The sequence below is a fragment of the Trachurus japonicus genome, chromosome 11, assembly GCF_045865225.1.
Source record: "Trachurus japonicus isolate A0001 chromosome 11, Traja_1.0".
In the NCBI taxonomy this organism is placed as follows: Eukaryota; Metazoa; Chordata; class Actinopteri; order Carangiformes; family Carangidae; genus Trachurus; species Trachurus japonicus.
The window spans coordinates 19,952,208-20,013,155 of record NC_140917.1 but is presented as its reverse complement, the minus strand read 5'-3'; the positions used below and the strand labels follow the sequence as shown (position 1 = coordinate 20,013,155).

Sequence of the window (60,948 nt, the reverse complement as noted above, 5' to 3'; positions counted from 1 at the left end):
CAATAATGCCTTTCAAGTGAAAACATTTTTAAAAAAAATCCAGTTTGTGTCACTGACCCACTGTGACCCCACAACCATCTCATTTCCATTAAAATAGTGATGGGACCTTAACAAGTCTAGTAGTACAGTGAGTGTAGCACAGACAGTTCTCAAAACTCATTTGGTTTTGTCTGAATACCTTTGATGCACACAGACGATTGTCCACATCTCCAGGGTGTTTGTTTTTAAAAAACAACTTTATTAATACTTTCTCCTTTGTTAAAAGCAGAATATATAAAAAAGGATACCATTCTAAAGAGTTATTTTACAGAGCATAGTGGCTTTTGCTTCAGAAAACAGAAACAAATCGCTACTTGAACAACATGGGGAAAAAAAGTCCTTCCCCTGCAGAGACTGAGCTTAATTGAATCAGCATTAAAAGAAACAGTTTTCCTTTTCGTGCCAGGAAAAAAAAAAGTCTGTGAAAGGTTTATAATAAACAGTGTTGCTGCTACATTAAGGCCAAACCCCCAACAGACACATGGAAAACCTCTGTGATAAAGTGACAATGTATTTTTCTCTTGTTTGTTTTTCAACTTTTTCAATAGTCTTTGAAATTAAATAAAACTTGAAAGTGAGAAGCTTTTCAAAAAGCAAGCAAGTATTGCACAGGCAGATCTCCTAGTACCCTTTAAAATATCAAAAGGAAGTCACTAGTACACCCAGAGAAAAAAATTATAGCTGAAGTTTTCAGAGGAAGCAGCTGCTTCTGGTCAAAATCCTATTTTTTCCCCCATAAATAACTGCAGCTCTGTGTCTGCTAAGAAACAGCTCTTCGGTGCTCTTAATTTCTACTTTTCTGTTGGCATGGAGACACATATGTAAAAAGGTGCAGCAGCTTATCAAACCAAGCTTGTTGTTTTGGACAAAGTGGCAGTTAATCATCAAAACCCGTTTCGAGGTGTGAGAGGTTGAGGGAGTGTCAGTAAGATACAGTTCTGGTGGTCTAAAGAAAACCTTCAAGACCCCCACTCGACCCCGAGACTAGAAGGAGCTGTTGTGGTGAACGATGCAGTGCTACACCCAGAGCAGCTGCTTAGCCTCTAAATACATCCTCATTGGCATGAAACACACGGAACATGAAAAAACAAACAAGAAATAAAATATATAAAAAACTGCATTTCACTCTGTTACACCATAAAATTCAGTTCTCAAACAGAAGTTTTAAAATTTCAGGATGCTTTGTAAATGAAAAAACAAAAAACAAACAAACAGTCAACCATTATGTACAGTGTTTAGCTTTTGTAAAACACAGTTCGTCATATGGTTCGGGTTGTGAGGCTTGGAGCCTGATATGGACCAAAGAAAAACAAGCAAAACATCAAATTCAAAAGCATAATTAAAAAATAAAAGAATGTTTCTATTGTGTATCAGGTCAACTGATGCAATAATTTAACAAACAAGGACATAAGAGCTAAATCTAAAATCATGTTGTGGCAGGGGATAAATCTGTTTAAAACAAACAAGGTTTGGACAGAATGATGCACAGAAAAACAAATACTATTCAAAACCAACCAGACAAACTGACAGTCCGAAGTGACAAAGAGAAATAAATATTAAACACACACAAACTAACACACAAGTTGAGGGAGTGGTTCGAGTGTGTTGATCTTTGATTATGTTCAGAGTTTCCATGTTTGGTAGCTCCAGGCAGGAAACACAGAGGGACGAGAAATGTTCCTTCTTTATGAAACCGTCATCTGGCTGGTCTCGCTTTAAAGTGTTTGTAATGGAGTTTGGTGGCTTTAGTGGGAGTCGTCTTTATGTGTGGTAGATCTTCTGTTCGTACTCGGTGGTAGAGCAGGTGTGAGGGGAGGCCGTGTCTCTGTGGATGGGCGCCGGGATGCTGCTGTGGTGTTTGTGGTTGTCGGTCAGCGTGAGGTTCAGCAGGCTGGTGCAGGTGGGCAGGTAGACATGCTGCACATGCTCCACCTCCGATCGACACACAGGACACAGCTGAGAGGAAAAGAAAAGGAAGAGGATGAAGCACGTTGTGCACTGGTGTTACACAACTGAATAACAGCTCACCATCAGAAAATAAACAAAGGCTAATTTCATGTTAGCTCTGGTTGGATGTGATAGCACGACAGAAAAATAAAGCTTTGAGCCAAGTCTGAAGTGGTCCAACTACAGTGTTATTACCGTTCATTTTGGAAACATATTTAGTGGAAACATATTTAGCTCACACACCCATAACAAAGCTCAAAACCTGCAAGGACAGGTGCAAGCTAAGGAAATATGCAACAAAACCACAAAGACCAGCTCTCTCATTCAGGAAACTAATTAGCTGTCAGTGTCACTTCGGTCATTGGACAAATATCACTGTTTTAAACTTGCCTTGACCTCTACTGTATTCATCATAGTGTCTTTAAATCTTAACTGTTTCCATAGCTTTGCTGAAATCAGGGGAACTTTCCTTCCCTCTCTTGTCTTAAATTTCTACTGAGTCATTCACACATGTCTATTAGCTGGGTCACGTCTCCTAGTTGAGTTAATGGAAGGGAGATTTGCCTGGCTGCTATAATCCCTTCATAAAGGCAAACTCGCATGTGCACCCACACACACACACACCCACACACACGCTCACACACACACGCTCACACACACACACACACCATCTGCTTTCACAAAGATGGGCAACATTTAGCTGATTAAGTGAAGGGACAATCAGGTCAGCAGAGTGTAAGCAAAGCTTTAGATGTTGCTTAAAAGACCATAAAAGGATGAGGAGTTGGAACTAAAGTATAATTAAAGAGCTTTCGTTATAAGTGCAAACTCAGAGCATGCTGGGATGCCTCAAGTCTAGGGACCAACCGAAACACAAAAAGGAAACGTGTCTGGTTTTCCAATTTAGTTTTATGACATAATACTTGTAAGGTAGACTTGACCTCCTCCCGTCACCTCCTACAGAGGCTAATGAACTCATCAGTCTTTCACAGAAAAGTCTTTAGAAGAGGCGTCTCACCTGAAGCTGATTTGCGCAGGTCTGGCAGCACACCATATGGCCACAGGGGCAGAACGCGGCATCTATCTCCTCCTCGCAGCACAGCATGCACAGCAGAGCCTCTCTGAGCTTCTGCAGCCTCTCCTGCAGAGCCCGGCTCTGCTGGCAGCTGCTGCAGTCCAGCCCCTCGTCCTGCTGGCTGTCCCTGCTTGGGGAGCGTGAAGGAGAGGAGCGTTCCCCGCTGCCGGAGCGGGACATCAGGTCCACGACGCCGGAGTTGTAGAGTGCGCGTCGGGCGTGGTCATACACTTCCTTGGAAGTGCGCCGGATGTCAAAAACATATTTCTTGCCCAGGTTGATGTTTTCGTTGAGGAAGAGGGAGGCAAGGTGGCCCTTGAAGTCGCGACTGTACTGCATCATCACTGCATTTGTAACGGTGTCACACCTGCAAATGGAAATAAAAATCCATGAACAAAATTTTTTTAGGAAATGATTACTTCTGACAGTAAACACATCCAAAGTTGATTAGATCATCCACCTCAACTCATGGATTTCTCTACAATCCAACTCCTTTGCTTCACAACTTTCTCTTTTTCTGTCACTGTTGAGGAGAGTTCATCTGAGTATAAGTCTTCTCCTTGGGCTGTTTATTTAGCCACCTGATGTTCATCTTGTCACATGGCACATTTACTACAGTGCCATACACACTAGTATAAAGTATAAAGACATGCTTGGTACAAAAAATAAATGAATAAAATAATCTGCAGACTGAGTTAAAACCCAACCCTGAAACAAAAAGGACAGGGCCATCTTTTGTACTTTTTGACTGAGAACAATTTCATAGCTCAGCCATTTGAATTGTCCCTGCTCATTGCAAATTTTACGCACACACATAAATAATACATCTGTAAAGTGAAAATGTCATTTCTGCCCACTAAAGATTGCCCTGTGCAATCCATGTTTCCATCAACAACACTCATTCAGGTCAAGGACATGTTTTATGTGGCTGTGTGTCCCACTTTGCATGTATTTATACCATAAAAAAGGGTAAAAAGGGAACAGGAGCAGTCATGGCCAGTGTGTACAAATGTGGGAGAAACTCAGGAAGTTTGTCAAGTGGAGCAGAATAAGTTAAAACAGTTTTTTCTTCACCTCTCATAATAATCTGCTAATTTTTGGTGAAGGACAATAAACTATTTCACATTATCATAACATGATGTGGCTTGGAGGTGTGTTCTCGAGCAGTTCATAGTGGTACAATGATTAAGAGCTGTAGCCAAGACTGCTGACAGACTCATATAGAAAACACAAAACTCAACTGAGCAGCAGAGCTTAAAATTAATTTTAATTGTTATCTTTGCTCACCACATGAGGTGAGCTACAGTGTGTGGCTGCCTAACTGTCTCCACTAATTTAAGGCATTATTGACTTCATGCAAAGTTATTACAGGGTCTGAATCCACTTCTAATAAAATGCATCTGCATGACTACAGTATATATCCTTAGAGTGCATGTGAGCCACTGAGCTGGGATTAAATAGTGTAGGGTGTTTAGCACTCACCTGTAGAAGGCGTGGGTCTCTGTGATGGCCCGGTACAGACCGCTGGCTGCTCGGTTACTTATCAGCTTGAACAGAAGCACCACACTGTCATTTGTGTCCTTGGTAACTGTCAAGTACACGCTTTTGCCTGACTGGGTGGCAATCTGAATGACAGGATAGCTTATTCTAAAACAAGACAAAGGGAGGAGAAAATGGTTACATAAAGAATATTGTTCAAGACAAAAACATGCACGAAACTCGTCTTTTTGTTATAGCATAAGAACTGCCATCACTAAAACATACACAGATTCATATGTAAGTGGAACATACCTGTTGACTAAGCTGAAGTCCTCCTTGCAAATAGCAATGCCCTCTGGGCCGACTCCTATGGCCATCCGTTGTCCATTTGCGTCGCGAGCCCAGTGCCATTCCACGCCGTAATGCTCCAGAGATGAGACCAGCTGCAGAGCCTGATACTCCACTGAGCCCTGGCTCGAACCTTCTAGGGCTTTATGTCTGGAGACAATACTGCAGGAGGAAGAGATGGAGAGGAGGACAACCATTCAGGTTTATTTTGCTCTTTTGGACATTTTCTGCCACAAGCTTTATAATACATATAATCTTGTATCAAGGAACACCCACTGTAACAGGTGTATTATACACACAAGGTAAATGTAAGACTGGAATGTGTTTTATCAGTCGAGGCTGAAAACACCTTCGGGCAAAAAGCTCTGATGTTAAACTGCTATGTTTCTGACAACTCTACTTAAGAGATCGATGTTTAGGCGGCACAGCTGAGTGCTTCTCTTAGCCACTGAAGCCTCCTAATTCTTCCAGACTGTGGTGAGAAATGCATAGTTGCATATGTACACCATATTGATCCACAGTTGGAACATAATTCTGTGAAATGTATAGAAAATAGCTGCTGGAGTGCATCCTGCATACATAAGAGGCTGGGGTTAAGTGTAGGTGGAGCGATGAACAGTGGTGCCTGCTGGCTCAACATGGCACATGGATAAAGTGGTTAATGTAGCAGGTCTGGCAGATGGATCTTGATGTTGTATAATTTAAGAGGGTGAACACTTGCGGAGCAGTGCCATGTGCACAACAAATGGCTCCAGAAGGCACTCCAAAAAGCTTTATCTACAAAATGGAAACCCTGCAGAAGTTTCTGGACAAAGTCCCAACAGTTGTAGGCAGGACTAGCATGGCTGAATGATGAGCCAAAAGCCCCAGGGCACAGACATGTAACAGCCCACCCTCCCTTTTACGTAAGAGCAAGAGACACCGCCTGGAAAAGAAAAGTCTAAATCCACCAGTGAAACAGTGTCACTTTATTGTGTTTACGGAGAAAACATTCAAGATGTACAGTGGGAGGTTCTGTCAGTGGAACTCTGCAAACACATGCTGAGCGAGTGTGTGTTTGTGTTACCTGTCAAAACTACACACACGCATATTGTGGCTGTGTCTGATGTACTCTATCTAAAGGTCTTTCACCTCAGATAAAAAAAAAGTTGCTCTGGCTTAAACACAGACATGACAATAAAGGAAAACACTGCAAAATATAAAAGACAGTTTCTATCAGTTCAAATCAGTGAAGCTTTCTTTTTTCTTTTTTGCTTCAGATAGCATTTTGATTTCTTTCATTTCCTTGGACACACACTGACGTGTTATACCATTGTTGTCTCATGGCCACGGTCCATTATTTATGTTTGGTCATGTCTTTGAGGGAGGCAGGAGTCCACCTCACAGCGATAGTGAGGGGGCAGAGCTGAGAGCTGACGGAGGAAAGGTCATGAGGTTCAGTGACTGGCCAGAACATCCTAACCAGCACGTATAAGGGCTGTTGAAATGCTTATTTGTCTAAATTACCCCCAAACTCCGACACCATTAGTCATGTCCGGGTCAGCAAAATGTTTTCATTGCATTCAGACAGGAACAAAAAGATCCTGGGCCAGGTCATGGTGTTGTGTTCAGCATTGAACTATTTCTCAATTGCCAGTTAATTTGTGTGCCCCTTGGAGAGTGTTGTACCTGTCCATAGTGGCTGTGCTGGGCTCCTCTCCACACAGCTCCGAGTACCAGTACTGGGCTGTGTTCTGGTTGTAGTCGCCAAACTCAGCCTGGGCCAGGAGTGCGCTCAGCTCCTCTGCTTGTTCCGAGCCCATACGCAGGTGACCGTTATGAAGGTCCTCCTTCACGTGCGTGAAGAAGACATGTCTGGTGGGCAGAAAAGAAATGAGAACATGTTGAAATTGAAGTCTGATGGTGAGCACATTTAATCAAAACAATTCATGCCTCCACATAAAGAGTTTTCTGCCCATTCGTGCCCCATCACAAACCATCTCTGCTTTGATCTTTAAACATATTCACTGTACAGCTGAGTTCCATGTGTGATGGTTGAAGAGTCACGATGTCTGAGGCAAACAAAGGCCTGAGCAGAGCAGGTGGTCATTACAAGGCTAGAGTTTCACCAAAGACAGCAGGTGTTTGTCTGTGTGCGTGTGTGTTGCAGCAGAAAGAAGACAACTGTGACATTTGTTCAGTTGTCACGAGAACCCCACTTTCTATTTTTTTCCCAACCTCTTCCTCAAAATACACACCAATACAACTTCCTATAAGTGTGAATTTACTATATGTGGAAGCTGAGAGAGGGATGTGAGAGGACTGAACCGCAGTTTTCTCTAGCAGAGGAAGTTTAAGGAGCATTTAACCTATTCACTTGATGAGCAATTGTGCTTTTATTGTATCTGTGTGATGTAATGTGCTGATTCTTGCGTGACAACTCGCAAATGTTGAAATTAGTAATGGGACTTAAAATGAGTCGCAACCACCAGCATCCTGCCTGGGTTTCTTGCTCTGTGGTTTATTCTCAACATTGCTAGAGGTGATCAAACCACACTGTATTAAAGAAAAGTCCAGTTATCAATAACCTTGTTTTCCCAGCCCACGCTCCCCGTTCGTGAGGTGGGCTTATAAAATGACAGTTAGGGAAAATACTTCAAAAGATTAATAGTGGTCAAAAAAACAACTATTGTTATTGTTTGGGCTGAACGGTTAAATGAGAACACCGAGTTCTGGCGTGGCCAAGGAAAACAGCTAAATTCTCCAAAAAAATAAGCCGTGGCGAGCAGGGCCTTTCCATTGTTTTGACCAGAAGATGTGAGGAAATTCTTTCCTCCTCACAGCAAGAGACAAGACGTCAAAAAGAGCAACACCCTGGCTGACTCATTCTTTGCATCATGACGACCGTTGAACTAGAGTAACCCTGACAGATCCCTCTGTGAGATGACCTGTCGCAAGACTCGCAACACCTAAGAAGATTGTTGAAGCCCCAGCCTGATTAAGGTCAGCTGCTTCTGTGAACGGGTTCAGCAGCTTTCATCCTGTTGCTGGGAACCTGGGTTCTTTCGTTTTAACATCTTGACTTTGACACCAACCAACATCCTCCCGCGTAAAAACAAAACTCTATACCGAGCCTCAGTGTGACAGGCTCCTTGAGGTGACCTAAAGTAACCTCACTGATGACACACTGCTTTACATACCTCACTAATTCAATACGAAAAATGAAACACTGACTTCCTGTAGCTGTTGAACGTGTGAAGAAAATTTGCTGTGAATCTTTTGGCCTACCACACCCCAACATATTAAGACTTAAGCAAATTGCGCCTCAAACTGCTCGTTATTTCCGCTCTGAAATTTCCCAAGAGCAACCCATTCTCTTTGAGGCATGATGCAAAGAGAGACATTTTTTCATTTGTGCAAATCAGGTCACATTGTGGCCTCGGGATATTTGAGAGGGTTTAGAGGGACATTTTGAGTGGAGGGGGTTGGTAGCACACAACATCCCTTTTATTAAAAGTTTACATAAACCCACTGTGTTTTGTTTAGGTATTGGGAGCATCTTGCCGAGACGTCTCATAGGAACTACGTATAAGGAACTTGTGAGGGAGCTGGAGGTGATGTTTCCTGTGATCTTATGGGACTAAAAACCCAGACTCCTAAGGGAGCCAGGCACACCTGGTTGCAGGATACGTCATGTGTTGTATTGTAACCGCTTCAGTATGCAACAACACAGACACGCCTCGCCCAGCACACGTTCACAGTCCTTCCAAGAAGCATCCGTAGCAGCAAAAGCCGCCATGAGGGGCTCAAACAAAGTCAGTTTACACCACCCCTGATCAAGCCAGACCATAACAACGAAGCCCCATGGCTGACTAGCCTGAGGCATAACAAACACTGCTTTGATATGGTGTTAAACATCCCATTCCCTCCAACGCACACACACACAAACACTGCACTCTATTGTGTCAGGCCCAGCAGGCATCATGTGATGGAGCGCTGCTAGTTAGCTACCTGCCTGATGCAAACAATAGGGCCGAGTTGACTGGGAGTTTGTAACAGGGTGCCGACAAAGAGTCACTATAGGGCAAGCTGCGGAGGTTACTCCAGTTCAGGCGGGCATTGGGAAGAGGTTAATATAAGTCACTGTATAAATGAGCAAGGCATTTAACATCTAGAACATGTCAAGGCCTGTTGTAATACTTGAACATCAATACTGTCCCACTTAACCAACCATCTGTGACTATCTAGTCATAGCTTTTGGCTAATGGGTTGCACATCTGAGCCAGACCACATGTGTCAACAAGTGTGCATGCTTTGCTGAGCTCAAGCCAATGCAGTGTGGAGGAAAACACCCATTACACACTGGAAAAGAAGAACAGGTTGGCAAGGCTGCCACAGAGGTAACTACAGTTCATCGCTATCTGTTCCTGCTTGACTGCCCTGAGGGCGAATGAGATGCATCAGATATGCACACTGTCAAACACCATGAAAACATGACGCTGACATTCTACGGTCATAAATTCTCACCGTTTCTGTTTTGGGTTTTTTCGGCACTAAAAACTTGTTGCAAATGTTTTGTTGACATTTCCAACACCATCTGGATATTCTAGAAAGTTATTTACCAATGTGTTTTCTTGTACTTCTATCTATGCCTGCTTGTTCTGCATGTTAAGCCGACAGCTTCTCAGACGACTGTCCTAGGATCAGCCTGCTCAGGTGGTGATGTGCTGCCTCAGCACCTGTCAAGGTCTATCTTACAGTCGGTGCATGGGAGAAACACGAGTACATAAATCCACATACGTTGGCTTTGACATGGTGTTTGAGGCTGATTTGTTGAGATGGGCTTGATGAAATTGAAGAAGACTTCCACAATTTTCTTGCACAACAGCCATTTTTGAAATATTTCCTGAGCAGGCAAAACATCTGAAACTGATGCAAACTGATGTGTCAGAGACCGTATTAAAAAAACAAAAAAAAGAGAATAAGAAAAGGAAGCCATTTATTAATAATAATAATAATTAGCTTTACAAACCCAACAGGGTTACACAGGCCTGTGACCAAAGAGCGCCTGACAAGAGACAAAGAATGTATAAATGACGAGCATGTTCAACCAAAGGGCATCCGGTCAGAGGATAGAGTTTAATTCACTTCGACTTCTGTGTGAGTGACTTGGCTGGAGAGAATGACTGGACTTTACTTTGTCTCTTGCTGCGACAGATTGCCAGGATGCATCAGAGTCACCATCAGCAGCTTGACCCCCTGCTTTGTATGATTCAACTTGTTTGGTCCACCATGTCATGGACCAATACGCATCACTATCCAGACACATTTGCATCATTACGAGTCATCTGTGAAGCCCTCTTTAAAAAAACAAAACAAAAGACTTGAGTCATTGCCTTGTTCTTTAGACTGGCCCCTACTAACACACCAGACACAGACTGAATGCCAGGAAGTCTGTGCTGAGGCCCAAGTCTCCTGGCCTACATCCCTGTATTACATTGGATACACCTCTTCATTGCTTTGTCCTTCATAGATAACCCATGAGGAAAGCATCAAGAGGTTTTCTCATTGACAATCTAATACCTCTGTGAATGCCAACAGAATACAGGAGAAATAAACTGCATTTCAAAACAGTGGTTGTGGGTGAGGTGGTGGTGGTGGTGGGGTGCTGCGGGAATGTTTGTATACTTGATTGCCTGGCTGGAATAATTCAATTAAAGCAGGCCTGAAGACCTACAAAGAATATCTGAAAATAGGTCACTGGCTGCAGAGCTGAACTAAGGGGATCGGGATGATGACTCAAGTTTTTTCACCTGATTTGTTCTACCCTGTCTTTGACCCAATGTATTTTAAAAACAAAAATATCCCAACATGCAATGTCTGTGCTTTTTAATTTTTAAGTCTTTGGAATATATTCTCCTACTTGAGCAATCTTTACAAGTTTTAAAATGTACTGGCAAAAATGAACAGTTGAATCTTTTCAAAGAACAGAGACAACCAAGTTGCCTAGACTGTCTCCAGTTTGTTCTCCGCCCATCTATAAAACTGGTCTCATTTTAATTTTTTTCTCCCCCATCCCAGTGTCTGTTCCCCCAGAAGGCAGAATGTCAGCCGGTTCACTACACAGAAGAACAAAACGTCCCCACAAGCTGAAACCTAACACCTCTGCCTGGAGACTGCAACTCGCTCAGCCAATCACCAGTGGAGTTTCAGACCTCATCGGTTGGGCTCTCAACAATGTGGCTTGTAAGCTAGTCAAATAACATACTGCCAGAAGCTGCGTGTGCTGTGGGGTTACTAGCTGTCAATGACCTATAGTAAACTCTGCTCAAGATCTTCGAAGGTGTGGGCTGAAAGGAAAGTTGGACACTTAGTAAAGTTTTAATTGTGTAGCAATTAGCAGAGACTTGCACAACAATAATAGCGAGAATTAAATACAACAGATGCCTTTGCTCTGTGCTGAGCAGAACTGAAAGCTACAGCAATAAAACAATGAAGCCGTTTGTATGCTAAATGCCTTGGATTACAGGCTGTTGCCCTGTACTGGATGGTAAAATAAGTGATTAAAGCCCAGCGTCAATCCTAAATTCAGCTGCCAAATGAATAAATCTGCCATTCTTAGGCAAGTGTTGTTCGTACATTATGACTTCAAACAGTGCAAACCATGGCTAGGTTACTCAAGAGCACAACAAATGAAGGTGGAAAGAGACTCTCAAGCAGTACAAGTGACTTATTACTGGTGGTAGAGCATGCCCTTAAAAGCTTCAGTGGTGTTTTTGAATGCTTCAGGAACCACAAGCATCTTGTGTGATGTTTGACTTGATTGTCTCTGTAGCCTGCCAGTGAGCTAAAAATGATAACTTGTGTGTGACCTGAATAAATTACTTCAACTTGTTTTTGGAAACATTCAGTCGTAGAGGTGGTACAGGCATTCAGTCAGAGAAACTGCTGTGATACTGCATCATGGGTGAACTAATGCAAGTCCAAACTACAGTCAGTCAAGTTAAAACGTTTACTGTGCTTTTAAATGCTTATGCAATGTATGACTGAAGTCTGATGTAAATGTGTTTGCACTTTTTTTTTTTGGCATGAGGTTTCTCAGTTTATCCGTTCCACAAACACTACAGAGAGTTGGAAGCCATCCCACCATGCACTGGAGGAAAGGTAGGAAAAACCCTGTACAGATCGATAGCCTGTCATAGACAAGGGGGCAAATGCATTCCCCCATGACAAACATTTGGACTGCTTATATAAAAGGTGCAGGCACAGAGTGATGATGTAAAGAGAGCATAGTCCTTACAGTTGGATTTAAATATTTGTCTATATGCCAAGTAAACTTGCATGTAAATATCCTGGGAGATAATTATTAAAAAGACATAATGATTAAAATAAATCTCCTGGGCTTAAAAGTCATTTGGATGTTGGTTTGGATTTAAGTTAAAGATAAGCTCAGCCTCAAAGGGGGGTAAGCAGGTTAACAATCAAGACCTCTGATAAAGCCTGTGCTAATAGCTCTGCCCTTTGAGGGCATCCAACGTTTGCCTGATCAGAATGCTAAATACAGCAACTAATGAAGGGGAAACATTCATATATTTAAACCAGAAACACCCCCCAGCAAACAGTGTTAAATGATGCAGATAAGACACACTGTTGTTGAGGCTGTATCTCTTAAACCAAAGTTTCCTGTAGTAACAACACATCAGTGAGACGTCATGGAAATACAGATATGTGTTAAGATGATGTCTTCTAAACAACTTTATTTTGAGGAACTGCCTCTATTTTTCATTGCCATGAAAAAAGACTACGCAGCTTTAGTGCAAAACTATCAAAAATCACTGGAAGGTTTGAACAGCCCAGTACAAGCACCATCTCCTGCCCAAAATAGAAGCTCAGAGAAGCAATGGAGTTACCCCAAGAGTCAATTTTACCCATTTACAAAAAGTGCCCTATTTGCAAAGTGAGCTGGGAAATACTTAATTCTTAAAACCAAGGCTGGGGGAGAGAAGGCAAAGTGAGAAACTAAGGAAATGAGATTTAAATAAAAACGAAATTAGTTTTTAAAGCTGAGGACACTGCTGCCACAGAATGAAACCAAATTTACACCTTTCGGCTCAAACAGATGTGGCCTGCACATTGCTGGTACACTAAAAAAGGTTTTAATGTGTGACCAATTACTGATTCAGCCAGCACCAAGTTTGATGTTTAAACACTATGAAGATACATCTTTCCGTCTGGATGTTTTCAGAAAATTTTCTTGCACAAGTAGACTCTGCAAAAAAAGAAAATGAATTCACACAAAGAATCCCAATAGTTGGCTGGATGTGAGCAAGAACACCAGAATGACCTGCTAGGCTTTACGTGGCAGCAGAGCAGCAGCTTATATAAGCGGCTCTGTGCACGCTCAGTCCACTGCACGTTATGTAATACGGCCTATAACATCAACGTGGAAGAGGCCCACCCCTCATCTCAGCCGAGAGTTTTTGTACCATGAAGACCTTTTTTTTTTTTAAAAACTTTACTTGATGGGACAAGTGCTCATTAATCAAAAGAAAAAAGACTGGAAATGAGCCAGTTAGCCCTAAAGGCCAATGTTCATCTGCTGTCTCTAGCTAGTTATTTGCCTGTAACATTTATGCCAACCCACATACACTTGCTAATTACCAACTTACTTTGAAAAACAACACGGTATGTTTCTGTGAGTGTGTCGAGGGGCTTAAGTTTTCAATAACATTCTAAATAGGTTCACTGTGTTTTTCATTGTAAATGCAGAAACCATACTGCATAGCTAATTTTACAAAAAATAAAAAAATCTGCAGACATAAAATTTCACACATTCCTAAAATTAGTTATGAAGATCTGTCCATTCAAGGAAAGGCCTACAGGCATACAAGAAACAAAACTGTAAAAGCTGACTGTTTTCTGTGCCTGCAGACAGAACAGAACAGGGTGTGTGATGCGTGGTAGCCTAAGTAGGTCAAAGGTGACAGCGCAAGAAATGAGTGTATGGCATCCTCACAGGTCGTAAAAGCACTAATCTGATTCACAAAATAAAGAAAACTATTAATACCACATTTTCTGTTAACCATGAAAACATTAAAAACATTAAACACGACTACTTTACAGTAAAATAGTCTGCATTAATGTTAATTTCCCAGAACTACTGGCCCCAAAAAATCCTACTACCATGTTGACACTGTCAGCATCTCCACCTCATCTCTAAAAACCGATCTCAGTGCCGTCTCTCCCACCACTTAAATTATATCACATGTGAGCAGATGGATGGCATCAAGGCCAAGCCAAAATTAAACACACAACTTGACAGCATGGAGGTGTGTGCCATGTGCAAGTATTTAATAACGGCAACCCCGCATACCCTTGCCTGCCACCTCACGTCTTTATCTCACCTTTTTTTTCCACAACCCTGTGACCCCCTCGTCTCCCCCACCAAACGCCAGCCATCTGTTGATAACCCCTGCTAATCTGGTTGAGGTCAGAGCGCAGGCAGCCAAGTGTCCTCCACGCTCGCCCTCTCTCACCCCCCTGTTGCCTTTCACTTTCTTCTTCAAAGGCTGCCAAATATGGACCAGTGTGTCTGTGTGTGTGTGTGTGGGGGGGGGGGGTTAGAGAGATAGAGCGGAAGTGCGAGCAGGGACATTTTATATCTGATTGAGATGGAAAAAGACACTATTGAAGACAGCACAGTTAATGTCTTTCCTTTTGATGAGGGAGTGACAAAGAGCTGATGGTGAGTCAGTGGGTGAACTGGGGAGAAACTGGGAGCTTACTGGAATGCCCAACAAATGCTGGCCAAGGCAGACACATGTCTGTTTAATGAACAGCTCCGGAGGCGTGCTGTGTGTGCAAGACAGAGGAGCAGTGTGGCACAGCTTTTCTCTTTTTCTTTTTTCCTTTCCTGAATAAGACCCCAAACAGATTTCCCCTCTAGTGTGCCCTCGTTCCAGAGCCATAGATCCAATCCTGCAGTACCAAACACTCATGACACCGCCTGGAGAGATTGTAAGATCTGCACTATCACGCTAAATGCCGTGTGAAACAAGTTTCATGGGCAGGTTCCGAGGGCTGAAGATGCACTTTCTAATTATAACTTCAAACGAACTGGGGATGAGGAATACTGAGTCAGGATCTAGACTTGTACAGGCTTGTTGTGCCCTTCTGACTAGGAGCTTTTTTGTTTAAATACGGCGGAGGAGGAGAGACAGCAGAGGAAAAATGTCACAATGAAATGTTATTTGCAATAGTGAACTATCGTGTTTCTAAAATGTTGATGAAGCAATCATACTTCAGACACATGGAACTAGAAATTGCATAAAGCACACATGAAATTCAAAAATCCGAATACTTCAATAAAACATCCCCATTAAAACCAGATGCAACAGTGACTCATAATGACATGTTCATCTGAAAACAAAACCTACCCGGCAACCCGGCGCACATTTTCTAAACAGCATCTGCACAAATGTCAAACCGAGGGCTGCGCTTTTGTTCAGACAGTGGTCGCAAAACAATCCAGACAAAAAAAGAAAAACAACAGGGACAACAAAAGTTATTTCGAGTTGAATGGGGGCAGTGACAGAGGTCCAGGCTGTCACACAGAGGGTCCCTGGGGGCAGCCACAGAGCAACTCATAGCCCCCAGAGCTGCTGGATCACATTTCCTGCTTGGCGTTCAACCAAAATGACCTATAGTAACCCCGGAAGAGCTGAGAGAAGAGGTTACTACAGGGCATTCCACTGTGTTGGAAACAAAGTGATCAGATTATGCTCTGGGAGCTCGCTATGGGTTGGCTTTGTTTTTTCCAGCACGTGTTCCTCGGTGCGTGCTGCATGCCGTCATATGGAAATAAACAGATTTTAAATGAAATTACAGATCACATCTAATTTGAATGTGCTGAGCTAGTGACAAGCTGATGAATTTCACACAGCAGCAGATCTGCACACGGTGTGCACGCATAAGCACGTGGGGTTGGTAAACATACCGTGTCTGTTCCTGCAGAATGAGATGAGGCTCCACAAAGAACTTGACTCGCAGTCTCAGTCGACACGGCGTCACATTATCCATCTGCTGGCAGATTCGATTCCTCAGATTCAGCCACAGGTTCTCGCCCTTGCTGCCCGTGAACTGCAGCCCAAAGTAGTCCACTTCAATTATGCCCAACTTCCGACAAACCTGTAAAAGAGATGAAAACAAGGGTCGATTTTAGCCAATGTTATTTCAGAGGGATCTGAAAACCGGCTGTGTTGAAAAGAGTAATAGGGGACACAAGCTTTACAGTTCCCACTGGCAGCATTACATTATAAAGCACAAAGAGCACAGGGGCCACCTAACATTTGACTTTTGTCAGCAGACTTGGATGTCCTTGAATAAGACTATCCACAGTGGGTTTATCCTCTCCCAGTGGAAGGTGGTAAGAACCAAAGGACTTATTCAGCAGGAATCAATAGTTTTCACAAGACAATCTGCACAAGAGTAAGGAAAGAAAAGTGCTTTTATCACTTGGTTCATTTGGATTTCTGCTGCCCCAGCGCTACCCTCACAGATAAAAACCCATCAATATTCCACAGCTCACGATGGGATAGGAGTAAACTTGTGAGGCTCTCTCGGGGGTAAAGGGGCTCATCAAACCCACAATCCCCTGCCCCCCTTGGGCGGCAGCGGCCATGGGGTTATTACATAACTACTGGTGAACGTCTGCAGGGAGCCCGGAGGCTGAGATAAAACTCATTCATACCCAAGGCATTGGGAATACGCCTTGCATATAAAATAGCTGTATTAGAGGAAGAGTAAAAAACAACTCGAGGCTACAGATTAAAGAGGGAGAAAAAAAAGTTCCCATGCCGCCCTGTTGTCCACTTCAGAGAGGGGATCTCTGAGTATCTCGGAAGTTTCAGTTTGAGTCTGAGCGAAGGCAGAGAATGAACTCGAGTAACCTTGACAAAGCCATCTGCCTCTGACTTAAGCCGTGCAGGTAGAGGCGACGGACGGACAGTTTCCCCACCAGTGTCTCAGAAGTTTCCTTGCACAAGTCAGATGTTTCAGATGTGAACCGACATGTTTCTGGTATCGTTTTTACAAATACATGACATGTGTCTTTTTTTCTTCCCCCCTGTACGTTTTGGTCAGCGGAACATTTTGTTTCCTCACTCCCATGCGCGCGACAATGAGGAAGATGTAGCGGCAGTTTTGTTGTTGATGTCCTGGTTCACGTTGAATATGCAACTCGTCAACGACTTTTTAAAACCTCTTTTACTCGTCAATTGTTTTATTTTACAACGTGTGACGTGGTAAAGTTAAGGACTTGAAACATTGTAAGTTTTCGTCACACAGACGAAACACTGTTGCCGACCCCTTTCCGCGACACTATTATGCTTTAAACTGTAACACAATATAACAAGAAAACGTGGTGTGTATTGGGCTCCTCCACCTCCTCAGCCTACCTTATTCAGACAGTCTTCACCGTTCGCCTTCGCATCAACTTCCACTTCCATCACCACCGAATCCGGACGAGTAACGTGGCAGAGCATTTTGGCTGTGTCTTCTGTAAATCTTTGGTGTGCCACTCTGTTGTTTTAAAAAACATAAATAGTAAAACAATTCTCGAGCCTTCTTGAGAACCCCCCTACATCAAGCCCTCGTCACTTTCTTCGCCCCTTTCACTCCGAGTGGCGAAGCCGTAGCCACCAGCTGTAGGCTATATCAATGAATTGCCGCGTACAGCGCCGCCCACCCAGAGCCGTCCAATCCGAGCAGGTTAGACATAATCACTGGGAAACCTCAACCAATCGGAAGTGGCGTTACATCCGCGTGCTCCGGCTCCAGCTCGACTCCTCGTGCCTGGAAGTGTGAGGGGTCCGCAGCGCCATCCTCTGGCTCGCCTGTTGCTTGGAGCGACTCCCAACAACTCACCTGCTCCTAATGAATTAGACATTTCAGCGAACTTCAGCAGACCTTGGGGTGAGTTTAATGGCTTGTATACGGTTCATCCCCTCGCTTTGTGTGAATTATGCATGGGAAAGCAGTCCAGAAATAGCCGTGATAACGGGAAAACATTCCGCCTTCCTGGTCTGCGGTTTCTGTCCAAAGCTTTTTTGATAAATTTTTCATGCTAGCAGCCCCCGTTGATGCAAACTCCCCCTCGTCCTTTCCATAGTATTACTGCTTATGTAACCAACTTTGTGTCCGTGAACCGAGGGCACCTTTGCTTAAATGGCAGCGCAAACTTTTCAATTAGAGTTGGAAGACTACTTTCACGAGGAACAAGAGTTGAAATTGGTTGTTTTGTTGTTTGGTGTCTGCCTTGGTGTGATTATTATAACGCAAAGCTTTCTCTGTCGTTGACTTATAGGAAGAGATTTCATAAATAGGCATTTATTCAGCCTCTTTCACAAAACCTAGAGTATTTTACGATACATTATTCAGCAACATAATGCTGTAATTTCCACAGTGGGAGACAGCCAGGCCAGAAAACGCTGCAGAAAACTGCAGTCACACACACTCATCCTTCCACCAGGGAGGCATGGTGTGAAGCCAAGCTCAGGATGTGTCTGCCAGGGGACATTTTAGAGTAGAGGCAGTGTGCCTCTCCAATATTTTTATGTTCTCTCCCACCACTGCATTCCTGTAACATTGTGGCTCTGATTCAAAGGGATTCACTATATTGTTAAAGCATTTATGGAATGGGTGTGAGATGACATTCAATTTCACATCCTCCATAATTTATTTTATTTTATTTTAAAGGTAGCCTACACACAACATCAAAATCTTTAAAACACCAGTGATCTGTTATTGACTAAAGGATAAATCTTGGCTTCCAGTGAGCACCAGTAACTCTATTGGCTTCAGTCCCAAAAACTCAATATTCTTAAGACAAAAGGAAGCCTTTACGCTTACTGCATATTTTCACAGAGCCCAGGATATTATTTTAATGCTTTTATTATATTGGGACGTATCGGTGTAAAAATATTTACAAAATCGGCTAGTAAATGAATATTATGTTGAAATATACTGGAGGAAAATGAACTTACATCAAAAGCAGGTAATTCATCCACACCATGACACCAGAAGTTTAGGGTTATCGTTATCATCTAGCTAGCATTCAACATTTGTTTATCATCAAGTATTAGTATGTTCAATAACTGCTCTGGAAGTTATTCTGATATCAGTGACCATTCCAGTGACTTTCTCTCAGTCTGGATGATATGCAGCCTCCTACGCACCAAAATTGACTCAACAGATTTTTATCAGCTGGGACACGTATGTGTGTGATAAGGTCAGCCAGTCTGGAGTCGACAGTGGTTAGTGCCCTTTTGCCCCGAGGTGATGTAAGAAGGTGTACATTGAATGAACGGAGGGACATGCAGTCTGAGCAGCCGTCACAGCCATAAATGGAAGAGCGAGGAAGATAGCGAGTGACCTAACATCCACCGTTGACGTGGGACTAGAGCTACTCACTGAGCAGTTAACAGACACACACACCCACACACACATGTGCACCTTTGTACTCGACAGATAAAGCACCTGCGGGTATGCAGCTGATGGGAATCAGTTTTTGGATTTATCTTTCTGACTTTCTCTCTTTTACTGTATCTCTTCCTCCAAAATAAAACAACAGACATGGTTGCAAATGTAAGAAGATAAACTTTAAAAAAAAGCAGTCAGCTGCGATACAGTAAAGAAGCATCTGTTGCTGTTTTTAGATGCTTACCTGCTGTTTTTACAAATGTAGGTATGTTTACATTTTTTGGTACGCACAAACAGAAAAAGATGTTAGTTCTATGAAAAATATTTTTTGATCTGGATGTCAGTATAATATGAACTGCAAGAATAACTAAAGTAAGATGAAAAGGGAGAATCTCAAAACAAAATATATCTATTAAGACTTCCCTTTTGCACATCTAGGTCAATTTTCGACATTGTGCACATTTTTTTTCACAATCTCAAGCTCTCGCACAGACACAGACCATTTGCAGACTCCTGGTTCGCGGCTAGGTATGACATCGTGCAATGTGACATCACTTCCCTCTGAGGCAAGTCACCGCTGACTCGACTGGAGCGTGAACACATAGGCATGCAGGGGGTTCTGTGTGTGTTTGTGTGTGTGCATGTGGGCACATGACATCACAGCATCATCACTGCCCATCTCCCCAGCCAAAGCTGTGCCTCTTGAAGCAGAGATTATGTCAGAAAGTGCCATGCTTGCAGAGCTGCCGTGGCTGCTGCTGCTGCTGTTGTTGTTGTTATTGTGGTGGTAGCTTTGATTCCTGTCCTTCCTCCCCCTCAGTCTGTCACTGGAGAGCTGAAAGAAGAACAACACTGGACAGCTGACAGATAAGGCAAAAGAAGTGGACTTGTTTGGCCAAGGATGAGGAAAGGCCAGAGGGCAAGCAGCTCCTCTGACTCTGACGAGAATCAGCGACCATGGTTAAAGGACCCCAAAGAGCAATCGTCACCACATGGATGCTCATCAGATGAAGATTCGGTGTCAGATTCAGATGCGGAGGCAGGGAGTGCGATGAAGAGGAGTCAGAGGTTCAGCAGCTCTTTCAGCTTTGGAGAGGATCAACAGCTACAGTCGAGGAATGAGGACAGAGAAGAAGCGTCACCAAAGAGCTCTAATGGAGTACCCGTCACTGCACTGGTGGAGACTGAACTAGCAGCAGAATGCACACGACTGGAGAAACAGGACAACCTTTGTGGCAAAAATGAAACGCCAAGGTCAGGTTTATTCAGGCCTCAAGAATTATGGCTGGCAGTGACAAGATGCCTCTCCCTGCGATGGCCTCCTTGTCTGTCCATCAGCAGACAAAGCAGCAGGAAATTAGCCTTCCAAGTGGACCTTGACCGATCAGAGGACGCACAGTCTTCCCTTAGCTCTGAATCTACCAATGAGAGCCCTTCGAGTGCATCTACCTCAGATGACAGAGAAGTGACGTCGAGGAAACACGAGGAAGAGCAAGTCAAAAGCAGAGGGGTTAAAAGCCGTCCACCTCAACGTCATGGAGTTTCTCGGTCCTCCCCCAGGTTGCCAAGAGCCAGACAAGCTACAGACTCTTTGTTAGCTTCAATGGTCTTGGAGAAAGAAATGTTCCTGAGAGTTGAGTTGGTAGATTCAGGCGAAGAAAGGGATGATTTACGCTACCGGGCCGAATGGAAGCTGTCAGAAAGAACTAAGGAACTGGCAGAGGGAGTGTGGCTCTCTCGAAGCCAAAAGAAATGATGGATTGACCTATTAAGTTAGAGGTTTGGTTGCCTTGGATGGGGCAGACTTTATTTCATGCACCCATCAAGTTGGCTTGGTAACTGCAGCCATATTAGTTTGGTTGTTACAATCACTTTAATCTTAGTAAGTGTAACTGCTGATGAAGAATGGCCTAGATTTCAGTAAATAATCAGTCAGATTGGTTTTACATTATGCCTGTGTAAACCACTTTACAGACTGTGTTGATTCAAATGCAGTGACTGTAGCTAACTAATTAGAAATGCTATTTTCAGAAACACAGTACTGCAGTTAGTGTTGGTGTTTATTTTTCTGCCTTTCTGGGTCTCTTAGAACATTTTATACATGGCTGGCTCCATGTGTGGGAGGCAAGGAAAATCTAATGGAACATGTTATGCATTTATGAATAAAAGTATTTTTGTCATTTATGTTTTATTTTATTCAGTGTTTTAAATTGAAAAAATAATTTGGTAGTAAATACAGGTAAATTGTGGATAATGATGCTGGATAGGGTGGTCCCCTACACCAAAGAACATTGTCATATCTTGCTCAGTTTTGGAAAATAGGATTTGAAGTCATTTTGCGTAAGTAAAACAATATTCTTTGTATATTATTAAGGAAATTTAGCACAGATTACTGTCAAAGCCCAAATGAAATTTCATGCTCTGTGTGCCTGCAGTCTTTGGTAAATCCCACTGACCTGTTTTTTTTTTTGTTTGTTTGTTTTTCAAAAGTCTCAGACAGAGAGTTTGATGTCTTGGGGCTTGTGTGAGTAAGAACATGATGGAATTTAAATGTAGTCCAAGATGTCTGCCAGAGCAATTACATTTCCAATGTGCTACAACAGCCTGTCAGCTGGAGTGTGTTTAAAAAAAAAAAAAATCAAAGCCCAAATCTAACAGTCTTTCATTACAACACTGTCAGACAAAAGAAATGTGAAATAATGTGGTCTCCTCAAATCTCGACAGTCCAGCCTCCCTCGCTCTTTGAAGCCATCACATGCAATATGACAATGTGTGGCTGCAGAATTATGATTTTGCAAGACAAGTGCTATTATTATCTCTGCTTTTCCAAATGGAAGAATCCCTCAGTGTTTCTGTGTATAGCTGGCAGCTATTTTCAACATGCATGCACACAGCTGAACCATTTTTACATAACAGAGATATGACTAGGCAAGGGGTATGTTGTGAACTACTGCTTGTAAATGTAACCTCTGCTAGCAGAAGTATTGTGTCTGAATGTGCCACTAGAGACTTTAACTTTCCAAAAAAACTGTTGGTTTATGTAGCGCTTAGACTATTTTTGACCCTGTTAAACCTTGAGCAGTTGCTTAGAGTAAAAGTTTCACTGCCAGTCATTGCATTTTATGCGTTGCTTGTGGTGTTTTCATTTCTTCTGTAAATCCTGTTTCTGGAAACAGCAGAGCTACAAGTACAACATGCAAATCTTGTCTTCTAACATAACACAACAAATTGTTATAGCACTGCAACAATTTTTTTTCAGCTTTTCTAATATTTTTGACTGATTATGATAATGGTGAAAAAATGGAGCATGTTTGTACTGTGGAGCTGTAATCAGGAGTGCTGGGAAAATGGAAGGAAAAGAAAAGATGAATTATGAAAAATTAATAGACAGGAGTCTGAAAAAAAGGGTCGGTAAACTGCCACAGTCAACCAGGTGGTTTCACTTTGGCATCAATGTAGTAGTCTGGACTTTGGCCCTCAAGTACTAGTTCTGCACCCCAAATTTGCACTCTTTGTGTGCACAACATAATACAACACATGTTTTACACGTGAAAACAAAAAGAGAATGAAAAAGTATTTGCAAAAGTGGCGGAAATTAGCCTCCACTCTTGTGAGCCAGGAGTTTCATCCCCGAAGCAACAAAACTGGCAACCCATCATCACTAATGACTGCCTCATTAGGCAAATGATACATGTACCACAGATGACGACACAGACTTGTAGCAACTATTCAGTGCTAACTCAAATCCTCTTGGCTAAAGTATCATTAAATACTGAAAATGTGACTCCTCACGAGTCAATGTAGAGCAGTGAAATGAGGGAAAATAATAACAACAAATAGACAGCATCAGTGAGACTTGTTAACATTAGTTTAATTAATGCATCTGATGTATGTAAATTCATTCAGGCAGTTGTTAGTTACTTTAAAGTTTTCCCATATCCACTGCATTATACACAATTGCTATCGAACTCAAGTTACAAATTATTTAAGCTGATACTCTATTAATGGAGCAATATGTAGAGAATTCATTCTGCATTTCTGCATATAAAAAATGTAAAGAAGTCAACTCTTTAAGGTCCATAACATTTAAAGGGATAGTTCACCCTAGAATGATATTTCGCTCATTATCTACTCACCCTCATGTTGACTAAGGGCTGGAAGAATTTTCAGAGTCCACCGTCCCTTCTCTGAGTTACAGGGGGTCCTGCGTGATTCGCAGTAACCGCACTGACGCCGGCGCAAATCACGCGAGATTTGGACGGACCAGGAAGAGGAGCTTCGAGAAGCTTCCGCTACAAACAAGCTTAAAATATAGACTTATTTAATTTTTTTCGGGACAATTACGCAATTTGGGGCTTCAGCACAAGACGGACATTACATACGAGCATCATGGAGGTATTTGGATGTCCCTTTGCAACCGTTGCATTGAAATGCACTGCTACGCCAAGACCCCCTGTAACTCAGAGAAGGGACGGTGGACTCTGAAAATTCTTCCAGCCCTTAGTCAACATGAGGGTGAGTAGATAATGAGCGAAATATCATTCTAGGGTGAACTATCCCTTTAACAACCCTGATCCTAACCGTAACCCTATTAAAAAAGTCACTGAAATTAGTAAAAAGTTCCTTTTCTCATAGGAGCTTATGTATTTTATCTGCATTTTATCTCCATATGCACTCAGTAATTTCAATATGAATTGTATGAAACAAGTAATGTGCTAATACAGTACCAAATAAGTTGTATGCCTGATGATAGCATGAGCATCTACAGGTGGTTGATGCACAATGTAAGGTCACCTGTGCATAGGCAGAGAAGAGTATTTACAGTTTCAGAGATGGTATTTCCTTCATCAGCACTTGCCAACTATTGATCCCACTCCTTTTACTCCTCAACACAAAGTTTTCATGACTTTGTCTTTGGCTGGACAGAGCAAAAACTATTAATAGCCTGACCTATTCGGTCAGGAAGCACTCCAGGTTGTGATTATTCCATCATTCCTTGGCAATAATCATGACTGTGAGAGTGAAAAAAATGTTCATCTGTCTTCAAGAGAGGGACAGAGTTTAGAACAGCGTGTTCCCTCCTTCCGTTTCATCCTCTTGTCAAACAAGTGTGTTTGTAAACTGTGCTGGAAGGAACCGTCCCCAAAGATAGTTACATAATGAAGTGATGGATGGTAAATCCCAGCAGAGGACACACATTCCAGTTGCCAAAGGACAAATACGACTTCATGGAAATTTGTGGTTGTCTGACCAGACAGTAATTATTTTATCTCCTTATATTATATCAGATTTCAAGCTTTTTAGAAAAGCCATTATTCTCTTCCCCCAAATAAAAACCCACAACAATATACATTAAGATTTCAGACAGTGTCTTATGTAATGACCAAAATGTTAACATAATACCCACATTCCTATTCCTATGCAAGCAAAAGGTAGGAGACACAGAGATTGAACTGCCTTACTTGCATACTGTTAAGCCAATATTTGGCTGCTGAAATCCTAACTGCTTTAGGCATGCAGAATGGGATCTGAAGGTCTCTGTCCCTCTTGACAGGCTTAAAGGAAATTAGATGGGATTGCAGAGTATTTAGGAGGTGAATCTATGGGAGCCGTGATTGTGACTCAGCAGCTGGCACCGTCACCTCACAGCACATACCTTGTTGGATTCTCTGCCCTAATCTTTGCTTGGTTTGCTGTGGTTGTGTTTGAGTGATCAGCTATGTTGTATGGATTTATCTAGGCAGGTAGTTGCCACATTATTCCATAATTGTACTTCTGTATTTTTAACCATGGAAAATTGTATCAGGGAGGTGAGGTTGATCTTGTGGGCCACTGTCCCGACCCTCTGGGCTTGCTTTACCTACGTATGTTTTGCATCAGCATGTGTGCTTGTGGCAAAAAGCATGCAGATGAGACTCAAGTGTGAGCCCGCAGATGTAAAATAATACCAACAGTGGCACAGAGAAGCAGAGGGGACACTTGGCAAGTTGAGCACTTGACTCAGGATGATGAATTGGAGTTGGAAGTCGATAGTGCGTGTGTGGTGCGCGTCTGCAGAGGATAAAGGAGAGTGTGATGGATTATTCCTGCAGGGCATTTGTGATGATTAGTCATCCCTGGACACACACACACACGTGCACACTCTCACCAGCAGACTTTGCAGATGGCCAAAAGTGCTCTGGTGACATCACTGGCTGTTTTGGATTCGTATGCGATGTGTTGGTCCTCCTGTGCTCATATAGTCTGCTGTATGCTTGTGTGTATGTGTCTGTGCATGCACATCCATGTGTGTGACAGTGTTACAACACTGAGCATGATGACTATAGGACAGATTATTACGGGAGACTCTTCAGTTTTCCTTCATGCTGTGTTGTGTGCACCCATAGTACAGTGGGCTGCACACATCCATTTCTGACAGCAGTGCAGTGTGTAGCACTAGCTTTCTGCCTTCCATAAACAGTAGCACTTGGAGGATGCATTGAACTGGTTGGTTGGTTAACATTATCGAGCTTCACCAGCTGGGGATTATGTGCCTCAAAGCCATATAGGACATTGCTGCAGAGAGAGGGATGGGCATGACTAATTTCCACTAATAATTCTCACTAATATTACCCTTCCTCCATCCTCATCCAGAAAATCCGGTAAGCCTGAAGCAAGTGGATCTGCTGTGTTGTAAGATGATTTCTTCTCTCATCCGTGTGGCTTCTTCATAGTTTCTTCATCAGAACTAATAAAACTGTTCAGGTGGCTGATAATGTATTTTACAACCCAGACGACAAAGACCTTTTAATTCCCAATAATTGGGTAATAGGGTTCAATGGAGCTCACTTGAGGCGGCACTTTTAACATTTCAGCCATCTGCTGGCCTTTGTGAGTTTGCATATTCTCCCTGTGCAGGTTAGAGTTAGTGTCATTAACTGGTGACTGTTAATTGCCTGTAGGGTTGAATGAGTGAATCGATCAATGTTTCTCTCCATATGTCAGATTGGTGGTGATCGACCCTGCCTCTCGGCCAGTCTCAGCTGAGGTCGGCTCAACCCTTTAAGGATGAACATCACAGCTAGTGGATGGATGGATCTTGCTTAAAAACTGTGTGAGCACTAAACAATGACACTGTCTTCTCAGTTTAATCTGAAATCCGTAGCTTGTCATATTTATGTTTTGACTGCCTTAGGACTGTCACAAGAGAGTAAAAAGTGAGCAAAAGAGGAACAAGTCTGGGCGCTTTTCCGCTGTTTTGCTAACCCTTCGCCTGGCCATGTGCATTTGTTTTTAATGAAGCCGGCGAAAAATCAATCCATGGAGTGGTGGATAACGTTATATAACATACAATGTTACGACATGTATATCTGTGTAGTCTTAACTGTCATAAACAAAAGATTACAAGTTCAAGCACGTTTGTGTCGCCGAGACAAGAGCTGGGACACCGGGGCGGCGGCCCAGTACTACACTGATGTTGCAAGGTTGGTTTTCAGCCATGAGACGCCAGGTGTAAGACAGAGAGCCTCCATTCTCACTCGTAACAAGTCACAAGTCATGTAGTTAACTTTCACAATTACTCCAGAGCTTTTTAATTAAGGTAACTAAAAATGTAGCATAGCCACGGGAAAAATCCTGCTCAGTTCCTCTTTAAGTTTATCCTCTCTCCATTCTACACATGAGTTGGGAACTGCATATTTGGACTCTTAATAAAGCTATAAGATATTTCATGGAACTAAAGTGTGTGGGCAGTGCTGTCACCTCTGGGATTCTACATCTCATACATACTAAATCCATATCTCCACAAAGAGCTGGAGGCCTGATGCTCTGATGTGAGAAAGTCAGACTTGAAATTCAGTCATTGATCTAAGTCCAAGTTATTGCTTTCAGAAACTAAGTGCCACTAAATACTGGGTGAACAAGAAACTTCAAAACTTTGAAACTATTTATTTGTGCTATGACGGTAGAGCATGATTAAAACATTTGTGTTCTGCCTGCATTATATGCTTGTAACATATGCTATAGTAACCTACATTTTACTTTTCATGTTTTTTTCTGGTTTCTTTCATCTTTTTCTGAAGATGAGAGATGCTTAACATTTCTCTGTTGTACAATACAATGTGCTATGTACTCTAGTATTTCTAAGAAAAACGATGAAATCGGGGAAAAGCTAAACAAAGTCAGGCTTTCTTATTTCAAGCATCAAAAACATCCCGGCACAAATCTAATTATATGGTTCAATGTAACATGAGGCAAACCGTGACAAGTAGTTGTGGTTGGTAGCTCGAAAAACTTATGTGTCATTTACTGTATGTTGATGAGCTTAGATGCCTTAGAAATGCCTTGAGCGGGATTTAAGTTCTTGAGCAGTGTAAGTGAAAAATTGACCATGTTATGCTGTGTTACTGCACAGTGTCACATGGCAAATACATTATTAGACATGGCTGCACCTTTGGAAAAATGTTCCAAAATGCATGAGGCATAATCAGTGCCTTGTTTTTCAGGTTTAACTGATCTCTATTTAATTGACTCAGACAGAATAATAATGCCATGTGCACAGGAAAAGTATTTTTCAGTCGAAACTAATCAGATGAAAATTTGCTGTCATAGCAACCTGTGCAGTGATTTAGGGGTCTGATGTTTCTCGACGCTACATAACACAGCTTTGTTGAGCTGCCTGCAGTCTCTTCTTCAGCACAGGCCTCACATAAACCACTCTGAATTATATCATGAAATACATTTCGTGGACTGTGGTCTTGCCAGCATATTAGTTTTCGAAGTAGTTTCAGGTTATACATCAATCCTCATATTGTTACAGCAATTGCAGATCTTTGAAGTAAACTGAAACCTGGTCCATTGAATCACCCCAGGTTTATTATCTGTGTGTTTTTTTGTGTTTTAAAATATGATCAAGATGAGTGAAGAGGTAATAAGGCATTTTCAGATTATACAGACACCAAACTGAGTTGCATGGCAGCAGCACTTGCAGATGGATCAGTGCTCTCTCTCTGTGGTCATTGGAAGTTCACTTATAAACCTGTCAATTAACCAAACTTGCAACATGTAAAAAAGAAGTAGCTACAGCAATAACTTATAAAAGCATGAATTCTAATGAATTGTTTGCTTCAGAGGAGTGTGCTATATAAAAGAGACATTAAGAATGGATGGGTTGGGTTATATGTATTTCCAGAAGATTTATGTTATTTGTTAAAAAGGCAGCGCATATGTTATATTTAACATATATATTTATACATACCTTTATTTTACCAGGTTGTCCCTTGAGATTACATCACTTCTGCGAGGGCGACCTGGGATATGTAATGGTGGGATGAGCCAGGTGCGTGTCATGACACAGGAGCTTCATGCCACTCTTAATGTGACACTGTACATAAAATATGACGTAAGTAAATGTCACTTGGTCATTATGTAAACATGCAATACGTGACACGGTTGGAGTTGTGGTGCACATGCGCAAAGCTAACAGAGTGAAAGTAAATATTAGTTCTTAAACATTTACAGGCCTTTGATTATTTTGTTGTCTTCTCTTTTAAGTGTTATCCTTCAGTGAATCTTAGCAATATGTAGGACAACATGCAGGTTGAATTCCTCAAGAGCAAAGACGTGATCAAAATGGGAAGCAAATGTGACACAGAGCAACTGTAGCACATAGAGAAACACCAGAAGTCAGTAAACTAAGCCTCAGCCTCTGGTTCTACACTGTCTGACCGTCTTAAACTACCCCTGGGTGTTGAACTGAGGATAAATAATGATATGATAACTAATAAAAAATATTTTTTCTTAAATCAAAGCCACACAGGGTCACTCTAATTAATGAATTTAATTAAAGACACCCATGGATGACTTGAAAAATGGAGCACTGGATATTTTGTCAAATTTCCTCTATTGAATAGATTTTGCCCTATGGGGTGAGAGTCAGGCAGTGGGTTTATGGTGCTTCAGTCCCTCGGGCTCATTGCTCATATCCATGAGAGTACAGTAGGTGATGTGTCAGAGGATCACAAGGTCTTTGAACTCTGCCTCTTCCCTCTTCCGTACAAGATACACATATAGGCTAAATCTATAGGTTCCCAGGCATAGCACGGTACCTATGTTCACATCTGCATGTGTTTGCTTTTACTTGCCTCAGTGGGCTCATGCTGGTGTGTGTGCATGCGTCCCTTACTGAATTCAGTTCAGGCTTGTTTAGACACGTCCGTATCTGCCCCACTGTACTCATTCTGTACGCCTCAGTGAACAGTGCATAGTTCAAAGTATGTTACATAGATTGCCCAAGGGAGAATCTGGCATCCAAGCAGAATACTCTCAACTCTCAGCTATAAATATAACACAACAATGAGATACATTCTTCTAGTGAGGACTTAGAGCTAATGAAAGAATGTTTCATGCCACTTCAACCAGCACCACTTATTATTCTGTTTATATGCCTTAAAAACATGTTTCATCTGATTACATAAGCAGGAACCTCACTATTATTACTCAGAAATTTTGTGAGAGCGGGTTAATCTTATTTTTAGGCAGGGTTGTGTAATGCCTTGTCTTTCTCATTAGGACACTAAGGATCAAATGGCAGAGGAGAGCGGAAGTGATGGAGCATGTGGATGTCCTCAAGTGAAGAGAAGAAAAAGACCAGATGGGGCCAAACGGCCTGGCAGACATGAGCTGTCTCATTTCATGGGCCGTCTCTTCCGAGGATGTGGCCAACAGAGGTGTGATCTTCAGGGAATCAGACAGGACTAGACAAGTAGGTTTAACCTACACCCTACGTACTGTATGTATATCTCAAATGACAGAGCAGCGTCTCTGCTAGAGATGGGTTTGGACAGCTCACACAAACTCATAGTTAGACAGAAACATGAGAAAACTTGTTATAGATTACAGCTTTACAGATTAATAATAATAATCAACATGAGATCTACAACTGGAAATCAATGTACCAGACCTATAATGAATATAAGTCTGGTACATTGGTTACACCATTAGGTTTTAGTCCTGGCTTCCATTCTACACCTTCCAAAGTGTTTTGTTCTCGTCCATTTCAGGTGCATTTTCTGTGCATACAAAACTCACACTTTTACTCAGCTGGAAAGTTGGTGAGGATTGCCCAGAAAACCAGGAGACAAATTAGTGGTGCAAGGTTTTTTGATGATTAACAAATTTAAAGTATTTTGAAGATTTCAGACTAAGATGTATGACAATATTGTTCTGCTGTGTTCTACTGGAACAAAAAGTTGCTCTCCCTCTCTTAAGTCGTCCAGCGGCAAAATTAGAGTCATATTGTGTTTATCTTAGAAAGATCGAAGTGAACTTAAGGTTTTCCTGTAATTATCAAGGCGTGGGAATTGTTCGCTTTTCTGAGCAGTTGACATTTATGACATTTAGTATCATAATTTATTATTTGCATGCTCGTGTTGGCGTGGATCAGTGTGTATCCTGATTCACAGGGCTAGAACCATGAAGATACTGATTCATACACAACACAAGTGCTTGCTCAAAGTTTTCTCTAATTGCCAAGGCGACGGGTAGCCTGGAAACCAGATCAGTCAGCGAGCTCATGTTTTTTCGTTGTTGCAGATGGCTAGAGATGGGTTATCAATACCCAAACACCCACCATAGCACTCAGACTGAATGTTAAATTCTAGCCATTTATCCTAAGTTACTAAATGAAAGAAGACACTTGATAAATACTCGAGATAACATGTTTCATTATTATTATTATTTATAATTATATTTAGCACAGCAGAGTTGCAAATTGCCACCTGCAGATACCAACAAGTTCAGTTACAACGCTGATATTCTAGTTACAGGACAAACTCAGTATCAGTGTATGTGAGTGATAAATGTGGTTGTAATATTGCTTGCATGCAAACCAACTCCCTTATACACACAGTCACACAATCAGCACTAACACTTTCTTGCTGATACAGTCCATAAGGAGACATGTTCCCTCACCCAGGTGTGCAGTTTAAAAATAAATTGTCTGGTGTATATTTTCTATCTGGAAATGAATGGGCTGTCACCAGCTGTCACCAGGTTGGATACGGTCAGCTAAACAGCATTAAAAGCAAGGCAGATAAATGCAGGATGTGGGCACATCAATCCATATTTTGCCTTTTTGTCTCCCCTGTTTGTTTTTGTCTGTATACAACACATTTCAAACCTGGACATGTGCAGTAATTGAAAAGCTTTACTAAAACTTTTTTTTTTCTTTTTAAATAAAAAAGCAGTACTTTGGTCGCTACAGCAGGTATGGATGTACTGTGTGAACTACAAAGATAGATTTAAGCATGCGGCACATATTATGCTGACTTCAAAAAAACGCAATGCGACAGCTTTCATGGAACTTATAAGAAAGTGAAATCTCCAAGAGATAACTGAGTGGTTTATCTCTAAAGGCAGCCATGGTCCAAGCCCGAAGGCTCTGGGGGAAATCACTGGTGTGTGTGTGTGTGTGTCATTGTCGGAAGTTTTTCTTCCTGCTATCTTTCCTCACTTCTTCCCTGCCTCTGTCTCGCTTCAATCAGACTAATCATTTTCCTTGTTAATTGCTTCTTTACCCCGCAGAGCTGTCATGTCTCAGACAGACCGTCTGTGAGGAGAATAGTGAGTTAAAATCTGATGTGTGACACCTGCTAGATGTACCGCTGTGTTGCCTGAGTTACCGTTCACACTGAACACCAACCAGTCTAAAACAGCAGCTCATATTTTGATGGGATCTTTAGTGTGGAAAAAAAATCACATCACATGTTTGATCAGTTGTTTATTTTAAATTGGTTTCTTATGTCTCTATCTTCATTTGAATTCAGCCTAGACAGATAAAGTGGCATCAGTGACATATAAGTCATCAATGACTTATGTAACAACATCTGGGGTGTTGCCATAGTGTTTGATAAATGTTAAATTCTGCTAAAGAGACATTAATGATGTGTGCATGTGCATCTCTATCTGCTGATTATAGTCATATGATTTATATACCTTAACTTACTGCTTGAGCAACAGACTGCAACTAATAATAATGTGCCACATGATGTAATTATCATGTCCATCTTTAACACTGTGCCCATTATCCAGCATTCATAAATAATCAAGATTAATGGGGGAAAAGTAGAACAATTTTTCCTTTCACCTTAATAGTTCAAATGATGCATCAGTCTTGGTGTTGGTGGTGATGGGTGTTTTGCATCAGTATCATCTAATTCCATCTCCAGACAGAAATCCCCTTAAACTGCTTTTTAAAAGAGGTTTATTGATAAGGAGAAATTCATATAAACACATTAGCTGGAATAAAGCTGGGATGGCTGAAGCCAAGTGTGGATCATTACAACAGTTTGAATGTTGGAACAAACTCATCAGTGCCAGAATAGATCCTTTCTCAAATCCAGACACAGCAGTGTGTTTCCAAAAAAAGGTCAAAATTGCCAAAATTTCAGCCCGTACTGTGTGCGCTCTGGACAGTCCCCCTCCCACTGCTGTTTCAAGGACAGCCAGTGGATATCACTGCTTATTCATGCAGCCAAATACAGGGATCCAAAAATAAGATGAACATAATCCTCGATGGTTCTGAAATTCTAATGCATAAGATCCAAGAAAAGAAGTATAATGTTTGTCCGTAAATGATCGAATTTGCATCTATTGCTTTATTAATTTATCTGTTCTTTTTTAACATGTTTTAGCCATTTAGCTGACACTGTCAATTCAGTGTGTGAGCAGGTACAGTAACAGGCCAGTGCATTGCTCTAGGACCTTGTCATGTCACATTAGTTTATCTCTGCATTAAACTCGAGAATGTTCAGGCGCAGGTCTCAAACCAAAGGGGAATCATCGCTTGCTTTAGCTGTATCAGGAGATAGGCACACATCAGCATAAGCACTGCCTCGACACAGGGTAAGGTGCAAAGACACTTGGGAAAATCTATAATGTGAACCCATGCCCTGCAGCTAAACAAGACATCACTTGTCATATCTCACTCCTATTTTATCTATCGCTCCTCTCTAGCCTCTTTTCACATGCCCTAAGAACTTCTCAAGTCTGCTGTCAGTCCCTGCTTTGTTGTCTCCACTCCTCTCCATAGATCTTTGGAGCACAGAATCAATTTAGGATAAGAGTCCTCCAACACTGGCTGATGGGCATGGAAAAGATGGTCAGACAAGTACAGTTCAAAGCTGCCAAGCTGTGTCTAGATACACATTAAAGCGTATTCAGTGCATTCTATGTCACCTTGCCTTAGGACAGAGAGGGTGAGACACAGAGAGGGAGAAATATTCATGACTCGATGAGCATCAGGGAGAAATGGAGCAGGAATTAGAGATGGGAGAGGCAGGGCATAGCCTCCACACTCCCGTAAAACATGTTTTTAAATCTATGAACTAAGAAGGATTAAAGCAATTTTGTTATGCTTACACGCCTTTGTTTTATGGTTTTTAAGCCATATTTATTTGCTGATAAGTTACTATCCATGTACTCTTGGTGGTTATATGCTGGTCAAAACAGCAACCTTTTCATTGTGGCTGGAAGCAATGCACAAAACACACATTTTTCTTGTGAAACAGCTCATACTCCAGTAGAGCAGAGTCATGGTGTAACCACATAATGGCTTCTTTTACTTTAGACTGGTGCTTTCCCTAAAGGTCACTACTGTCAAGATGTTTAACTCTGCACTAGGCAAACTAACTTCTCTAAACAAGCAAATAATTAAGTTCTGTCCAAAGATTTTACTGTTATAAATGCTGGTATAATCAGGCACTAAATGGTAATGTAGGGTAGGATTTAGTCTCAGGCTGTCACAGGTATTATGCAGTAGGGCTGGGCGATAATTCGATAATGCATCCTTTATTTTCCTACTTTCATACAGTGCATCTTTTTTAGGGTCAGGCTTTAAAAGCATTCAGAGAGTGCATTTAGCAAATATAGACAAGGTTTTGTTTTGTAAATTAGTGAGGACACTGCCAAACAAGATTCACTCCACTACTCTATTGATTTCTGAATTAGTTTTAAGAATGTAAATGAATATGTTCAGGCAACCTGACTGATTCCATTCTGTTCAACCTAACACTGCGATAATAAAAACAGCTGACATTTATCTAATAAACAAATATGCTGGATATAAAGATGGAAGCATCAGGTCTAATAATAATAGTGTGAGCAGCAACAGCTATACTCTGCTGTCCTGTGCCTGTCTGACGTATCATGTTGGCTCATGTCCAAACTGGCACAATTCCTGGTGACTATGACAGCTGCCAACACTGCTGCCCATAGGAATATGTGATATGCAACGTGGACTTCAACAAAGCATAAGGCCACATATCAATCTTTTCACATTGTGTTAAAGTCCCAGAGCACATCTCCCCTATGGGCCACTATTGTTTGGCATATCACAGCTACAAATTAAAGTGGAAAGGCTGCGCAAATTCTCTGGCAACTGAAAAATGAATGAAAGAAATGTAACGAAACAGGTGGACCCTGCTCGATTTCAAGAGTGATGGCTTTATAACTGAAAATATAGAGACTTAACTGACTTAAGGGGTGATCTGTGTTTACTTGCCATCCCCCAGTGCATGCTGGGATCGACTCCCATTATCCAGATTAGGAATATGTAGGTTTGGAAAACTACAGGCAATGGAATAATGAATGTAAGATAAAGTGTGTGATATTAGTCGGAGGACTGCTTCATAGCTGCTGTATATTTACTGTCTTGTTTTGATCTGATGCTAAATCGTGCACATGTAACCAAATGTCTCAAAGGAATTTTAAATCGAAAACAACTGGAATTGGTTATTTGTCTAGGAAGACGTTTCACCTCTCATCCAAGAGGCTTCATCAGTTCATGCTCGCATCTGACCAGGCTGGGACTGATCCAACTATCTGACGTCACACCAGATAGTGAAACGTCTTCCTAGACAAACTTTTTCCTAGACAAATAACCAAGTCCAGTTGCTTTCGATTTAAAATTCCTTTGAGATACTATGACCTGGACAAATGAGAATATGCACAGGCTCATGTAATCAAATGAACTATTCATACATCCGCCTAATGCTTCACCACATCCTGTAATAGGGTGGATAATCAGATTTGGCAGTGAATACATGTTCCCTGTAATGTGTGATCCTTCTCAGAGTGATTGATGCACACTGTCTCCACTGACTGTTGCAGAGTCCAACAATGGCAGAAAAACATATTTGATAGGTCAGTCCATCACAGAGCTACCTTAGAAACATGACTCATAGTACATTTCCCATTATAAATAACTTCAATGAGTCACTAGGGATCTTCCTAGCACAGGATTTGTTAAACAATGGAGAGCAAAGTGACTACGGAAATGTGGAAAAGTTATTAGCTAAATCATGGCAATAGAACCAGTCACTTTGTATTTAAAATGTTCCCTGTCGGCCTTTCTAGACCGAGGAAGTTTTATTTGATAAACTAGTGAAGACAAATTCAGTTTGACCATTTTAGTCAACTTTTATCCAGGGTTTTGTCACCTAACTTGCTAAAATATGCAGTTACTGACAGTAGCAAACAACCAGCTGTGGTGTATGTCACACTTGTATATCACACAATGTGTCATGTGAACTCAAAACTCATACCCCATCGTCTCATACTTTTTTTACTGTATGTAATGTAATTTGGTGTCTTCCAACCTATGAGGAATCAAACCATAGTGCTTTTTGTTGTGAGTCAGCAGGATTTACCAAGCTGCCTTAAAAAAAAGGATTCTGGCTGATGCTTATGTGCTGTATAATTGGTAATGTTAAAATTGTCTTCAGGTGAAATGGTTACATTTTTAGGAGTAGGGGATCCTAGAAAAACGGTTTGAGCAGGCTACATTTTGAAAATACACAATTTAAAAGTCCAAGCCCCTCTCTTCAGACTTCTCTCCGAAGCTATGCCTCCAGAGCAAACGAATGCGCAATGCTTGTTCTTTTCTGCCATATTGTTGCTGCAAATGTCTTGTTGAATGTGGCTAACTGGCATAAGCTCTGGCGTCCTCTTTTTTTGCGCGATTAGTGCACGAAGAGGGGTGCCCGCAGATGGACAGACGCATCACGATCCAATGAATTTGTTTGTGCCATTCAGAATGATTGGTTGGTGTTGTTACAGGATTGTCCATTCTGACGTTTTTCATTTAACATTTAATGAATTGGTTACAATAGGGGTGTGAAGAGTATGTCAAGCAAAACAGTAAAGATCTCCTCCCCTATACCTTTATGCACCTTTTGCAGCATGTGCAGTAGTGTACTGAAATTTGGGTCTGATGATAAATATTCAGTTTTTTTTTTAAATACCACCACCTTGTCACAGTTGACACTCTGCGCTTAACAGAGGGATTTTTGACGGTAAACCTGGGGCAGCAGTTCAGGTTTTGTCACCACAAAGTCGAGCCATTGGCATCTTTTTGTTGAGAATACGAGGCGGCTGTTACATTTACTGAGCTTCAACCATTACTATCCCAAAGTTTTTTCTTTTCAAAGCATGAGTGACTGCAGCTGAGTGGCTACACCTGCCCCACATTCCCCACAATGAACACCAAACACAAGTGCCTTCAGACAGATATGGAGTAAACTTCACTTTGGATCTGAGTTCACTGAGTCACGAGGATATTTCTAGGTCAGTGAAACAGGCAAGTAGTAGTAGTCGTAGTAGTATACATTCCAGATGTACTGTAGATTTCGCCACTCTCAGAGGCAGAGAGTGTGTTATGCTTTATTTAGCTAGGTTATCTGTCGGCTCATTGGAGCAGTCTTGCCCTTGTTTCATTTGTTATCTCTTATTCATGTTGAAACCAACATGCCAGTGGTAAATGTTTAATCCTGTAAATGAGAAATTTAGAATGATTTCTATTTTTACCCTGGAAGAAACACAGAGGAAACACCTTTCTTCAAAATGAACTCATGCTGAAATATGCATTTCCTTTGGTGAGGGGAATATGTGGATTTAAAAGACCAAGTCAAAATACTATGTCATTTAAACATCACCACATATTACTGCTCTATAATTAAAAGTCATAGAAAACAATGCTGTAGGATGGGAACACTGAGGCTGTGGGGATGTTTAACTGCGCTCCACTATACAAAGCTGATATCCTCACATGCAAGCAGATCTGAACAAAAACAAGTGCGTGCATTACTTGCTCTGAGTAATGCACATGGAGGCAGGAGAGTGAAACAGAAAGAGGAGCTAGGTGGATAATGTGATTCAAGAGAACATGCTTTACTGAGCTATACTGCCCTCACCAGGGAATAAGAGCAAAGGCCTAGTCTGCTCATATTCGGAGGCAGGGCAGGCTTTGAACAGTATTCACTCATTTGATTGGTCTTGTTCGATGGGCAGGACACAGTTGAAGTATTGTATGAAGGGCTTTGTTAATTATAATGAAACTGCAGAGGTATGTTCTACTGGTTTTGAAAGCAGTGGCATGTTGGTACGTCTTTACAGTGAAGCTGGATATTTTCTATAAATGTGACCTATGAAGAAGGACTGAGTCATCTTCTGCTGATTGTTTAGTCATCCTCTGGGCAAATGGCTTAAATACTTCATATAAAATTGTAGGTTATGATACAGTTGTGAGTTGGAGTTTTTTTCACAACAAGTGTCAGTAGGTGGCGCTGTTGCCTTCAATTCATTTTCTGTCTTTAGATTTTGTTTTACCTCACAATAAATCAGTGTTACATCGCCCGGTTTTTGTGTTACTACTTTTGGACTGTATCTCTGAATTGTGACTGGACAATTTAAATACACACAGAGGCACGTTTGTTTTGATCTATTCTGCATATTACTCCCCCTCACTCCCCCTCTTCAAATCCCAACCGAAGACATTCCTTTTCACCCAAGCATACAACCTATAGCCTACAACCGTACCCCGAAGCATCTCCCACAGACCTGCCCCTCCCTCCCTCACTACCTGTTCACATGTTTTTATCTTGTGCGTGATTGTGATTGTGTGTGTTCTTCTTATCCTGTATTTGTCTTTCCCTGTGTTCTATATTCTGTATGTAAAGCATCTTTGGGTCACTGAAAAGCGCTTTATAAAATAAATGAATTATTATAATTATAATTATATAATACTTAATTTACCTCTTCTGAAATATAAGATGTAAAGAGAAATGATTCCATTAACCCTTATACATCTCAAACATCTTTTTTGATTAATTAAACTTGTAAGATGGTGAAACCCTGCACTACTACAATGACAAACCACTAGATGGAGACATTGATCTATTTTAAATATATGTTCAACATCCAGATCTACATGACAGACACAACCATATTAGAGGTGTGCATGACTTTGTCACATGATTGTTCTGGTTTTAAGGCGCTGTAACTTCAAAACTATAATGCTAATCGAAAAGAAGTGATCACCACTTTGGTCTCAAGTCATCACAATGTTCACATATGTGTTACTTTGTTGTATTTACCCAATAGAGGGTTTAAGAGGAAATATATATATTTTTTCAAATCTGAAACCTTTAATGCACATCCTTTAATTAATCTTTGAAGCTCAGACAGAAATATTACTTACTTAGTTTAATAAAGAAAGGAAAACAAATTGTGGAGAAGAGTGATGGCTCAGAAATCAAGCTTGACAGGAAATATTAGACAAAATTAAAATACGCTAGCATAATCAAGTTGCATTTTCCCCACAAGAATGTAACTATGTTGTCATGTCCAAGACCAATATTACATTGCACCAATTAAAATGTAACATTAGAATATATTTCTCAAGTGTAATGGTTGAATAATGGATTGAATTAACTCTCTTTTACTGCTGGAAATCTGTGCGACCGTTCGTCTCCAAATCCCACCAGGGTTGATTAGACAGAGCATGTCGAATATCACTCCAAGCGGAGCACTCTCCAAACCCCTGTCTGTGCTTTTCACCCGTACCTGCCGATCACAGAGTGCTGTATGTAGTAATGTAGCCCCAGACTCCCTCTTCCTTTTACCTTTCCTTGTTTCTCTTAGTAGTTGTTTGCACGTAGACATACCTGTGCACGTGTGTGTGTGTGTGTGTGCATGCAGGCATGTGTGCTTAATGCCCTTTGGAAGGGACATGCAGGCCTTTTGATTTAGGCTGTGGCAGGGCAGTCTCGGTGGGATACACTGTGACAGAAGCTCTCTGGCTGAAGAAAAGATGGAGCCTGCACGCATGAAGAGCCCGAGGGACAATTCTGCCTGTCACTTTTTTCACATTTTCACTTTGCTTCGTCATACTGCTCACACACTCTGCTAGAGTCTGTTGAATAACAAGTTCACCCCTCTCCTAAAAAAAGAGCATGCACAGTCACACACACTCTCTCTCTCCTCTCCTAATCTCTCTTGCTTTGAACACTGACTTTATCCCATCTGAGTGAGTGAATCTTTATACAGCCTTGCATGCAGTCTTGTGGGGATGGTAATAGGAAAGACTTTCCTCTGAGCTTTCTACAGCAATAGGCAGAGTGAGTGGGGAATATACTGTCTGTGGGTGTAATGCTTCAATAAGCCAAAGACATGAATCCGGGGATATCGCTCCATGCCTCCGACATCCTGCTTTTTTGTGTTTCTCTCTTCAGGTTTCCTACTCACACTTTAACTTAACCAACTGTGTTCACACATTTCTTCTTGTGAAATGGATTGGGAATTACTTTTTTCTAACACAGGTTTATTAAATATTACACTACAGTTACACTGTATAAAGTTTGAAAAATCCTCAATTGGGAGCTTTTGAAGGCAGTTGTTGACGTGGGTCTTGCAAAAGACCGTCTGGTTAGATTTAACAAGCTGATGTTTCGATTTACTCTGGTAGTTATCGGGGACAGTGTGTACCTGTCTCATTTACAACCATATGTCTCCTTGTGCCCGATGCTTCTTACTTTTAACAATTGACAAGTTCCTTGGTGAAGATATTTGCACATCTAAACGTCTTCCCTGCTGCAGGTGTGTAGGAAAATGTCACTTCAGTCTTGAAAAGAAGAAAAGTGCGGAACCATTGACAAGTGAAACATAAAACATTCAGTCTGAAGAGAAGAAATGAGTCATGAGCACCAAGACAGGGAGAGATGGATGGAACCTCATCATATTTGATCCACATGTGGTAATAAAGCGCTGGATGTTACGTTATCCTTGAATCAAATTAGAATGACTATCAATGCATCCAGAGGAAATTAAAGCCAGCTGTCACTGCATGTGGTGGAGGCATGCAGCTCCTTTATGTAGGCAGTTCGTCTAACCAGCAACATGTGATTGACGCCTCACCGGGTTTGACATGCGGTTCTGTCACGTTGAGGAACAAGTGAAGAGGCAGACGGCCGATTTCCGTTTGTCTGTACTGAACTCACTGTAATTTCTCAATTCACAAAAAAAAGAAGAAAAAAAAAACACGTGGCTCCAGTCCAGCAGTTAAAGCATGCTCATATCCATACCTTCAAACTGCTGCGTATCAGTAGACCTAAACTGTATGCTGAGTCACCTCCAGTGGTAGTTGGTACTAAAAATATGAGTCTGCAGTAGATTTAATAGACAATTCTGCTGATGAAATCCCTGATTGGATCACACTGTGCTTCCAATCTAGTCAACTTCCTTTGCATATTAAACAGAAGATTTCTGCTCCAGCCTAAATGAACCTATACTGCTACATTGCAGATAGATGTAAATGTTACATAACACTAAACCTCAGAGGAGAACATGTGCATGTTACTGTAGATATGTAGCTGTAAACTGGTCAAGGATAACTAGCTCTGTACCCACTATATAGATTTATATAGTGTAATATAGTATATACACTATAGTTGCCCTGAGGCCACAAATCTAGTCATTATCTAATCCTCTTTTGGACTGAGCTACTAGCAATATTTTCTTAATGACCCTCCTGTCGTGATCTGTTGTCTGCTGTACCTTTGAGCCACTGCAAAATTTGAATGAGATTTGTTTTAAAACAGCGTTTTCTATTTGCTTTCTTTCTATTTTCATATTTATATCCAGCTGAATCCTGTTATCTTGTTCGTCTGTCATTGTGACATTTCCTCCTCCTCCTCCTCCTTCTCTTTCCTCTTCCTCTTGAGCAACAGGATTTTGGCATGAAACATTTTTAGGCAAAAATTCCATAAGGTAATAGACCCAATCATTGCACTAGAGATTTTCCAGCTGGCTCATTAAAGTTGAAGTATTTTGTTTTTCTCACACTAGGTGGGGCTATCCTTTGATTAAAAATACCATTGAATAGCCAGTGAACATATTAGTGCCTTTAAACTGATTAATAGAGGTAATGTTTTTAATGTTTTTCCCACCAAATATGTAATAAAAACAGTATAGGCATGGAATAACTGACATATTCCTCACAGCATACCAGCTTTTTGACTGGACTGTCTGTACATGCTGAATAGAGTTTCTATTCATTTCATTACAGTTTGAAAATCAATTTGCACAAAGTTAACACATGCTTTCAAATAGAAATAACTTGTGTTGATTTTTCCTGTCTGCTTTTATTTTTGACAAAAGTAAACCAATCATTACAGTCATGCATGCTGTTAGATGTCATGGCTGATTTGATCGCTCTGCGTTGCTGCACAAATGATTACATAACCTCTGACAATAATGAAACTGGACATGTGATGGATTATCTATCTTGAGCAAAGCTTCAAATATCTCTGTTTATTTTCACACCTTGATGTCATACTGTATGTGAGCGTATATATTCTTTGTTTTCAGAAGATGGTGAAGTCCTCTCATAGAAAACAGCTGCTCCAGTTGTTCAGATCTCTGAGCTAAGTGGGCTATGTCATCATCTCCCCAGCGTGAGACTTTTCTCATTCCACGGAGACGCACAGCCTCCTCTGTGTGTTTTTACTAAACCTCATAGGAAGAGCAAAATACAACAGACTTTCCAACCAACTCACTGCCATTAATCCAGGGCTACTGTACAAGTCATCCAGAACTGATGCCATTAACTTCTAATTAAACCTGTCAGATACTGTGCAGGTCAGACGCCAATTTAAAAGAGGGAAGAGGGGAAACTATTGAGCAAACAAGCTCTCTGCTAGATGCACTGTATTGCTAGAGGTCAGAATATTTGGCACCAGGTAAAAAAGTAGAGTAATTAAGTCACATAATTCTCACATTCAGTTTTTCAGTGGAAACCTTGTGAACTTTGCTGAAACCCCTTTAGGGCTGTTTTTTCCACACTCTCAGCAGTGAGCAGTGCAACAAGAGTAATTACGAAATTCCTTTTTTCCCCTCTCGTTCTTTCTTCAGACGACCTGGGACTCGTGTTAAAGAGCAAATTTTCAAGGTAGCTACCACACAACATATTTAGGATTGTGATATTTGCAGGGGTTTCATTTGTCTGTTCAGGTTTTTATCAACAGTCAGGGCAAGAGAAAGAAAATGTAGGTCATGCATTTTACACCGGCTAATATCATTTTCTCACATTTTAGTCAAACTGTTTTCTGGACATACTGGGAAAAAACCAAGGGTAAACAGTATTTACTTAAATATTAACTCTTTACTTGAATCACTCAGATATAATACACCAGGCTAAACTGCAGCTCTGTGCTGAAAGTCACCTTCCCTAGCTGAGCTCAGGACAGTTTTTGAATGTTAATATGGTTTGATATATTGCTGGGCCCTGATGACTCAGTTCAGAGGGGTAACGTAGTGTTTTTACTTCCAATTCAAGCTGATTTAGATTTTAATGTCATACTCAAGAATGATACCCCTCGCATTTGATATACTGCCAGGGTAATACAAACGTTTCTCGGGGTAACTAAGCTGGTTTCTCTCTGGGTTTATCAAGTTCATTTTCTATGACAGGACTATGCCATCTAACAGCCAAAAAGACAGTCTTTACCAGGCTAGGAGCCATTAACCATGCAGCTTTTAAGTGGAAGCAACACAAAGGTGAAGTAAAATCCAGCCCGTTGTGAACGGGCTGACATTTTAAAGTCTAATGTCTATCAAAAAAAAAGGCCCCCTGTGGCATGAAAGGGGGAAAATTCAAAGTGATAACAAGGGTAGTGGCACAGGTCAGTTATGGCCTGTAGCAGCTGTCAGGTAGCAAAAGGGAGAGATGGGGTCACTGCACTTTAAAAAACATGAGAGGAAGCTAGTGCATGCGTGGGATTGACTTTAGGATGTGGTTTGGCGAGGACATGGCAGCAGGCTGGTGTAGGGACGTGTTGAGTGGGAGCAGCTAATGTGAAAAACTTTAATCCCAATCTGTTCTCTTAGCAAATCATGAGGCGTGAGAAGACTCAAGCTCTTATCAAAGCTCTCCAGACATACAGCGCAAATGATGGTGGATGATCTTAGAGCCATCATTCAAAATTCAGGTCACCAGTGGTGTTCAGAATAAAGACCAAAATTATATTACCCAGACAAAGGGAAAGATAAATAAATGTTTTGTATGACAAAATTATCTGTTTGCCTTTTCATTAATGCACATTCATGTGGATTTTCATCAGTTGACATTACAGCTGCTCAGCTTTAGTGGAAATGCATTTAAAATCAAATATCAGAGCCTTATGGGCGAGTTAATAATATAATATGTAATATAATATAGTGTGATGAAAGCAGATGAAAGCTTTTTATATTTTATTTATACCCCAAAACCCATAAAAACCCCACTAACTGAAAGTGATCCATAAAATGTAGCTTACTTGAACAGATTGTGAATAACAAACTGTCCCCACTTCCCCATCACCCAGTGGCTGATTTTCAATGGAAATGATGAAGGCTGGTGATTAACATGGGAGCCATATTGCATCCTTAATGATTCCTGAGTGTGTGTCTCCTCGAATTGGCCAGTGCAAGAACAGATGGCCCCACGGGTGGAATCCAGACATGCTCACTGTGCCTGTGACAACTTTGAAAAAAAGTGTGTGTCTGAACATTGGTGTGCATATGACTGCGTGTTCACAGTGTGTGTCGTGTTTCTTCCCCAGCATTTGCTGCTGCAGGCCAATGCTCTAAATAAGATCATTCTCTTAGTCAGCCAGTGTGGTTATGTAAGATTAAGAAAACCCAGTGTGTTTGCATGTTGTAGGAGTTTCTGTTTGTTTGCCTGTGTGTGATCATGCCACTGTTGAAACCTGTGGAGTTCACCTTTGTCGCTGGAAAGACGTGTGTGCTTCTTGTCAGAGAGATTTTTTAACATCCGCATCAAACAGAAGTGAAGAGGCAGGGAGGTCTCTGTCTCCCTCTGCTCCATGTCTCAGTTTGTTTTTCACAGGTTGCTAGCCATTGTCCTGGTTTTGACAGATCTGTGTCAGGAACAGTTACAGGTGTTGTGCTGTGTCATTCTAGCCTCTAGCTCGTCTCTTACCCCCACCCCCCACCCCTCCTAAAGAGGAGACATGAGCCATATCAGACAAGATGATGACAGAAGGTAAAATGTTGACATCTGAAGACGGCATCTGTTGCCTCCATCTATTTTTCAACTCTGTCACGCACACACATGGATATGCTGATATGTACCAATGCACATAAAAATGTGTATGTTGCATACTATTCACACAGGATAGTGAAAAACTAAATAATTGCCTAGTGATAAAAAATAAAAAAATATGAAATACATGCATAGGTGAAGGACAGACCTCTCAAAGAGAAGACTTGCTTTGAATCACAAAAATTCAAAATTTGTGGTGTTAGCATTCACAGAGTGGGAACAACCTGATATCACACATAGGACTCAAAGTCATGAAAGTTCCTAATATTTAAAAAACAAACCAATTTAACCTGACCTTGTTTCACTGCTTTTAAAAACTTAACTTTGATAATATGGTGTGCTGTTTAAATAGATTTGTAGTATTTTCTAAGATAAACGTGATCTGAATGTTAACATGTATTTAGATTTTTACATGTCTGTTTTGGTTGATCACTTATGAAAGAGTCTATCAAGGTGGTCTCGACTTTTCCTTCTGTCATTCACTTTTCTTTCCAATCTCTTCAGTCATTTCTCCTTGACAGACTCTCGTTCCACCCACTTTTTCCTGCATCCAATCCCTGCAGTCCTTGTCGACCTTCCAGACTTCCTCTCTGTAAACCCTCTGACTTTTTCATGTCTGACATCACTGGCAATACGATACTCTGGGAGTATGAACCAGCATAAAACAGCTCTCATTTTGTGGTGATGTCAAAGAAAGTGTGATCCAACTGGGGAAAAAGGGAAAATAAAGAGAACTGCCTGAGGTGTAGAGTTGCCTGGCAACAACTTCCCACCTTTGTGTGAGTTGGCCTTCATCAGATTGCAGCAAAGACATCTAGAAACACTCCAGCATAAAAGTAGGAGAAAAGTAACTGTGTGTGTTGCCACGTGAGGTGACCAACTTTGACAACTGGGTTTTGGCATACAGTGTAAAACTGTTCTTAATGTCTACTTCTTCTTTGTCAATTATATTTTCATTAATCTGACTGGATTTTGCATCATGGCTTCCTCCGGTGCTCACAGCCTCACGGATGAATGTATAAATGTTATAGTTTCTTACCAAAACCTCTGAACTATGGGCGTCTGGTTGTGGGTAAATCCCACTTTGCACAACTCTAGACATGAAGGAACTTAAATCTGCTGTGTCATGAAGGGGATATCCATTCTGTTTTCAGAACAAAAAACATCAATGCAGATTACTGTAACATGGTTGTATACGGTCAATCATCTTAAAGCAAGCAATATATGATTATACATCTCTGTGTGTTTGTCTAAGTAGCCTTTATCCCAGTTCTACACAGCCTGTTCTGCCATACAATAATTATTTCCTAGCATAATCAATGGTTGGTTTTTTCTAGTTTAATAGGTTTATTTGTATCAGGGACAATGTACAAAATAACATTAGTCTCGAAATGAGAAGAGATGCCTTGTACCGGATTTAGCTTACTAGCTACTTTCCATCCGTAAAACTTCTCTGAATGGCTAACCCTCTGACTAACCCTAACCCTCTGACCAAGCACATATTTCAGGAAAAATGTTTGTCATTCCAAAACATGAGGTTCATGAAATGGGACAAAACTTAGTACTGAGGTCCTGGATAGCAACAAAGAAATAAGACAGTACAAATATAAACTATGGTGACTGAGCAGCAGCAGCAGATCTATAAATGAAAACAGTAACACAATAGAAGTCTCAGATGAAAACATCTCATTAAAAGTGCAAGTGAGTATTGATAAATATGATATACATATTCATGTAATATTGCAGGCTTGGGTGTCACTTTTCCAGTTAAGGTGCCATATTGTCTCCGTTCACTGCAGAGAGAGAGTCCCTGTGGATGAATCCACGAGGAGCTTGTCATGTTCCAGGTTATCATCGCAGTGTAGTCACTATGGATATGAAGGAGGTGAGATCAGGTGCCGGGTCGGACCCCTGTGGAGTGAGGTGTCCTCTTAGGGCATCAGTTCTTGGCTCCTCGCCCGTCGTCGTTTCTTCTCCCCCCATTTTAAATCTGGAGGAGGATCAGGAAGGCTCAGGAAATCTCCATCTCCTGTGGCCTAGGGGTTGGATGAAGAACATACAATTTATCATTAATCCTTATGGGAGAGGTTCAATCCTCACTTTACCCACTTTTGCTTTTCCCTTTTCTTCCTGGGGAAAATGTATTTCATCTTCAAACGAGATCCTGAAGAATTATTTTTTTTTTTCTATCTCTGTGAGGTATTACTAGTTCTCAGCCTGCCAGCCCAGGGCCACCAGGCACAGCGCTGTGCACACTATCAGACTTCCTGTTTGTCAAACTTTCGAAAATTAGTGATCATGCCGAAGGGATGCACTCCACTGATAATTCACTTATCTACATTTCACAATACACCATCTCCCACACCACTGATCTAATTATGACAAAACTAATGAAACTGAAACTACACAGTCATTCACACAGTAGCCTCTCTCTGGCCTAAGGAGGAACCACAAAAAAGTCACTGTGTACAGTTATAGTGGATGACATGTTTACACTGTATAGTGTTTACATGGTCTGCATATCCCCATACAATAAACATCCAGTTTTAATAGTTTATATGTTCTTATTTGACTTTTTTAAAGTTCAAAGATACACACAATTGCTACAAAAACACAGTGCAAAGTTTTAAGATGTATTAAGAGTGTAGTAAAGGCCTATTGTCAATGTAATAGTTACAAGGGTGTTAGTGGAACACATCTGTCTCTTTTACATTCATTCCTCTTTTCAAAAGGATTATAAAAATAGTCGTTACTATTCATATTGTCTCATAAGCCTGTCAGAGTTATGTTCCTGTAATGTGTCAAACTATCCAAATGGCTCAGTTTTACAAGGACACCCATTTCTAATTTCATCTGCCCTGAACAGTTTGGCTCTACAACAAGTAGCAAAACATCTTCACTGGCTCTGTCGGGGAAAAACTCCTAAAACAAGAGGTGACAGTCCAAGGTTTAAGATTTCTTTTTTGGTCATATTACCTCGTCAAATCTTTCCATCCATATATCCATCCTTCAACCCACTTCTGTCTCCTGTTGTGTGTTGAAAAATATTTTTATTTCACCATCACTGACACTGACCATTCACCACTCAGTCAATCACTGTAGACTGTAAACCAGTCGGCATCCAATCAAAAGGCAGCAAGGTCAGCCCCCGTCTTTCAGTTCAGATAAAGATAAGAAGATTACATCTCTTTTCAATACAGTCCCTTATCAATACAAAGGGCAGGTGAGACTAGGTAAAAGCTAAGGCTCCAAATACAAGTGTAGGGAACTGGTAAAGTGCTGATTAATCTATTCTACTGTATATAAACAATGCTTATTTGGGTAAAGTACAGAGAGATGTAAATTCTTCTTATTTTGGATTATTTTGTTTCCTATTGAGATGAGATGAGGCCAGCTCCCTGGGCAATTATATGGCATCAATAACATGGCAAATGAGAACAGGCTCTGTTCCTCTCCCAACTTTGTTTAGGCGTTTGGACAAAAGAGTTGAAAAGTTTAGAGATGGCCTGGAGAATCTGGCATGTCTCTGCATAGATTACATAAAACTGTATAAAACTGCATGTCAGTTTCCAGGGAAACTGTATTTGTGAGTCTTTGTTCTCATTCTCTTCTGTCACTTCTCTCAGCACTCTTGGCAGTTTTTATGAATTGAGGCCTGTGTGTGTTTGTAAGCTTGAGTGATGGTTGGTTAAGAGTCGAATAGGAAACGTGTTTAATGAAGGCTGTGATTGCACAGGAAGTCAGAAAATTGAAGAAGCCGGAATGAAGTGTTGTCCATGTCTATTAGCGTAAAACATTGATGCACAAAAAAGGGATGGGGAGGAAGAGAAAACGTTTATTGTGTTTGTGTGCATGTCTGTAGGCATGCATGCATTCTCCATAGGGTTCCTGCTTTGTATGAGTTGCTCGCAGACAGCTGGAAAATCTCATTATCTGCCAAACAATGCTGCTTAATAACTTGTCTGCTGCATCTCTCTGAATTAACGATGGAGGTTTTAAAACGCTGACATTTCAAATCGGATCAAGTGACCACTGAGAAGAAATATAATTATTGTTCAGCAACCCTGTACAATGTGCATTATGATCACTTCTGCAGAATCACATGCAACTGTAAAATAAAGCATTGCCAACAGCAGCCTAATACACATCTTTTCCTTAGGATTTCACATCTCTACCTTACCTGCACTGCAACAGTTTTTACTGTCTACATGCCACCCCCCATCTCCGTCATCAATCTCAGACCACTTGGCAAGCAAATATGAAAGGTTACTCTCCTGGGAAATTAGCTTCTCTCTCCCTTCATAATTGTCAGACACCGCTTCTAACAGTTTCTATAATGTAAGCACACTGAACCTCTGCTGTCAAGGCTAAAAACATCTTCTCTTCCCCTCTCTGTGATTGCAGTTATTGCATCTCTCACCTACTGGTGTGTTATGATGACAAAACAAATGTTTGAAACTAATCAACTTGTTTGTTAGACTATGAAAAGTGGACCCTTCCCGTGGCTGACGATGAGTCAGACAATTGCCATCCACCTTCCTCGGTGGACGATGCAGTGATACTGATTAACATTTTCATTCTCGTCAGCTCAAAACATTATCATTAGTCAGTGATTAGGATTGCTGGGGATGAAGGCAATTTCTCCCCAGCACTTTCATTGCAGGATTCAGGCAGCGAATGGGGAAAGCGTCACAGTTAGAGGTTATCATAAGATGTAAGAAATGTTTAACAAGTTATGTTTTTATGCAGTAATTACCTTTTAAACAGCAGTTAAAAACGTTGTTTCTAAGCAGTGCGTAACTGTGGTTACACTGTTTAGTGCAGTATTTTACTCTGGGTCTTAATTTGAACTGAGGGCTCCAATTATCTGTTTCATAATTTGACTTCCTCCACTGCACGATGTCATTTTCCACAAAGTTCACCCCAAACTCCAGCCGGTGCACTTTTCACCTCTCCCACAGTCCATTCTGTGGCACAGCCATAATCACCCATTGCTAATTAAGGAGCTTATGATATTTCTTGCGAGCTCCCTGCAGTGTGACTTGTGCAGCTATAACCAAATGCTATTGATTGCAGCTGCTGGTGTTTGAACCTTCTTTTTCCTGCACAACAGCCCCTCAGGCAGCGAGGGCTATGATGTGTCATAAAGATGAAGGCAAGAGATGACACTATGTGGACTGGAGTGTGTGTCTCTGTGTGTGCGCGTCTGTTTAAGCTCAAGGGTTTAATTTCTCTTCAGAATGACTCACTACCCTTTTTTTAAAAAACTCTTAATCATGTGTTGTTTGATATGTAGATATGCACTCTTCAGGCCTATATATTCCTCCACAGTGAACATTAACAAAATTGCTATGGAAAACAGTCATACTTTATTTTTAAAAGCAATCATTTGAAAATCACTGGCTCTAGCAGGATTGCAGCAACCGCATCTGCAAGAAATGCACCATTCCATCAATTGCACTTAACATGCATTGGAAAAGCGGGGTGGGGGTGTCTCTGAGGGGGAAACGGAGAGAGGGGAGGAGTTAAGTGAAGGACATGAAGAGCAGGAGACAAAGCTAGGTGGAACATTGATGCTCTTCACAGCGTCATGCTAATGAGGAGGATTATTATGTCCTCCCCCTCAGGCAGTGGAGGCAGACAGAGTGGGTGTGGGCACAAGCCTGTATCACTTTTTTGACTGTGTGTGTTTGCGTGTGTTTGTGTGTGTGTTAAAAGCGGCAAAGAGAAGCCTAACCTTCTGAAAGTGATTCTGGTTTGTTTTGTTTCCATCTTTCCACAGTATCCACTTTGTTAGGTACTCATCCCTATTTATGAAAATAGCTTGCTCCTTCAGCCACTGGCTGAGTCATATAAACAAAGGAGGTGTATAAAGCATGCCGACTGGGTTAACAGGCCTTAGTGTATGTGTGTGTTCAAGAACCAGACGTAAATGTGTTCACAGTATATAGATATATGCGTAGCCAAGTGCACACACACTCATAATCATCTGTGCTCCTCATTTCCCTGCCTCCTTCTGCACACACCCTCTTTCCCACCCCCTCTTCATCCTCTCCTCTCTCCTCCGGTCCCCCTCCCTCCTCGCTCAGCAGCAGCCAGTGGTATGCTCCACTCATCTTCGCTCTCTCTCTCTCTCTCTCTCTCTCTCTTTCCACTGTCAGCCTCAGCAGTCTCCACACCGGAGCTATAGAGACTGGTTTAGCGCTGATCCATACATGCACGTGTGTGTGTGTGTGTCTTGGGTGCTGGCTCAACATTCGAGTGTGCGAGAGAGTTGATCTGCATGAGACTGTGTGTATGAGCATCTCTGGAGCATCTTTTGTATGGAGGAGCATGTGCGCAGAGTGAGAGACAGTGTGAGGATGCGTGGTGGGCAGGTGTTGTTGTGATCGGTGGAGTTTTTGGTGTACTATCGTCGTGCTGTCTGCCTCCCCCTCCCTCCCATTTGGTTATCTAGTGAGGGGAAAAAAGCATCCTGCTGGGATGTCCACCTCGCCCAGTGCAACAGACGGGAGCCAAAGGAACTCTTGTAAGTGACTTTTTTTTCCACCTTGTGTTGCGTTAGGGAGTGGTGATCTGTGTGTTTCAGTATGTTAGATGTGTGTGTGGTGAAGATTTTGTTTGAAATCAACCTGCTTTTTGTCCATTTAAAGATACCGTAGGCTCTTTATTTTTAAGGCAGACCTGACTGAGACAAAGGGGAGAACATGAAGTTTGGGCCAAAAAACAATGTATCATCAATAATTTAGATTTTACAAGTGTACAGTATGTTTTATATAGTGGGTGTGTGTGTGTGTATTTTGCAGCATACAGATAGGGAGTAAGGGTGAAGATGGCAAGAGTTTGATTGTGTAACACTGTACAGTTAGTGAAATGATATGCACAGTAGTACAGTAAGCTTGGAGGTGGGGGGGTTATGTGCACTTGTGTGTACATATTTGCACATGTTTGTGTGATGGAAAGAGAGCTTGGGGGGAGTGTGTAATGTGGGAGTGTGTGGGAGCATGCATGAGTGTGTTTACATAGTCCCTGGAGCGCCTCCAGCTGTCGATCTATTGGAAAGGTGCTGTGCATTGATTGACAAGGGAGCCAGCTGTATCTTTTCAGTGAGGGGGGCAGGCCAGCTGATGCTGATGTCACTGATGTCACTGATGTCATACTCATGGGTATATAAGGAAACACCGATGGCAGCATATAGACCTACATCTTTATTTCAGTTTTTCAGTGTCTGCGTGTCTGTTTAGGTGAAGTAATGATCGAATAGTGCAACACTTAATTGTCCAGCCAGTTTGGAAGTGTGTGTATCTATTGCATGTGTATAACCCCTTTGCTAAACGATTGTGATGATGGCATGTGTATGTATTGTTGTAGTGTGAAGTCGAGCAGTTAGTCAGTGGGTGAAACTGTGTGGGACTCTGCAGTTTTAATGTTTGACTTCATTCTGGCCTCAAGCACAGCGCGCACACACACACACATACACATACACAGTCACACAACCGAAGGATTGCTCTACTGTAAGTGGGTGATTGATAAGATGATGTGACTCATTTTGACTCCTCTGAGAGCTCTTTGGATACATACATGCAGAAATTCACTCTCATACACATGCACACATGCACACACACACACACGTACACATTGACTGCTGTGGCACACATCACATCTAGGAAAATGGGTCTCCTTTTATTGCTTTCATTATTATTGCACCATCCCCCTCTTCTTGCTTTCATTCCCCCTCTCCCCCTCGTTATTTACTGCCCTACCTTTCACATAGCTCGCCTGGAAACCTTTTGTGTGTCTGGGTGATGTGTTAATGATCAAACACCGACACACCCACCCACAGCAGACGCCTATTGTATGTTTATGTCTGTTCCTTTATTGAGCAATTACATCATTGTGTGCTATCTTATGGTTGTTTACCTCCCAATTCGTTCACTTTGCTGTAGTTCCTGGCTGCTTTGCTGTGCACTTGACCAGTTTGTTCCTTGTCAAGATATATCCATCACATTACCTTCTTATAGAGCTGTGCCTTCACGTGGAAACATCAAGTGGCTGCAGGCTCTGATTACTGATTTACTAACCATAACGTTACATAACCAAATGCAGTATCTGAGGAAAGAACAGCTTTAATGACAAGAAAAATAGAGATAAGTTGAATATTGAACTATTTTTTCTAACCATATTACCATTTCATGAGATGTGAATTGTCTCTTGGTGTAAAAATCAAAGGGACATGCCCAATTAGATTGGATAGTTCTCATTAAAGCTCATTAAAGCATCAAATAAAAGGCCTACTGTGCTAATTTTACTGATTTAAAAATTGCTCTGAATGTGATATAAATACAATTGCATAATGCTATGCCTATTGAAACCAAAATAGAGCATAGTTATGTACTATTTAAAGACTTGTAGTTAAAGCCTTTTATTCTTAAGGCAGTAATGTTTATAGTGAAGACAATCAGTAGCATTTTCCAATCTCAGTTGGAGCAGTCTGACTCAGTGCGCTATTATCACTGTGTAATGCTGGTGCAGAGCTCACGCTCCCCGTTAGTTTGTGTCCTCTGTAAAGGAGCAACAGCAGGCACCTGCCACCGAGATGGATGTGCTGTGTCATCACTTCTCCTGCCAAATGATGGCTTGCCTCACCTCTCCTCTCCTTTCTGTTCGTCTCTCCCACTCATCCCGACAACCCCGCTCACTTGTCCCCACCTTTCTTTCTCTCATTCTCTCTTTTTGTGCCTGCTTGCTGCACACATCCGCTCTCTCCTCTGCCAGTGTCTCATCTGTTCCTTCTCCTCTTTATCCTAGAGCACTCCTCCTTTCTTCTCGCTCCTCTCCTCATCTTCTCTTTCTCTTGTGTCCTCCTCCTCCTCCTCCTCCTGTTCTCTGCTCTCCTCCTGTCTGGTTTATCTGGGTTCACATGAAACTTTAATTGCATGTAAATCAAAGCGCTGCAGATGTGATTAGGCTTTTGTGCTGCTTTAATGAGTGGAGTCTGGACTATTGAAATATGGTACAGTAGCTGGCTCCTACACTGTCTCTGATGGCTAAAGCCACAGGCAAACTCAGCTTTTACTGCTGCCACAATAACTCCTTTTTTCTCGAAGAATAAAGTTTTCAGGGATAAAAAAAAAATGTTGAAAGGATCATCTATAATCTTGAATAGCACTCTTGAAGGTTTAATGGCCTTGCCAGTCTATTCACTATCACTTCATAAAAATCTGTATACATCTTCAGCCTTGTTCAATGAGTTCATTATGACATTATCAGCATAGAGCATATATGCGTTTGCTGGCAGGGTAATGATGAAATGTCGAGGAACAGTGTTTGGCTACCATTTTATAATGGTAATTAGAATGCAGCCACTCTCATTATAAACTTGCAAGGAGTAAATTAATAGAAAAGGTGGAAGGAGTTTGTGAAATGTGACATTTAGCAGCCTGCAGCACAGAGCGTGTCTCAGTTTCTGTGCACAACCAAATATTTGCTTGAACATAAACACTCACAGTGGAAGTGACACTATTGCTGCCAAGTGAAAATGTTTGAATCCCACGACTTTTCGAACCAGTGTCACCTCCGTGTGAGAGGATGAGTGTGCGCGCACACTTTTCTCCATCCGTCTCAATCTCATGTAACTGAAACGCAATTAACCTGCTAATTAGCGTATTCAAACATTACTCACATAGCATGTAAACACAGGCGCTGTGTGCACAGGCAGATGCGACCTAATTTGTCTGTTCATTTTCAAGGAGGTCACGCTTCCTTTGAAGCCACTGGCGAAGGTTAAGACTGGGGATGATGCTGCTAATTGTCTTTAAAGATGAGTTTTGTTCAAGAGATGAAAGAATCTGTGCTGTCAAAAGATAAAGTCAAGGACAGAGAGTGGTTTGATTTTCATAGGACATAATAATCACATCTTAACCCAGACTGACTCCACGTCATTGTTTCTCTTTGTTCTGAGTGACAAGAAAAAGTAATTAGTTGTCAAGTGTCATCATTTCGGTTTCATTGAAAATCTAGTCTTTGTATACCATGCTCCACATGTTACATAAATGTGCACATGTGGCATTTCCTGCACATACAGTTACACACGCATGCATACACACAGAAGCACAGAAATAGTACAGCTACAGTATCATTCAGTGCAGTGACATGGTTCACCACTGTAATGATGCTGAATAATCCATCCATCCATTTGTTTGTCACCTCTTAAGTCTTCTGGTTCACAGACATGGCAGCACTCAATTAGGAAATTACAGAGTTTGGGATGGATGAGACCGTATTCTCAATCTACTTCACCACCCTATTGTCTTTTCCTCCTTCTTCTTCATCTCTCTTTCTCCTCCACCTGTTCTCTCATTTTTTCCTTTCATTGTTTTGGAGGCAGTGTGCACCTGGCTTAACAGGTGTTGTTGGCAAACCCTGAGCATGTTTTCACCCCCCTGAACACCCATATTGTTTACTCAACTGTACTATTGTCTGGGTTTTCCTCACCGTCTTTACACCGAGATCATCTTCAATTAGATTCAGAGGAACAGTCTCGAAGGTGAGATGCTTTTCAGATTGAGCATTGTTGCAAAGAGTGCCACAGAGGGAGAAAAAATGAAAAGGGGGGGGCAAGGGGAGGTAGAGGAACAATAAAAGACTCTTCTACAGGGGTAGAAAAAAAGAAAGCCTAAAAATTAGATGAAATGAATGAACAGGTGAATAGGATGACAATGAAGAAATGAGAGCAGATAAGAAAGATAGCAGTATAGCAGGGGAGGGGTAAAATAGTGAAGGCAAAGATAACAGGTGGAGGATAAAGGAGAGTGGGTGAGAAGACGGAGAATGAGAGTGAGTCGAGAGTAATAGAGAGAGAATATTGGTAAAGAGGAAGAATTGAAAAGACTGAGCCAAACCAAAAAAACACATTACAGATAATGAAAGAGAATAATAAAAGGAGGTAGGAGAGTAAGACAGGCCTCCACTATTTGTGTGGAGTCTGCTAATTGGAGCTGATGGTGGTGGTGGTGGTGCAGAGGTTGCACAGAGACTGACTGCAGGGATGGAGTGGAAACTGAGGAAGTCAGACTTTATGGGGAAAAAAACCTGCCTGTGTGAAAAGTCCAGGCTGCTGCTGCTGCTGCTGCTGCTGCTGGTGTACAGTTCCCTTTAATGTGATAATGCAGCATGTCAGGATGCAAAAGAGATTCGGCATACTTCACAGGCCCTCTCGGTCACCAGCTCTGAATCCAAGAGAGCACCTGTGGGATGTGGTAGAAATCGGTGGCCTGAGAGTGTGTGCAGCTGACGAATCTGCAGGAACGATGTGATGCAATCATGTCAACACAGAGCCCAATCTCAGAGGAGCGTTTTCAACATCTTGTGGAATCCGCAGCATGAAGAGCTGAGTCTCAGTGAGTGCATTGTTTGAGGTTTTGGCTCCATGTGCTCAGAGAGCTTTAAGTGCAGATTATCGCATTTAATAGGCAGGATTTCTAGTACTATAATCCTTTTTAATTAGTTAAATGTTTGTTGGAAAAGGAACCACATAGTAGTAATTCTTACTTATTGTTTTAATGATGTTGTTTGAATGTATAGCAGACACTTAGGCAAAGAGAATTTAATTTTTTTTAACCACAGATGTGTTAGCTTCAGCCCATGTCTAAGATCATTTGGAATATGAGTTTTGCAGGAAACACCGAAAAATCTATCAGTGATGGGATTTCCAACTCATAAAGCTAACATTATTGCAAACGTTATTGAGAAATCTGAATGGTAAAGCTGCCAGCTGCTTTCATTGTAAACTGCATACATGCTCGGTGAAAGTGGAAAGCTTGACAGGCATAGCAACAGTAACTAAGGAGGGTGGGACTGGGTGGGACTGAGCGAACCATGCTTTTCCTAATCATCATAATCAGAATAAGGTCAGAGTCGGGGTTAGTTTTACTTGGCATGCCGAGGTTCCTGCTTAGTCATTAGAAAAACTGCTGCATCCAAACACATACACTGTCATCCAGTCACCCATCAGATGAAAGCCCCATGATGGTGAAGCTGTACAATCTGTTATGTTTCCTTTTTTTTTAGTAGCACAGCAACAAATAAACTCCCACTTCTCATCATGGTGAGAAATTATACTCAAGGCTGTGTGCCATGACACAAGAATAAACACTGGGACAGATCAACAAGGAGCATAATGACAGTAATTAAAGGGACAATAGTGACTGGTATGTAATTTCACACACAGAGTTATGGTGGTTGTTTTGTTTTAACCGTGTGTCCCATTCACTTCAGCGGCAAAGGAAGAATGAGAGGAATGAATCTTAAGTTACGTTTTCGGATGATTCCAAACGCCCCCTCAAATGTGCCTGGTGACGATGTAAAACTGAAGGGCCGGGATGACAGACTGTCTTCAATTATATCGCGCACAAGGCATACAAAAGGACACTCACAAATTCGGAAATACACACACTCACGCATACTGTAGACGAACAAGCGGCGCAGTGTATTTTCATGCCTGCGTCTAGGCCTGTCTGTCGAAATGCAAAATCTGCTTCCTATAGTCAAAAAGTAAAGGCTTATAATCAGTGTTTTTGTGGCCACAGATGGCTTGGAAACTGCATTCTCCATGCCTGTGTGATGTGCCACAGCAGGTGGGTTCTCACTTCTTTTTCTCTCTCCCTTTTCCTCCCACTCCGCTGGGAATTGGAGAAATAGAGAATGGAGAGAAAAGTAATAGTGTGGTCAGACAGCCAGAGATTTGCTCTAATTAGGTCCATGGTTGAACAGACAGTATTTACAGGCTGAGGATGGAGAGGGAGTCTGTTATAGAAGCAAAACTGCCAGTTCCTGCGAGTTTAATGCTTTTGCATGTACCCACTTCTTTGCACGTGTGTCATGCGCCAGCATCACGCCTGTGTGTTTCTTGGAGTGCCTGCATTTCTGCCGCAGATACTGTAGAGTTTTTCTGTGCACGTCTACACTGCTGCTTCTGTGTCTTACTGTTGGAGCTAGAGCTCCCTTCCCACTGCTTGCACTCCCTCTGTCTCTCTGTGTGTCCTCCAACCTCCTGCCTGCTGTCTTATGTAAGGATATATTACTCAGGTCAGCCAAAGACAGATAAACCCCTCAAGGACCTTTCATTTGGACCGGGGTCACAGAACACATCTTTTCTTTCTTCTCTCTCCTCGATGTTCACAGTGACTCTCTGTACCTCACTCAGCGGAAAGAAAAACTCTTTTACCATGAGCACGTCTGTGTGAGGGACTGAATGTCGTCTGCATGTTATATGTGTTTTCCCCTACTGGTGAAAGTGTCTGTTCATTGTTCTTTTGCCAGGTGTTGCGTATTCACAGATTTGTAGGTGGTGTGCGCGTGTATTTGTTGGTGCTTCACACAAAACAAAAGAAGAAGGCAAGACAGGTTGGTGTGGGGGAGGGAAGGCTTTCCCACTGTGTACCCGGTGACTGTGTGTGGCCCAACTAGAAGTCAGATACAACAAAACAACAGATGGACCAACCAATATCCCCATCATCACTGGGCCACTGATCAAGTGTGTGTGTGTGTATTTTTTCCCCTAATATGTGATACTAATAAACCTTTCTGTCTTGAGAAAATAAAACACACACTTCCTCACACAGACTGTTAGATATTCTGTAAAAGATCGAAGTGTGCTTAGATAAATATTGAAAATCACTAACTAAATCAGTATTATATAATTATTCACAAGAAATAACTATAGTTCACGCATTTCTGTCCTGGATTGTGGCTTCATGGTTTTAACTGAAAAATGTTCTGTGGTGAAAAGCTACTGATTAAGAGGTGAGCATGTACAGATAAGGGCATAGGTTTATATACAGGACTGTCATTATATCATTTTCACAGTCTCACTGTCTTTTTTTCTTTCTTTTTGACAAATGAATTGGACTCAAATAATAATAATTGTACAAAAGTGTCCAAAGAGAACATTCACACTTGGACAAATGGAGTAAAAAAAAGATCCATAATGACTAAAATCTACAATTACAGTATTATCATGTGTTTTAAACAAAGTAATCATATTTCAGTTTTTTAAATACAAAGGTTATTATCAATAGAGGTGTAGAAGGGTATTGAGCCACATGATCATGATGCAGGGAGAGAGAACAGTTCAAAATATAGATGATATAATGTCAAAGAGCAGAGTCCTGGGGGGTTTGGTTCCCTGTGTGAGCGAGTCTGTGTGTGTACATGCATGTGCACTGTGTGTGTAATGTTTGCTTCATCTCTGTGTGAACGCTCTTTGTGAGATTCCCTCTCCCCCTGGCCAAGATTAAGCTTTTTAACAATTCATGCTGGGGCTAACACAAGGGCGCGCTATGACTGCAGAAGGATGGGAGAATGAAAGAAGGAAGAAGAGCAACAAAAGAGAGATGAGGAGAAAGATGTGAGAAATGCACAGTGACAGAGAAGAGAAGTGGAGCTTGGCAAAACAAAGAGATGTTGCTGATAGCTTTTGATATCTCTGTCAGGGTCTAACAGAAACTCTCATGAAATATTTAGTGTAAGACTTCAGCACAGATAAGGAGAACAAGCTCTCTGCCCGATAGTTCATCTGGAGAGGTGAAAGTCTTCAGAAACACTTTGAGCCTGACAGAGTTAGTTCACATTTATATGTTTATAGTTACAATGACACTTTGTTGTCAATAACTATAAAAGTACAGTTTGAATGAATCAAGACTGAGTTTTCCTGGATCTTCACTTGATGTTCTGTTGATAGTGCTGTGCCAATCTCACTTGAAGGCAATATGTTGTAATGATGTACTGTGAGTGTGTTAGGCTTTACAGCAACATAAAGTCACTCTAATGTCCCAGGAACCACCTGGAAAAATATATGGGAGAGATGTGCCTGAGGTAGCTATTTAAAAAAGTCTCCGTAAATGTTGCACCTGCTCAGAAACGATGCGTTGAACACTTTTATCCAGATGTTGGGCATTTCAGTTTCCTGTTTTTGCTGTTTTCTCCTCTTTTTGTTTGTTAACTGTTTGGCTCAGCGTTATTTCCTGCCTGGCAGCCTTCATTTAACTTATCTTCAGCTCTATTCAGTATTCTTTGCCATGCCTCATAAATGAGACATTTTCACCCACAAGACCGGAACAGAGTGGATGTGTTTGTCTTTTTTTTGGGGTGTTCATTTCTGATAAGCTGTATAATTTAAAAATTCTGTGATTTATTCAACATGGCTACGGTGATGTTTATTTGAACAGTAACAGAGGAATTGCAAAAACTCTGCTTTGTAATCTCCATAAATACATGGATTTATCAATATCCATGAAGTACAAGTTAAGTAAAAATAAAAAACAGGAGTTGTAACCACTTCCATGCGGCTGCCTCACTCACATAAACACAGCTTATCTGCCTCGGTTTAGTCGGTCACTGGATGACAGTAGGCCAGCTCTTGGGGATATGAAGGAATCATATTTGTAGATTCATACAGTAGTTCCATTATCTCACTTGGCTGCCTCTTAACCCAAGTCTATACACACATCATACCCACCAGCCCCTGCAGCTGGAAGCGTCTCCATTGTAGTTGAGCCGAGCGAGTAGGAAACGAGGCTGCTAAATAAAGGCAAAGGTTGGAGATGGCACGGGTCCAAGAGTGAGACGAAAGCAGACGTTTCTGCTGCGGGAGAGGAGTATAGGCACGGGGAGCAGCGTATACCACAAGTGAGGCGGCACGGCAGAGCAGCGGTTAGCGCCGTCGCCTCACAGCAACGTGGTTCTGGTTTTAAACATCTGGATGAGGCCTTTGGGCATGGAGTTTACACGCTGCGTCTACGCCTGTGTGGGTTTCCTCCACGTGTTCCAGCTTCCTCCCACAGTGCAAAAACATGCATGTTATAGGTTAACAAGTGACTCAAGGTGAATGTGGTGGTGAATGGTTGTGTGTATCTATACAGTCAGCCCTGTGATGGACTGATGAAATGTCCAGGGTGTGCCCCTCCCCTCACTCTGTTTCACAACACTGTTACGTAGACTGATCATTATTTAAATAAGCCAATTATAGAATGATTAGAGTATATAAAAATGACGAACCCAGAGAGAAAGTGCAATTCTTAATGAGTGGTGGCTCAGCATGATAAATGCTTATACACAGTATCAGCAGTAACAGCGGTAACCATGGAGCTAACCTACATGTGACCTCAGTTAAATGCTGGATCCATCTGCG

The 60,948-nt window shown here is 41.5% G+C and overlaps 2 protein-coding genes across 3 annotated transcripts in view; one reads left to right on the top strand and one right to left on the bottom strand.

Moving 5' to 3' along the window:
• Nucleotides 1-575: 575 nt before the first annotated feature.
• On the bottom strand, nucleotides 576-17,552 carry mylipa (myosin regulatory light chain interacting protein a). The gene is made up of 7 exons (XM_085791579.1): nucleotides 17,323-17,552; nucleotides 15,864-16,054; nucleotides 6,557-6,742; nucleotides 4,853-5,050; nucleotides 4,544-4,708; nucleotides 3,005-3,428; nucleotides 576-1,995 (listed from the first exon to the last, which is right to left on the bottom strand). The coding sequence occupies exons 1-7, from the start codon at nucleotides 17,407-17,409 to the stop codon at nucleotides 1,801-1,803; spliced, it is 1,446 nt and encodes a 481-aa protein (XP_085647705.1). The 5' UTR covers nucleotides 17,410-17,552; the 3' UTR covers nucleotides 576-1,800.
• Nucleotides 17,553-50,894: 33,342 nt separating this feature from the next.
• Nucleotides 50,895-60,948, top strand: part of dtnbp1b (dystrobrevin binding protein 1b) — a 31,480-nt gene continuing 21,426 nt past the window's right edge. The window contains exon 1 of one of the 2 annotated variants that reach the window (XM_085791574.1): nucleotides 50,895-51,288. In XM_085791574.1, coding sequence (XP_085647700.1) covers nucleotides 51,243-51,288 — 46 coding nt within the window. In that variant the 5' untranslated portion in view covers nucleotides 50,895-51,242. The remainder of the gene's footprint in view (nucleotides 51,289-60,948) is intronic. The other variant, XM_085791578.1, reaches the window with a different exon arrangement.

What these genes read in the sequence shown, in the direction of transcription:
- mylipa (XM_085791579.1), bottom strand. Translation starts at nt 17,409, where the DNA reads ATGCTCTGCCACGTTACTCGTCCGGATTCGGTGGTGATGGAAGTGGAA. An exon ending in GTGAAGACTGTCTGAATAAG is followed by an intron (nt 16,055 to 17,322) that starts GTAGGCTGAGGA and finishes TCTCTTTTACAG; the next exon opens with GTTTGTCGGAAGTTGGGCAT. An exon ending in ATTCTGCAGGAACAGACACG is followed by an intron (nt 6,743 to 15,863) that starts GTATGTTTACCA and finishes TCTGCCCACCAG; the next exon opens with ACATGTCTTCTTCACGCACG.